The 64,140-nt window shown below is 54.2% G+C and overlaps 3 long non-coding RNA genes across 8 annotated transcripts; 2 read left to right on the forward strand and 1 right to left on the reverse strand.

Annotated features, from left to right (window-relative positions):
• The first annotated feature begins 14,362 nt into the window (after positions 1-14,362).
• On the forward strand, positions 14,363-20,661 carry LOC144367846 (uncharacterized). Its single transcript, XR_013427363.1, has 2 exons — positions 14,363-17,290; positions 17,506-20,661. It is a non-coding gene; the product is annotated as an uncharacterized LOC144367846 (long non-coding RNA).
• Positions 20,662-31,191: 10,530 nt separating this feature from the next.
• LOC144367847 (uncharacterized) lies at positions 31,192-46,952 on the reverse strand. Of its 4 annotated transcripts, none has more exons than XR_013427366.1 (4): positions 46,817-46,952; positions 46,503-46,560; positions 34,486-34,629; positions 31,192-33,249 (listed from the first exon to the last, which is right to left on the reverse strand). It is a non-coding gene; the product is annotated as an uncharacterized LOC144367847 (long non-coding RNA). The 4 variants fall into 4 exon arrangements; XR_013427365.1 differs by lacking the exons at positions 31,192-33,249; positions 34,486-34,629 and adding exons at positions 42,078-42,226; positions 42,424-42,509; XR_013427364.1 differs by having other exon boundaries at positions 31,192-34,629.
• On the forward strand, positions 37,976-42,602 carry LOC144367848 (uncharacterized). 3 transcript variants are annotated; one of them, XR_013427369.1, is made up of 3 exons: positions 37,976-38,518; positions 41,589-41,680; positions 42,411-42,602. It is a non-coding gene; the product is annotated as an uncharacterized LOC144367848 (long non-coding RNA). The 3 variants fall into 3 exon arrangements; XR_013427368.1 differs by having other exon boundaries at positions 41,589-42,602; XR_013427370.1 differs by lacking the exon at positions 37,976-38,518 and adding an exon at positions 40,653-41,328 and having other exon boundaries at positions 41,589-42,602.
• Positions 46,953-64,140: the final 17,188 nt, after the last annotated feature.

Genomic DNA, 64,140 nt, shown 5'->3' on the forward strand with positions numbered 1-64,140 from the left:
GCACCCGAGCTCTCTCGTCCCACCCTCCGGGAGAAGGCTTCCCGAGGGTCCCTGCCTGGGAGTCGGGTCAGCAAAGGCACCAAGGAACAGGAGATGAGGCAGGATCCCAGGCTCCGAACCTCTCAGGACCCGGAGGCAGGCACCCGGAGGCAGACTCTTCAGAATGGAAGTCCCCATTTTCTCAAGGGTGTGACCGTGTGGCCAAAGTGCCCTGGTCCCTCCGCCTCTTCCCCTGTAGCAGCTCCCAGCAGGGCTCCCCGAGGGTCTCCACCCACCCCAAATCCCACGCCCAGGCCCAGCAGAACCTCCCTCTAACCCGGGGTAGACACAGCTGCCCCGTCACACTCCATGGGCCTCACCGCCCGGCCACTCCATCTCCTGGCCCTTGTGTGTGATGGACCTTGCTACTTGCCTACGTGGTGACCGTTCTCCACTTTGGCCTAATTATCAGGGTGACACAGTTCCGAGTTGTACAGGAAGGCTGCCAAGGGTTTCTGGAAGTTCCTTGCTTTCATGATTACAGTAACACCTTATCCTCCTTCTCTTGGTCTTCATCTTCCTACTTGGAAATAGGGACCTGAGGCTGGGACTGGGGCAGCCATCTTGAGACCATGAGTTAAAAACAGAAACATGCTAAGGAGAGTGGAAGGGCAAGATACGCCATGTCCAGGATGGAATGCCCGGGAGACCCAGCTCGCCCCTAGCCGTGGCGGCCTGGGCATGTGTGAATGTTAAAAATCATCAGGCGAGTGAACAAACAGTTAAATGAAATACTTCCTGTCTTCCGACCTTGACCTTACACTTCATCACGATACAAGGCTTCAAATGTGTGTCGAGCTGCGGCTTTGTGTCTGCAAAATGTTAAAGTCAACTAAATGTTCCAGGGCACGCTCCTGGACTCCAGTGCAGATGGGTTGAACATAAACTGTGACTCAGGAACCCACCGTGCCCTGTGTTAGATGAGAACCACCAACAAATAACCAAGACTGGGCCCGGAAGTTTTACCTTCTACTTTGAAGTGAATCTTAAATTTGGGCTTATCCTGCTGTGATGATGTCTACTTCTTCAAGAAAGAGAGCAAACCCTGCTTGTCCGGGGAAGCCGCGCCCGCGTCCGCCCCGGTCCTGGAGGAGGACGTTTCTACTTCATCCTTCTTCTCTTCGTCGGGGCTCTGGAAACCAGCTCAGCCAAATCACGATGGAAACAGTTCCCAGGTCAAGGCTGGAAGAAGCCCTGCGCCCGACCTGATGGGCGCGCGCCCTCCCTGTTCTCCTCGGCAGAGCTCGGTCCCCAGGAGGCAGACCTAACAGGTGCCGTCAGGCCGACCCCAGGGCTCTGAATTCGAGGAGGCGACTCTGTGGCCTCGCCCCAGCCGGGAGACGTCTGTCTTCCTGTGGCTTCAGACGTGCATTTCCCAGTGCCCTTCTCCAGCGAGTTGCCGAGGAGAAGCTTCCGGAACCGTCGTGGTGTGGGAAGCTCTGCTTCAGGAGAGGGGCTGGAGGTTTGCAGGGCTCTTTCTGACCTCCCAGCGGGACGTGGGAGCTCTCGGGAGACTGTTCTCGGATGCTCCAGAGCCTAGAGAGTTCCAGCAGCCGGCCCGGCCCACGGGCTTCCTCCTGTGCGCTCCAGTATCTCCCCGCCCCCGGGCTTCCGGCCGCCGCAGGGCCACCCCGGTCCACATGGGGTTCTCTCTCTCTTTGGAGCCTCCGTCTCTTCTGCTCTCTGGGTTGGTTCAGTTTTGAGGCAATTCTCAGGGCGCTGCCCAGGCTGGGCTCCAGGGCTCAGTCTCCGAGCAGAGGAGACACGGGGCAGCCCCAGGCCTGCTCTGAAGTTGTCTGGCCTCACTGTCCCCCTCTGTCCCCTGTATGTGGCAGGGCCCCTGGCTCTGCTGTTGAGGAGGCTCTGGGGCCCTGGGGTCCGTCCAGGGTGGACAGTGGCTGTGGAGATCTCCCGTGGCGCCAGCCCTCCCTGGGTTCCAGGAGAGAGTTCTCGGGGAGAGGAGCCTGTGCGCTGGGGACTGAATGGGGTCCCCGCCTCACCCCAGAAGGACTGCACTTGGTGACCAGGCCTTAAGGATGCCATGAAGTCACACGATGCTGGAGGGATGGGGCCCCGATTCCACAGGCCCGGTGTCCTCGTAAGCAGAGGAAGGGACACGTGGGCACACAGGGAAAAGGCCACACGGAGAGAAGGGGGCCCACTGCAAGGCAGGGAGAGGGGCCTCCCCAGAACTCAGCCCTGCCAGCACCTCGACCTTGGATCTGCAGCCCCCACAAGTGTGAGGAAAGTGATTTCTGTTGCGTGAGCTGCGGGCAGCCCAGCAAAGGAGGAGCGCGGCTGGCCCAGAGCTCCCTTCTGGCTCCCGTCAGTGGGGAAGCGCTGCCCGGGGCGTCCCCTTGCCAAGGCGGTGTGTGAGAATCTCGGCTGCAGCAAGGGTAAGACAGGCTGTTCCATCTCCCTTCATGCTTTTCCCTGCACCCTAGTCACTGACTGCATTTGAGAGTGAATGTGAAGGAGGCTTTTTGGGGGAGGCAGGCGAGAGGCATGTTCTGAGGGGAAGGGGTGAGGAGCGGGGAAGGTCTGCTTGGGGGGGGAGAGGACAGTTGTCCTGGTGCCTCCGCCCACCCGTGATGACCTCTGGGCCTCACTTAAACTCTCGCAGGCCCAGGGCACAGCGAGGAGCACGTCTGTCCTAGAGGTGGGAAAACTGAGGCTCCGAGGGGTAGAGGCCGGCCAGGATCCGTGGGGAGGTCGGAATCAGGAGTCTGTGCTCCCAGGGAAGGCGGGCGGTTCCTGTGTGCGGGGCTGTGTTTTAGGAAATGACTGTGATGGCTGAATTATCTCGTGCACTTCACAGAAGCTCCCCGGGGACAGCATCTGGGGACGCGCCCCTCCCCGAGGGCCAGGGTGCGAGGTCCCGCTGCCCGGGAGGTGGCCCGAGGCCTGGGTCCTCGGGAAGTGGATCTGTAACACAGCAGAGTTTTCATAGAAACAGACTCTTTTTTGTCCCTCTGGGTCCTTTCTTGTGTAGGAAGCGCTCTTGGTGACAGAAGCGGTTCCCCCCAAAACAGGAAGCGCAAGACACAGACACACGCTGAGTCTCGACAAAGCCCGGGAGTCCTGGCCCAGCTCCTGTGGTGAAGAAGGCGCAGACAGGCCAGGAGGCAGGAGGTGACAGGCTCCCAGGAAGGTTCTGGAAAGGGAGCGGCCATTTTCCTTGAGGAAGTCAGGGGAGCTGGGGCTGAAGCGGGGATGAGCACAAATGATCCCTGAGGGGGTTCGGGTGCCCTCACTCCCGCCCTCACTCGGCCTTCCCCGCGGGGGCGCCGGGCTCCCTCTCCCCGGCCCTGCTCTTGGGCTCTGCTGGCCCTGGACAGGATTTCCCAGAGCCCGCAGCGCTGAGTGGGTGGGGGACTCCAGGGTGCCGCGGGGCGGGGTGCCCCAGGACAGCACCCGAGGAGCCGCCTGCACAGTCAGACAGCTGCGGTCCGGCTCTGGTCCTCCGACGCCCGTGGCCATCTCTCAGTCAGCCCTGGGTCCTGCCCTGGAAGAAGGTCCATCGGGACGAGGGGGTAACCGAGGGCCACCAGGAACCAGGGCTTCCGCAGGGAGCAGCAGGGACTTCCAGGGGATGGAGAAGGGAAGTCTGAGCCTGAGGCCAGGCGGAGGCCCAGGGGGCCCAGGGCTCCAGCAGCAGTGTCCTGGACACGCACACGCACACATGCACACACACACACGCACACACGCACACATGCACACACGCACACGCACACGCACGCACACACACGCACACACATGCACACACACGCACACACGCACACACGCGCACACGCGCACACACACGCACACGCACACAATGTTCTCAGGTGGTTCAGGGGGGTGAGAGGCCACTCAGGGGTGGGGGGAGACGCATCTTAGACACGAGTAACACTAAATGAATCCAAACGGAAGGCAACTCTTTGGGACAGACAAAAACTTGTAAAAGAAGGGAAACAGGACCGGCGTTGGCTGCCTGACTCGTCAGTACCCAAGGTTCTGACGGGGTGAACGTTGAACACCCTCTAACCAGAAATGTCAGGGCAGCTATATCCGAGGAGACGGGGTGGGGGTAAGAGCCCCAAGCCCTCAACGTCTGTCGGAGGAAGGGGACTCTAACCTGGGGGAATCCAGACAGGTGGTAAGGCTGCTGCGATCTCAGGCCCCACGTGGGGTGGCAGGCGTCTGCACAGAGCCCGCCCAGCCTCCCACACACTCTCCCCCTCCCCAGGTGACCGGTACCCACTCGTGCAGCGCAGGTGACGCTGTGCAGGAGCTGAGCAGATAGTCATTATGCTGCAGTGACCAGGGAGTGATGACCAGGAAAAGGCACGTTCAACACAGATGCATTGTTTTCTCTAAATATCTTGAACCAGGCTCGTTTGCATCTGTGGATAGGGAGGGCCAACCGGAGTTAAAAATGTGGAAGTCATTTATCAGGATGTTCTGCTAAGAGTGGGAAGTGCTCAGGAGGATTGGCCCCGGAGGGGGCCGAGACTGTTTTGTTGTTATGTTTCTGCCTTGTGGTACTAAGCCTTTAACCCTACTTGACCAAAAAAATAACAACTTGATTTTTGCTTTGATAAAAATAAAAGTTACAAAATGTTTGCCTTGGTCTGGGGCTGGGGCTCCGTAGTAGCACATTTGCCTGGCAGGTGTGAGGCACTGGGTTCGATTCTCAGCACCGCGTGTAAATAAATAAAGGTCTATCAACAACTAAAAAAAAAAAAAAAGAAAGAAAAATGTTTGCCTTGTGTTCAGATGTTCCCAGCTCTTGCTCAGCTCTTGCGGGGCTCACCTCTAATCCCGGCAACTCTGGAGGCTGAGGCAGGAGGATCACAAGTTCAGGATTAGCCTGGGCAATTTAGTGAGACCAGGTCTCAAAAAAAGGGCTGAGGCTGTGACTCAGTGGTAGAACGCCCCTGGGTTCTAATCCCTGGAACCAAAACAAAACAAAACAAAACAGCAGCCGGGCATAGTGGCACACACCTGTCATCCCAGCCGCTCAGGAGGCTGAGGCAGGAGGACCGAGAGTTCAAAGCCAGCCTCAGCAACAGTGAGGCACTAAGCAACTCAGCCAGACCCTGTCTCTAAATAAAATACCAAAAAGGGCTGGGGATGGGGCTCAAGTACCCCCGAGTTCAGTCCCTGGAACTGCCTGCCTGCCCCTCAACCCCACAAAGCCAGGATGTACATCAGGAACGACGCAACGTGAATTGCAGGCTCTGGTTAATAACCACGTGTCGATCCTGGCTCACGATTAACGAGTGGGCCACACTGTTACGAGACGCTAATTGTGGAAGAAAGAGTACCTGGGTGGGGGGTGGGGGACCCCGTGCTGCAAACCTGAGATGGGTAAATAGCTCTGTCAAGACGTCAACACCTCAGTGGAGTCAGTAAGAGCAAAGTACCGGTACCGCCACGTCAGGGAACTGGGTCGGGGGACTCGGTGGGACCCCCTCCGGCAGTCGGGTGGAGGGGGGAGGGTGGGACCCCTACAGTGGGTGGAGGGGGGAGGGTGGCGCGGGGCTCCTGGTCTCCAGGAGGGACACAGACCTGTGCTCCAGGAAGAAGCTGTCCTGGGCTCTCCTCCTCAGGGACACAGCGCGGGGCGGGGCTGGCCTGGGCCCGGCTGGGGGCTGGGGTCCCGCGGTGGCCGCCGTCGTCCTGTATCCGCCCCTGCGAAGGCTGCGGCAGGGCCGGGGGACTCGGGGACCCTCCCAGAGCAGGGCCTCGGGCTGGACTTGGTTCACAGCTGTTGGTTCCAAAGCCCAGGGGAGGCCGGGCCCAGATGGCGCTGTGTGCTCTTCTGCTGATCCAGGGACTGAGGGGATTCCTTGGTTCCCTTCCTTAAGTTGGCAGAGGAAACCAGGGTCTGGCACAGGTTAAAACCGAAGGCACTGGGGCTGGGGTTGTGGCTGGCGGGCGAGGCCCTGGGTTCGCTGCTCAGCACCGAATATACGTGAATGAATGAAACGGAGGTCCCTCACAACTAAAGGGAGAACAAGGAAGGGACGATGGACATGAGGCAGCTCCACTCGCCTGCAGTCGAGGGGCTCAGTAAAGGCCAAGGGCTGCTCACCAGCCCGCGGTGCCCCCCGGTGCTGGGCTGCTCTCACCAGCTCAGTGACATGTGCCTGCCTCCACCAGAGGCCACTGCCCAGGGTGGGCCAGGTTCTAGAGCGTTCATCCCTGGGCCCCGGAGGGGGACAGCAGTGCGCGTCAGGAGGCAGGCTGGCTGCCCTCCCCGCCACCGCCCACCTCCTGGGAAGGCACCTTGTGCAGCCACGAGGAAAGCCTCGTCTTACCTGATGCAGGTGACCCGGGAGCAGAGAGGCGCATGCAGGGGTGGAGGCCAGTGGGGAAAAGGACCCGGAATGGGGCTGGGGCTGTAGCTCAGGTGGAGCACTTGCCTCTCACTCTGAGGCCCTGGGATCGCTCCTCAGCACCACATAAAGATAAATAAAAATATCGTGTCCATCTACAGCTAGAAAGAGTTTAAAGGGAAAAAAAAGAGGACCAGGAAGTTCTGACCCCTGCCCCGCTCAACAGCCTCCATTCCCCTGCAGAAAAATCCTTAAAAATTCAGCCTAAAAGGACAGTCTCGTAATGGCCTACCTCCGAGCTTCTCAGCGGCAGAGGGTGCCCGAGCCCTTCCTGCAGACTCGGGGTTAGGTCGTCCGTCCTGCACTCTGGGCCTGGCTGGCTGATGCTCTTGTGTATTCATTTCGCCTCGTTGGGGAGAGCGCTCGCTGGGGACCCTTCCGGTTCCCCACATTTTTTGGTCACCAGGGATGATACAGAGGAAGCCATCGAAGCTATTCTGAAAGCGGTGGGCCCTGCTCTGAGCATTGGTTCCCCGCCAGGGCCTTTGTGGCCATGGGATGACATCCTTAGTGGTGCTGGAGGGAACCCAGGCCGCAGGCCCAGGCAGGGGCTGCTAGAGTCTGTAAACAAGTCAGGATGGCGCCTGGCAAAATGCCGGAGGGAGTGGTTTGTGAAGTAAAGCCCGCGAGCCATTAAGTGTGGAGATTCCTTATTGGTTGACTGCTGTATCTAGTTTATGCTAATAAAGATAAGCGGTGTGGAGTGTATAAATACTGCTCCTGTCCTACAATAAACGGCTCCTACTTCTGCTGTATAAACGTACACAAATTGTTTGTCACCCCCCGGGTATTCTGCTGCAGCCAGACTGCGGCAAGGGGCTCTGCCTCTGAGCCACCCCAGATGAGCAAACCCGCTGTGCACCCCTTTCTGAGAGCGGCTCCAGAGCAAATGAACGCCTGCACCTTGTCATCCCCGAAGACGACTCGCTCACGAGCATCTCGCAGGCTGGAGGTCTGGCTGCTGGGGAAGACGGACAGGGCGCTGCCCTTGCTCACGCCCCACCCCGCCTCCCAGCAGGCCACAGGACTGTCATGGCTGCACCCAGTGCTGGGGCCTGTGGTTGGAGCGTCTGCTTCCTCTCAGGACGGGCAGTAAGCGCGTGCGCACACACACACACACACACACACACACACACACACACACACACACACACACGGAGAAGCGCAAACCTCCTTTTGTAACTGCTAGTCGCACGCTTTTATGAAATAATTCTGTTGTCAGAAGTGAGAAATGTGAATTGCATTTTTATATATATATATAAAGATGGATTCAGTCATACTTTTTAGTTATTTATTTTAAAAAATTGGCAGGGGGGACTACCAGGGATTGAACTCAGGGCACTCGACCACTGAGCCCCATCCCCAGCCCTGTTTTGTGTTTATTTAGAGATGGGGTCTCACTGTTGCTTATTACCTCGCTTTTACTGAGGCTGGCTTTGAACTCATGATCCTCCTGCCTCAGCCTCCCGAGCTGCTGGGATTGCAGGCGTGCACCACCACAACCGGCTTCAATCATCTTTTTTTTTTTTTGAGTTCTAACATTTCAAAAATCTTTAGACAACAAAGGAAGATGTTTCTTTGCATCTTGAAATAGAATATATTCTTTTAAAAAGAAAGAGGTAGACTTTGTGTACATACAGAACTTCAAAAAATCATATGTGTATTTTAAATTTTAAATTTTTTAAAAGTATTTATTCTTCAGGTGTAGCTAGACATAATACCTTTATTTATTTGTTTTTATGTGGTACTGAGGGTCGAACCCAACGCCTCACACGATGCTAGGCGAGTGCTCTACCGCTGAGCTACAACCCCAGCCCCAAATAGAAATGTTTTTCAATAATCATTAAAAGAAAAGGAAAAACAGTAAATGACACAATACTCAATCATTAAGAAGAAACCGTCTAGCCTTTCTGACCCCGGGGAAGACTGTGTTTGGAGAATTTTGCAGCCCAGGAACCAGAAGGATGGAGGGGCCCTCACCCTGCCCTTGAGCGCCCCCGCCGTATTCCCTGGTGGATTCGCTATGTTCTGGGGGCTTAAACAATTCGAAGACAATGTGGATTCTGCCATGAGGTTCATATGCAGTCGACCCTGCGCTCTTCCTTTTCTGTCCCTCTGCGGCTGCTCTGTGCCCCCAGCCAGGCCTTGGAGGTTCCTGGAGACCCTGGAGAACCCGGGGCTGAGGTAGAGGCCAGTGTGCCCGGTCCAGCCAGGAACAGTTGGTTTGGGCCTCTGCCCCTCTCAGAACGCGGTTGCTGGGGGTCGGAGAGGTGGGGGAGGCCCACAGAGGAGGCCCGCGGAGGAGGCCCGCGGAGGAGGCCGCCTGCCGTCCCAGCCCCTGATGTTGTTCCTTCTCCGCCTGCGCGTTCCCCAAGCAGCTGCTGCGTGAGGCCTAGGCCAGTGCTCCTGGTTGACAGAGTGCCCAGTGGGCTGGTCCCCTGCGATGAGGAGTGGACGTGGGTGTGGTCCTTGTCCCCGGTTCCTGGCACACACCTCCTGCGACCCTCGGAATCTCCAGGTGATGGGGAGTGTTCGAAGCCTAAGGAGGTGACTGGGCCCCTGGGAGGCTCTCCAGGTTGGGGGCTGGTCACCTGAAGACCTGGACATGGCTGAGGGGGGCGCTTCCTCTCCACCGCGCCCACCTCTGGGGAGAGAAGGGCTGGACGCTGAGTTGATCGCCATGGTGGACGGCTTAGTCAGTCACACCTGGGTCCTGAAACCACGGTAAACCCCTGAAGCTTCGGGTTGGAGCACACTGAGCTGTGGGCCCAGAGAGGGCGGAGATGCTGTGTGACCCTGAGTTGCCTCTCTTCCATTTGACTGCTCCTGGGTTGTGCCCCTTATAATAAGACCGCTGACAGTAAGTACAGGGCTTTTCTGGGGCCTTTCAAACAAATCCCTGAACCTGGGGAGGGGGTTGTGGGAACCCCTGATTTATATTATACTGGTAAGAAGTATATGGGTGGACTGGGACTTGGGGCTGGCGTCTGAAGAGGGAGGAATCTGGGGGGACTTGAACCTGTGGGGTCTGTGCTAACTCTGTGTAGTTAGCATCAGAATTGAGCTGAATCGCTGGACACTCGGCTTGTGTCTGGAGAATCGGGGAATAGGTTCGTGAAAGGAAAAATAAAAGAAAGAAAGGAGGAACCAACTCCATACCTTGGGTGTCAGAGGAAATGGGAGAGAAGACAGATCACCTGGCAGTTATGTTGCGTGTCTTCTGTTTTATTAATTGATCATTTGTTTCCCACGAGTTGCATTAACGTGGATCCACCTGAAAAACAGTTTCTGCCCAGGCGCTGAGCGGTCCCAGGCCCTGAGCTCCTACAGATGTGCCACAGGAGACCGGCTGCAGCGCCTGCAGACCACCCTGCTCTTGGCGTGGCTGGAGGGGGAACCTCGGCTCAGGCCCCGTGAGGAGCTCACCCGGGACCCGGGAGGGGCGGGAGGCTGGGGTGGGAACCTGCGTCACTGAGGCTAACCCTGTGTTCTCTGCACACACTGCTTCTCTGCGTCAGAGGAAGGTCTGGCCGGGTGGGGAGAGGAAAATGTCGTAGCACTGCCTGTGCACACATTATAGACTGGTACTGTCAACCCCCAAACCACCCTCTCCTGACCCCTGTCCCCCTGACCCCGTCCCCCTGACCCCAGAGAGGACAGCCGTCCCCGAAGGTACCTGAACGGATGAGCTCACGTGCAGTCTTCCGGAGACCCACGCACCCAGGGTGGTTGGCAAGAACCAGACAAGAGGTCCCACCCCGGGAGAGGGACACTCAAGTGACTCTGAGTATCAGGGGCCAGAAGAAGCCTCGGATCAGGCTGGCTGGGACAAAGAGCACGAGACTTGATCACCAGAGGCCCCAGTGGGCTCTTGGACGCCATGGCAGGGGTCACAGGGATGGTTGGCCATGTCCAGGACCGGGTGGGATAGGCCTTTCTTAACAGAGGCCGGAAACCGAGGCCAGAGCCGAGGGTCGGGGGCAGGGTGTGCCCGGCTCCATTCACAACACCGGAGGCTGCCCCAACGGCCCGACTCCAGATCCCACCTGGGATAAGAGAGAAGAGGAGGGCGAGGGGGGCAGGGTCCAAGCTGGCCAGAGTGTCTCATCGCAGAACAGAATGGAATCTCCACCAGATGTCCACTGACCCGAGCCAGGGAGTCACGTCAGGCTTCCAGTTACCAAATGGCTAATGGCTGAGCCCAGGTCTAAAGAGCCCGTCAGCCAGGGCTGGCCAGAGACACGGAGCCTACAGGACAGATTCATCGAGAGACGTATTTTAAGCAGTTGGCTCCTTCGTGGTCAGAGGGGCTGCCCCATCTAAATTGCAGGGCAGACCTGCAGCCTGGGGGTCCAGGTGGGTTGCAGTGCAGCTCTTTGGCTTGGTTTTTAATTGTGGTTATTTTTGTCCACTTGGGCAGCTGTAATAAAACACCACCAACTATGTAGCTTATGAGCCACAGATTTCTTTTTTTTTTTTTTTTGGTACCAGGAATTGAACCCTAGGGCACTTAACCCCTGAGCCACATCTCCAGCCCTTTTTACATTTTATTGAAAGACAGTGTCTCCCTGAGTTGCTTGGGGTCTTGCTAAGTTGCTGAAGCTGGCTTTGAGCGTGGGATCCTCTTGCCTCGGCCCCCCAGGCAGCCTCCTCCTGCTGCCTACCCTCCCCACTGAAGCCGTACTCAGTGCACACGAACTCCCTGTTCTCCTCGCCACAGCTGTGGTGACCACTGAGGCAGGATATCTTCCCTGGGGACCTCGGGTTTGGACAAGGCCCACCAGGCTTGAGAGTAGCTTCCTCTCTTTCTGGCCAGTGGATTGTAAATGTGAACCCCACCCACCAAGTCCTCTCATGGCAACCTCGGCCACATTGACTAAATATCACATGCCATCCACCACCGCGGTGATGATGCCAGCGTCTCCAACCAGACATCTAACCAGACTCCAGGGTAGAGGCCGCAGGACTCCGGTGTGAGGGGAGACCTGCCTGCCTCCACTTCCTTTGGGCCTCGAGCCTGGGTCTTCTCCCCACAAGCAGGACAAGATCAGGCCCCCTGGAACGGCTGACCTGGGGACACTCCTTCTCCAGACTCTGGGCAGTGTCCCAGCCTCCCGCTCTGATCCTTCTCCTTTTGATAGAGGGAGATGCTTCCACCCTCTTCCTCCTGCCTGCTGACAGGTTGTGTCTTCCACCTTCCCTCTGCCACCCCTCGTCCGTGCCTGCTGCTCCAAGGCTCCAGCTCCATCTACCTCCTGGTTCCTGCTGCTGCCTCCCGTTCTCCTCTGACCCTTGGCAGGTGGACGGCTTAATCCCCGTCATGACATGGCCATGGCTCTCGTCAGGAGTGGTGGCCTCTAACACCAATTGCCGAGGCTCCTTTGGTCCCTTCTTGCCTGAGACACCTGCCTGGGACCATCCAGCTTCGCCCTTCTGGGAACCTCCTGCTCTGACCTCCCCTTCTCCCCATTCCGTCTCTCCCCTCTCCCTGTCCCTTCAGTGCAGAGGCCCTGGGTTTCCATCCTTGGTCCCCTAAGGTCTGCGGCAGTTCCTCTCCGTGTCCTGCCTGCACACTGCTGGCTCCCAGGTGTGTCTCTCCAGCCCCCTGGTTCTCTGATCTTCTTGGATTCAGAACGTAACTTCCTGACGCTCTCCACCTGGATGAGGAGGGCTCTCTGGAGGGAGAGGTGCCCTGTTGTTGCCCGCCGTCTCCAGAGCTCCTGGACTCAGTGTGCAGCATGCCTTTGGTGGGATCCAGTGGCCGCTGTGCCTCCTCCCTGCCCAGCCGGTCGTCCCCAGGTCTATGGAGCACATCCTGCTGGTGCTGCTCCCAGGCTGGGACCTTCGATGGTTCCTCGCTGCTGGAGGACCAAGACCAAGCCCCTCAGCACTACTCCTGGTGGAAACCTCCAGGGCAGCGTCCCTTGCAGCTCCTATATACAGAGAAACACGCCACTGAACACAGATCCAGACAGGGTCCGCGGGCCGCAGCACGCACACTTTAAAGGGCGTGTGGTCTAGTCAGGCGCTGTGGCACGTACCCACGGCTCAGCAACTCAGAGGTGGAGGCAGGAGGACCCCAGGTTGGAGGGAGACCCTGTCCCAAAATTAAAAATAAAAATTAAAGGTCTGGGGACATAACTCGGTGGAGAGCCCTGGGTCCAATCCTCAACACCACAAAAAAACCAGATAAAGCGTACGATTCTGGGGTCTTCAGTGTCTACAGAGCCCTGCAGCCCTCTCTACTATCAAGTCCAGAAGATTTCAACACCCAGAAGAAACCTGTGCCCATTAGTGGCAGTCCCGCCCCTCCCCACCCGACTCCTCCGGCCAGGAAGCCACTCGTCACTGTCTGACTGTGGCTTTGCCTGTTCTGGACCCTTCACACGGGTGGGCTCCCGCGTCTGCTTTCTTTCCTTCGACGCGTTTTCAAGGTCACCCAGGTCGTGCAAGCGGCAGAGCTTCTTTCCTTCTATGAGCAGACACCGTTCCAGTCCATGGAGAGACACCCTGCATCCTCACCGGCCATTGATGGGCATCTGCTTGTTCCCGCTTTGGGTCGTTATAATGGTGCTGGCCAACACCCACGGGCACGTCTTTGTGTGGACGCAGGCTTCCAGTTGGCCTGGATATTAGCACACCGGGGAGCAGCGCTGCTGGCCGGAGGGTCACTCTGGGCTTACTTTTGGGGGACCGCCAGGGCCGCTCTCCACAAACCCGCACCGTCCCAGCATTCCCGGGCCACGGGGGAGGTTCCATCCCCCCGACATGGGTTTCCGTCTGCGCTGTCGAAGCCCCAGTGGGTGGGCCCCGGCTGGTCTGTGTTTCTAGGGCTGCCAGCTAAGAGCGGCTCTTGTGTTTTTCACGGTTGTAAACACACTCACGCACACGGAGGATACGCGGCAGAGTTTGCACGTGACCCACGAAGCCTATGATGAGTACAGTCGGGTCCTTTAGGTCTGGCGGTCCCCGGAGGTCTCCAGTCCAGGTGACAGGTGGCCTTCTCCTCTGCTTTTCCTACTGGCCTCCTTCCCACCTCCTGTCCGTGTCCGCCCAAGGCCCAGGTCCGATCTCCTTCCCTGGGAAACCTTCCTGGCTCCCTTGGTCAGTCGTGCCCCCAGGGGTTTGGTGGAGCCTCCTCCCCCAGGGTGGTGGCCCTCAGCACTGGGTCTGCTTTCTCGGCCTGGAACCTCCTGGGCCCTTGGGGACAGAGATCTGCCTTGTTCCTTTTCCTCTTCCTGCGTCATGTCGAGTGCTGGGTACAGCACTTGCTCGCTGAATGACTGAAGGGTGACACCAAGCCCCGGCCCCCAGGGAGACCCCCAGCCCTGCGCCAGACACAGGGCACAGCCCCCAGCAAGAAGGAGGCTTCCTGCCCAAGGAGCTGGGCCCCTGCCCCCAGGAGCTGCGCGGCCGTGGCTCTCGGCCAGCCCTCTGAAGGCCACGTCAACCGCTGGCGGACCCCACCGGCCACCTTCCTCCAGCCAGGGGGAGTCTCCGGTGACAGCACCTGGAAGGCCGTGGCCCCTGTTGTGGGCAGCATGGCGGAATGGCTGGCTTTCCCCAGTGGCCATTACTGTCCTCCCAGGAGCCGTCGGGCTCCTCCCTCCCCACGCTTTCTGCAGGGTCCCTGGTGACGACAGCAGCCGCTCAGCTGGCTTTGACCCACACAGTGTGAGTAGGACCTCGGGACCTGAGGGCAGGCGCCCTGAGGACTCCTTCTCTCCCCCGTGGCGCCGCGGCTGCAGGGAGTGGATGACAGATGGCACCTCCCTCTGCCTGGGAGACTCTGCCAACCGGAACCTTCCAGGACACGTTGGCCACGCCACGTAGGAACCGTGACCTGATTTGGCCTGTCCTGTGGGAGTTCACCGGAGGGGAGTGACCCCAGATGCGGTAGGAGGTGGATTGACCTGGGTCCTGCAGGATGGGTGGGGCTGGGGGGCGGAGGATCAGGGCAGCGAGGGCCCGGAAGAACTGGCGGGCAGCAGGCTGCCCAGGGAGCTGGGGGGGACGCTCCTTGCAAAGACACATCCTCGGTTTTCTTCCAGGGCAAAACCGCTCCGAGGTAAGCCTTCCGAATCCCCCTCCTGGGAGGAGGCCTCCCCAGCGATTCATTCTAGTTCCGGGGACATGCAGCGACCCTCATCTGTAGCTTTTTCTTTGCTGTGGACAGGGATGAGCTATTTCTGCCCTGTTTGCATCACAGAATCATCCAATTCTGGTGCATGGACGAGAGGAGGGCATCAGCGGCCGGGTGTCCTCAGCAGAATGATGGTCAGGGCACCTTATGTGACCTACGTCCCTGTCCAAGAGTCACCTCCGGGACACGGTGACAGCATGTCACTGTGCTTTGTGCACGAACCAAGCTAACGACCGAGTGCTTCTGGTGAAGCCGGACCAGGATCCTTAGCAGGAATTTAAAAGTGTCCTTGTCCCCCCAACACAGGCCACACTCTTCTCTGTCCCTTCCACGGACTCACACCGCCTCTGTACCCATGAGTTAGGGGACCAAACTGTCTCCTCCCTGGGGCGGCATTTCAGGAAAACACCGAGATGAGCGTCCCCGTTGCCTGGCCAGGGAAACCCTCGTTGCCATCTGACTCGTGGGGCCCACAGCAAACCAGCGGAGCCCGCTCCCGGCAGGCCCCTGCGGCTGTCCGTCCAGATGCCGCTCTGGGCTTCCAGGGAGCGAGGGAAGAACAATGGCTTCGCTTCACCCACAGATGACTAAAGCACCTTCTCGGGGCCAAGAAGCGCAGGTGCAGATGTTTTCTCTGTGTGCTGCGTTTTGTGGGCTGCAAACTCCTATCAGGGGTGATCAGAGGCTCCGGGCGAGCGGCTCTGCGGACTGGAGACGTATTTCATGAACTCCAGCGTGAGGCGCCCGGGATGAATCACACACAGGGGCCCGCTCCCCACCAGAGGACGCGTCTGTCGGCCTGAAGAAGCACGTGCACACCCAGATCCTAAAGCTGCTCGGGCCCTGAGGAGGAGGTGGCCATCAGACGGATTAGCTGTCGACCCCACTTCCCGAGTGACATCGAAATGCGAGATCCCATCGGAGAGAAGAAGGGCTCCAGGGGGAGCCTGGGGAGCATGCGGGGGGCCTGGCCCACGGTCCTGGGCAGCCCACCCTGCTCTGTTGAGATCCCCCTGTGGGCATCCTGGGCTGAGCCCTCTCCTCCTACCCTACCCAGAACCCCCCCCCTGCACTCCGGGTCCCTTCTCATCCCAGGCACTCCCAGGACAAACTCCAACCAGGGCTGCGCGTCACCCTAGCCACGACATGGTGGCTGAGGCCTGGCCTGGCAGGGCTGGGGTGTTGAACACGGACTGGGAGGTGCTGGACTTCCGAAAGCTTTGCAATAACATTTCACAGCCCGCCTCTCCTGTCCCGTGAGCACAGTCCCTCCAGGGTGTCATTCTTCTCCGCGTCCCCCACCCCACCTGCGCGTCACGAGAGAGCGCTTCAGGGCGGGAGGTAGAATTTTCCACCCGAGGGTCAGCCTCTGTTATTTCGTCTTCTCTGAAATGGATGAAATCGAAAGCTCTTGGAGGCTCCTGGGACGGACACTCTGGAGAGATCTAATCGTGGCCGTCATGTGAGATGAGTCAGTGATGGGGAATTTTATAGGTAAAGATGAGTCACGCAACACTCAGTGGCCAGGTCACTGTGGCTTCCTCCTCTGCCCTGGAGGGGTCCCAGCTTCCCTCTGAGCCTGGCTGAGGGGTAGCCCCAGGCTCCGGGGGGCCTTCCTGGCCTCTGCCTCCCCCTCTCAGAGCCGTCGCCGTCTGGCTGGCTGTGGTCTTCGCTGGTGACTCGTGAAGTCAGGCTGAAAGACTGCAATGGAGACCTGGGGTTTAATGCCATCAACAGCCAGTGCAAAACCCGCCCCGTCTACGGGGACGGTTCATCCTACGATGAGCAAGAGAAACAGGAGGAGAAAGGACAGAGTGAGAGAGAGAGAGAGAGGAAGCTTCTGGCATGTCCCCAGCATTTCACCCACAAACTGGTTTAGGCCAGTGAGACAGGATGTTCTGCAGAGCAAAGATCATGTGACCACCGTGAGCAAACAGATGGTGTATCATTAACAAACTGCAAGACGGCGGTTCCCGGTCTCTCCAGGGTGTCAGCGACCGAGGCGATTTAATTAAAAACATAACAAAAATAAAATAAGAAGTGACCAGGGCCAAAGTCTCCTCCTATTCAAACTCAACCTGGTCAAGAATGTGGAAGGGGCGGTCCCTCTGATGCCCGGCCACCACCTGCCCCAGGACGGTGACTGGTCTGCGGACCGTCTGCACCATCAGTCCTCCAGTTAGTTATCAGCATCCTGATGGTCACTGTGGCTGCAGTGGGGGTGGAGGGTGGCTCCAGGACAAGATGGGGACGGCTCCCTGCCCAGCAAGCAAGCCGAAGGGAGCCCAGAGCCTCAGGACCAGGAGAGGGTGTGCAGGGAAGCCTCACTATGCACTAGCAGTGGCCAGGGTCACCCTGGGTCTGAGCAGCAGCTTCCAGCTGGGCCAGGAGCCCGTGTAGGAGCTGTTGGAAGACCCCGAGCCCCATCGATGGCATTATCCCAGCAGATCTCAGGCCTCCGGGTCACAAGCCATGGCCAGGGGTGAGTTGTGGGGACTCAAGACTCAGCAAAGTCCCTGCTCCACGTCGGCCCATGGTGGTGGACCGCTCACTGAAGTCAGTTCAGGTTGTCACCTGGAGTCACCTGGAGGTCTGGCTTAGCACTTCCCGGGGGCGAGGAATGAATGGGAAGACAGGAGAATGCCCAGGACCCGCGGACAGGGCTCCGCGCTGCTCTCCAACCAGGACCTTCGGCTGAGGGAGCACCGGGCAGGGCCGTCAGTGGGTGAGCCTGGGCTCCCTGGGGGCTGCAGATGGAGGAGCAAAGAGGACAGGGACAGACAGGGGCAGGGAGGAGGGAAAGAGCCCAGACCAGCAGGGAACAGGGAGAAGTTCCACAGAGTCACAGAGCGGGCTCAAAGCTAGTGGTGGTGGGGGACACGGGGGCGGGGTGCAGCTTGCAGAGAACCATGTGGCCGACGTCATGGGCTTGATCCACAGGCAACGAGGAGCTGGAACTGAGGCCACGAGAGGGTTGGCCCTCCCTCCATATCCATGGGTGCCGGTCCAGGGATCCACCTAACGCTGTCAAAGATACCAGGAAAAGAATCGCATCTGTACTGAGTGCGTGCGGACTTTATTTTTGTCATCATTCCCCAACAACCCAGCGCAACAGGGGTCTGCCAGCACGCACACACACGGCACTGGGAATGACACAACCCAGGGGCGACTTAACGTAGAGCGGAGGGAACCCGTAGGTCGTGTGCCAACACTTAATTAATATCCATTAATCCAAGGGACTGGAGCATCGATGGATTCCAGCATCTGGAGCCTGTCCACCCGGCCACGGGCTGCTCGTGCCAAGGGCCTGAGGTGGGAATGAGTCTGGTGTGTTTTAGGAAATCAGGTCAGTGGGGCTGGGGTGTGGGGAACAAGAAATGAGTGTCAGGGATGTTGACAGGAGCAAGATCAAGTGCCTGTTGAGAAACCTGGTCGTTGTGGGCCTGCGGACAATGCAGCATCGGGGAATCTGTACAAAAAGAGCAATTTACCTCCAGTCAACAGACCCACGAGCAAAGGAAGCTTTGGCCATATTGTCACAGAGTCAAAGGAATATGAACTCACACGTCTGAAGTTGTAACAGACTGTCCAGGGCTTGTGGTTCATGCTTTATGGCTGCCTGCTTTAACCAACGTCAGCCAACCCCTGCAGGTCCCACAGGCTGAGATTCTGGGACTTCTACTCTTCTTAAGTGCTTTGCTGCAAATGCCAACACCAATTAATCATTCTACAGCCACAATTAATAATCCTGCGTGCGTTATAAAAAATGGCAGTTTCTTTGCGCCCACATAACACAGACGCTCTCACGGTGTGTACGCACTTGTACGCACCGAGCATGACTGGAATGTCTTCCCCAGGGACTTGAAGTCTAACTCATAATGACCTGAGAGAAAAAATACGCCTTATTTGGGGAAGCTCTGTTTGATCTAGCTGTGGAATCCAGACAGATGGAGCTGTGTTTATTAACCAGCCTCCACAGAAATGCTTGGCCCTTGGAGAGATGTCAGAGCTGTACGTTTCTTGCTGCAGGTGCTCAACCATCCCGGTGAGCTAGACCTCCAGACAGAAGCGAGACTGGGTAGGATCGGCCATGAGCAAGGGCTTTGGTCACCAGGGCTCTGTTCCCCCTGTGTGGGCTTGCCAATTGCAGAACTGGGATGCCACCCAAATCTCTGTTGCTGATCATCTATCTGTAAAAACCCATGTCCTGGGCTGGGGATGCAGCTCAGTTGGTAGGGTGCTTGCCTCTCATGCACAAGGCCCTGGGTTCAATCCCCAGCACCACCAAAAAGAAAGAAAAGCTCATGTCCCTCTCCTCTTTTCCAGTAAGGCTTCTTCCAAGAATCCCTTTAAATTTTCCCACCTTAAAGTGATCATTTCCTTCAGTATTTTTTAAGAAGATATTATTCAGATAATATTGATATTTGATCTATATTCAAATAATACTGATACTTAAAAATATCAAATGTAACACCTGCGGGAATAAGAGTCTATAATCGGAGTCCTGGAGCCAACACTCAGAGCAGGACCAACTCACATAACTTGCCCCTGCATCAAACACTTGGCAAAGAGGGTTCGTGAGCCTTCTCCACTCACTGCCCTGAACCCAGAGGTAACTGCAAGTTTAAATTTTGTGTTTATCATGCCATTGCTTTTTTTTAAAAGTTGTGTGATTTCTTTCCAAATGTACTTTTTAAATTAAAGTATAATTCATATGCAAAAAAAAGGAGCAGATTTTAAGCATATAGTTTGAGGCATTTTGAAAAATGTTGCGCCCCTGGACCTACAAGCTCATACAGGAAATGCATCCTGCATTCCTGTCACCAGGAGCCCTTTATGGCCTCCAGCCCATACCAGAGCCCCTCCCCGCCACAGACACTGTTTTCTTGGTCTTCATTTTGCCTGAGAACTGCGCACAAATGGATCATAATATATATATATATATATGATGGAATATGTATATGTTAGCATATGTATATATTATACATAGATAGAAGATGTATATATACAGATAGGATATATAGGCATATATTTTCTACATGTATATTAACATATATTTTATTTATATATATATAACATATATATATGGCAGCCATGCCTGTAATTCTAGCAACTCTGGAGGCTGAGGCAGGAGGATTGCCAAGTTCAAAGCCAGCTTCAGCAACTCAGCAAGACCCTGTCTCAAAAAAGAAAAAAAATGGCTGAGGATGTAGCGCAGGGGTAGTGCCCAGTATCAAAACAAAGTAGAGTCATAAAAACGAAGAGCCATGGGGCGGAGTCTGGGGAAGAAAGAGTGTCAAACATGAAGCCCCTGAGTCCTCACCCAAGTCCCCTCCTGGCCTCGGTGTGGGGCAATGTGCAGGGCGCTGCTGGGCCAGGAAGCTTGGCCACGCTCCAGCTCCAGGTGCTGGTGGTGGCCTGGATACACAGGCAAGACCGCTGGGCGGTATGCACGTCACTGCTCCTGGTCTCCGAGGATGTCAGGTGGCACCAACCCTCTGATGGCTTGGCTGGTCTTGACCACTTGGCCAGCCCCACCTTAGTCATCTCATTAGCATAGACTCAGGTGTGGTCCAAGAGGCCCACCATGAGTCGTTCCATTAATAGGACTATCGGGTGTGGCCCAAGTGGCCCACCAGGAATAACCAAGGCATTCCTGTTACTCAAGAAATTTCAAGGGTTCGAGGCAACCTCCCAGGTGTTGAAACAAAAGGTAGGACATTTTTTTTTTCCAGTACTGGAGATTGAACCCAGGGTTTTGAGATCCAACCCCACCTCCAAAGACTAACTTTCCCATGCCCGGAGAAGAGCCATCCAATGGTGAGCCCTGCTGACTCACATGATTCTTACCCACCAATCAGACTAGTCCTGCTGACTCACATGATCCTTACCCACCAATCAGACTAGTCCTGCTGACTCACATGATCCTTACCCACCAATCAGACTAGTCCTACTGACTCACATGATCCTTACCCACCAATCAGAAAACACCCCGTGCCAACTGTCAAACCTTGAACTGTTAAACTGTCATAACTGTCAAACCGCCCCTGGCTCTATAAATATGCAGAGCTGTTCCTCAATAAAAGGGCACTTCGACGAGCCTTGTCCAGTCGTTCCTTCACAGGGTGCCTACCACTGAGCTACATCTGCGGCCCTTTGTGTATCTTGTTTTGAGACTGGGTCTCGCTAAGTTTTTCTGAGGCTGGCCTCGAACTTGTGATCCTCCTGCCACCGTCTCTGGGTCGCTGGGATTACAGGTGGGTGCCGCGCCCACAGCAGGAATCTAAATTCTCTGCTACACAGTAACATGGGTTTTCCACTGTTTTAACAACACCCTTGCTAAAACGTTGCTGGATCCTTTTTGCTAATCTTTAAGTGGATTTTCCATCTGTGTCTGTGAATGAGGTTGCTTAGGACTTTCCTTTCTCTACCTTGTCCTTCGCTAGTGTGAGTTCATAGAGTGAGCTGGAGAGTGTTTTCTCCCTCTGTGCTGGGAGGATTCTTGTTAGATTGAGCAATCAGTTCCCTGAAAGATTTGCTGTGAAATCTGACTTGTGTGGTTGTGGCCAGAATTTCAATACCATTTCAATTTCTTTAATAATTCTAGGATCATTCAAGTTTCCTATTTCTTCTTGAGTCAACATGAATGTTATATTTTTCTAGGAATATTTCTCTTGGATATAATTTTCAAAGCTATCCATGAAATTATTTCTTGTATTTTCTTTTTATTATCATTTTTATTTTTCAGGGTTTTTTTTCTTTCTTTTTTGGTACTAGGGACGGAACAGGGCCTCACACATGCTAAGCACATTCTTTATCACTGAACTACACCTCAAGCCCTCCTATCAGTTTAATCTCTGCTGTGTTTATAGTTAAATATCATATACTGTGGTTTGCATGTGTTTGTTCTCCAAAGGCTCATAAGTTGGAAGCTGGGTCTTCAGTGTGGCCATATTGAGGTTGCAGGACCTTTAAGAGGTGGGGCCTTGGGAGAGGCCTTTAGGTCTTTGGGTGTTCTGCTCTCAGAAGGGATGAAGGTGATTTCCTGGGACTCCCATTTGGTTCTCAAGAGAGTGAGTTATTATAAGCTTGAACCTGGCCCAGGTGCAGTGGTGCACACCTGAAATCCCAGTGTCCCAGGAGGCTGAGGTAAGAGGATTTCAATTTCTAGGCCAGCCTGGGCAATTTAGCAAGACTCTGTCTCAAAATAAAATAAACATCAAAAGAGCAAGACATGTAGCTCTGTGGTTAAGTGCCCCTGGGTTCAATCCCCACACTGCCAACACCTAAGTGAAATGAAATAATACTGATAATAATAGTAGTGAGCCTGCCACATAAGTCACACTCTTCCTCCCCATCTTTCTCTTGTACATGCTGTTTGTCGTGAAATCATCACCAGAGCCTAGCTGATGCCAGCACCATGCCCTTCAACCTGCACAACTGTGAACTAAATCAACCTTCTTCTTTATAGAGCTACCCAGCCTCAGGCATTTAATTATAGTAATGCAAGGTGGACTAATACACCTATTTTCTTCTTTAATATCTTCTCTTTTCTCATTCTTTGATATGAATGGTTCCCCCCATTTTTAGTTGGAGTTAGCTTATTGATATTCAGCCTCTATTATTTGCAAATAATATGTGTATTTAAGACTATTCATTTCCTTCTGAACACAACTTTCCCTATAATATAAAAGTTCTACATGGTTTTATTATCGTTTGAGTATTTTTAAGTTTTCATTACAATTTGTTTGTGAAACATGGATTATTTAGAATTCTGTTTTTAAATCCCACAATATGGAAACATCTTAATTTACATTTTGTTGTTGACTTCTACTCTGTTACATTTTGGTCAGGCTAGGGATGTAGATCAGTGGTAGAGCATTTGTCTACCAAGTATGAGCCCTGGGTTCATTCCCAGTACCAAAGAATAATTTTTTTAATCACATTTTGTTCAAAGAAGTGATAGGTAAGAAAACTACTGTTATAAAATGGGTTGGGGGTGGGGAGGGCTTAATTTGTGTCCATTTGAAAGATTTTTTAAATCAAATTGTCCAAACATATTCATTATTTTTTGCTCTAATTAACCTACCAATTGCTGAGAGAGAAATATTCTCATGTCTTTATAGTGAATTGAAACATTTTGCATTATATTCTCAGAGTGTGAGTGTGTGTGTGTATGTATGTATTTGTGTGTGTGTGTGTGTGTGAGAGAGAGAGAGAGAGAGAGAGAGAGAGAGAGAGAGAGAAGTTGACGTCGTCATGCCAGTTCTCTTGCTGAGTACTTTCCTGGAGTGTCTTTTCCCTCCTCTTATCCTCAGTGTTTCTGGTTCACCTCGCTGTGTGTTCTCCCAGCAGTTTCTCCTGGTGGGATGGCCTCTGCCTTTTAACTCGTGGGTTTAACCCGTGTATGTTTGGTAGGTAGTGAATATTGTAACGTAGGGTTTCCCTCCATCTTAGCACCAGGGTGTTGCACAGCGAGACCAAGTTCGTCCCTCCCTGCCCCTCACCAGAGCCTGTGCCCTGACATTTGGGGACATTGCTGTCTTAGGCTCTCCCTCAATAGTGCATCTATTAACATTTTTGCATCTTGAGAAAATGCTATTCTCTGGTTAAGTATAGAGAGGAAACCAAATCCTTGGGAAATGGGTGAACTCACATAATCCACAAAGCTTTTCTCAGAAACCCCAACAGGCAGCGTGGTGCTGGGGGAAGCAAAGGGTCGAGTCCTCCTCCGCCCCTTCCAGCTGCGTGATTCGGGTGAATTCCTTAAGCTCTCCAACTGTTTCTCCTTCTGGAAACCAAGAACGATCATACCTGGACTCTTGGCAGGCAAGAGAGAGTCTGGACACAGCAGGTGCTCAGTAGACGTCCCCCTCCCTTCCCTCCCTTCCCTGGCCTGTGGCCCTGACGACAACGAGAACATCTCCTAAGACCACAAATGAGAGGCAGCGGCACGGTCTCACTGGGTAGAATCCTTCCTGACTTTGGTGATTCATGCAACACCAAAAAGATGCCCAAGGTCCCAGCTGACAAAGACGTGGCAAATCCACGCTGGCCGCCTCTCACCGCCGTCCCTGCTGGTGCCCCCTGTGGAACTCCCCTTCTGAACTGCGCTGTCCGTGAGGCTGAGAGATGGCGGGGCTGGGGCACTGCCGGGCCTGCTCTCTGTAGGTGGCCATGTGGGTGCAGCCCAGGCCACGGGTACGAGTTTGACTTGGTCTGTTGACCTCCCAGGGTTTCGAGCTTGATTTGATCTGTTGGCTGCAAAAATCCTCGGCCCTGGTGAGCTCAGCCAGGACCACGGCCGCCGAGGTGACCCATGGCCGCTGAGGTCACCCGTTCCGCGACCTGTATCAGGAGTTAAGAGTGTGAACAATGGTCCTTGGCCATGAACATCTGCACTAGGAGCTAAATTCCTTCTCCCTCTGCCCATCTCTCGGGCGGAGCTGTGACTCAGCTGCTGGCCTGTCACGTCACCTGCCGGTGGCTCTGGGGCTTGGAGTCGGTGTGGAGGCGCGGAGGGCAGGGTGGGCAGGCGCGGCTGGCTCGCTGGGCCCTTCCGCTGCTCTGTGTGTGGTTGGCGGTCTCCACGGTTCAGAGTCCAGAGCAGTGTCCTCAGGTCAAGAAAAGACCCTTGAGGAGGACAAAGAAGGACGGGAGTCATGACCAACTCTGCTGCTTGAAGAAACCATCTTAACAGTCCAGAAGGTTCTCGTGCTCCACACTTTGTTTCTTGAGGTCTGACTTTTCTCCCTTCATCATTTTGAGAATCGAGTTGCTTAAAAGCAGTAAATCACGGGTTAAGACTCCCTGGAACAATCCAATAATGACAGGAACAGCGCACAGAACCCACTCCAGCGCAGACGCGTCCTGAAGCACCGGGGGCATTCCCCCGCTGAGCTCTTGCCACAGCCCGTGGCGCAGGTCCCCACCTCCCATCTCGCGGCTGTGGAGACCAGGGATCCGGGAAGCTCCTCCCGGGGCACACGCCCACTGAGCACGCACCCCAGGCCACAGCCACATGGTCCCGGACCTGGGATGGTCCCAAGTTGAGCTTTGGCCCAGTATTTGGCCAAAATCTATTATTTTGGGGTGGGAACCAGACGCCCACCCCGACAGGTCCTGTCTCCCTTGAACCTGGCGCGTGGGGCACAGGCTGGGGCCGTCCCTGAGAGTCAGGGTCAGGGTCACAGATGAGGATGTGGTCAGGGCATTGCACACTGTGGGTCTGTTGCCTTTTAAAATACAGGAAGGTGCTTGGGATGCCCCCCTGGAGAAAATACCTCCAAGGCGCTGTTATCTTCCAATTCTGTCACCCCAAGAAGATACACGTGCTACTACTTCAAGTAAAAACTGCTACAGTAACTGATGACCTGAGAGACGGGGATCTTGTGCCAAGACACCGAAGAAGAACATCCCAAAGGTAAATAAAGAGGGAAACAGGTGGGCCACAGGCAGAGCGAAGACGGGCCACTGTTGGCTAACCCTAGGAAGAGCACATGCCACAAAGGTGTCAGAAGTGCACATGGGGGCTGGGGATGTGGCTCAAGCGGTAGCGCGCTCGCCTGGCATGCGTGTGTCCCCGGGTTGGATCCTCAGCACCACATACCAACAAAGATGTTGTGTCTGCCGAGAACTAAAAACAAATAAATATTAAAAATTCTCTCTCTCTCTCTCTCTCTCTCTCTCTCTCTCTCTCTCTCTCTCTCTTTAAAAAAAAAAAAAGTGCACATGGCAGTCGGTGAGGTCGATGACATCGTCCTCCCGACTGTCCTGGGATAGGTCAGCGATTTGCATTTATACTGCGACATCAGACGTCCGAGAGCTGTTTTTAATTTATCGTTATCCATTTAGAGGAGGGGTCCCTTGGAGAAAAGCCCCTTAAGGATATCTTCCTGCCTCGTGGGATGGATTAAAAGGAGAATGTCCAAATTTCACAAAAAGAAAAGTCCAGAACCCAGGGATGTGTCAATGACCCTTATCTGCTCTCTAGACAAAAGGTGCACGAAAGGAAAGCACCAGGGGGAAGTGAGAAGCGTCAAACCAGCCCTGTGGGTCCACCTCCAGCTGGAGGGAGCCTGTGGCCACAGCGCACCTCCCCCGAAGGAGTCCCTAGGGCCCCACGGCAGCCACAGTGGGTCCTTCCACACCGTGAAGCTGAACCTTTCAAAAAAGTTCTGAGTTGAAAATATTAAAAATAAAGCTTCCGACGGCTTATTATGTCCCAGAGGTTGATTTCATGAGAAATATTTATCTGAAGTCAGATATTGGCTCCTGTGGTTAAATATCCAACATGTGGCCCAAATCTGCATTCACTGAACCTCTAATTATTCAAATGTAAAATAAGAATAAAATTTAAAGTCTCCTTGGAACTACAAGACAGTGGTGACAGCAGAGAAAAGTGATCATTCCAATACGGGATGGGGAAGAACTTAACTAGAATTGAGGCCAGAAGGTAAAGAGCATGGGATCCAAGATGACCACAAGCTGAGCAGCAGTTGGCGTAAAAAACAATAAATAAAATGAGCAAGGCTAGTGTGTCTTGGGAGGGGAACTCCTCTTCTGGGTTTTGTGTCAGTCAACAGGGGTTGGCAAGGACATATAGACACTGGGCAGAGTGGAGACCTAATCATGAAAATGGCTTTTCTTAGTGGATAATTAAATAAACTAGAATTGCTTCATCAACAAAACAGTTGATAAAAGGTTATTTTGATTACTTTTTTAAGAATGTGACAGTGTTTGGTTTTGTTGAGCTCCATTTATGGTTCAGGCGGATTCATGTCACGCAACTCCCATGTGCACAGAAGTAAGAGACCATATTGGCTTTGACTGAAGAGTCAGGAAATGCTGACTTTTAGTTGATTTAGGTGAGAAGAGACCAACCAGCAAGCCCGAAGCAGACAAAGACTGAAAAATCACCACAGGCCCAGAAACCACAGGGCCAAACCACCATGGACAGAACCCTCCAAAACTGTGAGCCAAAATAAACCTGCCCTTTTATAAGTTGATTATCTCAGGTATTTTGTTACAGTAATGGAAAGCTGGCTAATGGAGCAGCCTGTATGTGTATTGCCAAAGAAATACTGGGGAGTAAATGTCATAGCTCATTATCTTAGTAGAAGCTATCTTGTTATTCCCACCACCCCGCCCCTCGTGAGAAAAATGTAGCCTCAGGCCGGGGCTGCAGCTCAGTGGTAGAGTGCTTGCCTAGTGTGCACGAGGCCCTGGTTAGATGCCCAGCACCACCAAAGGAAAAATGAAGACAGAAAATTCAGTCTCTACGACTCAAATATAAGGTCTGCAACAAATGTCAAAATCGGCCAATGGATGGATTTAATCTACATTTTAGCAGAAAAGGATCATTGCTTCGCAGTTTCAAATGTGTACACGGATGCAGGGTTAAACCAGAACTGCCGTTTACACCAGCCTTTGGTGGCAGACACCTCTGAACCTGTGTGAAGTCAAGTTTCTCTCATTGAAACAGAAACCAACAAACTTGGGCTGGGGATGCAGCTTAGTGGTACACCCTCACCTAGCAGCCTGAGGCCCTGGGTTGGATCCCTGGCACGGAAAACCAAACAAAACCCTAAAAAAATTTTTTTAATTAATATTTAAATATTTATAAAATGCAACATTATGTCAACATTGTTAGTTTACAATTTATAATCCATAAAAGTCTCATCACTTTGGAAGGCTATGTACAGGTGACCTCTTCTCCCCCAGCACAAACCCCAAGTTGCATGCTGACAGCCCATTATAAATGAGTGGTGTGGAGCCTAATAACTTCAAGAGCAAAATTCTCAGCGTTGTTTCTTGTATTTCCATGGAAAGAAGGAGAAGTGAGTTACGATGGAGTCTGGGTGCATTTTGATGTGCCTGCTAGGTGTGGGCATGGCTGGGGGTCGGGGGCACACCCTGAAAGAGTCCTTAGACGTAGGGGGTTTTAAAAACGGTCCTGAAACAGACAAATACTATATAGATTGTAATATAAATGCATATGTGCACTACATAAATGTCTCCTTTTGCATGCTGCCAAAGATGGCACGAGGTCCACAAGTGGAGACTCAGGATGACCCCACACTTGAAGACAACACTGTTAACGTTTTAATGTAAACATACTTTGCCAGATATTTGCATTAATCACAGTCAATTTTACAACAGTTTATCCTCTCCCAAAAGAAGGCTTTCCCCCAACAGTCAGGGCCCCAGCCCCAGCCCTGTTTGGTATTTTATGAGGAAACCAGGAGCCAGCGGCCGTGGCCCACACCGGAAGTCCCAGCCACTTGGGAAGCTGAGGCAGGAGGGTGGCTCCGGCCAGGAGTCAGAGACAGGCTGCAGAGGGCAGCAGCTGGTCCTACACACACACACACACACACACACACATACACACACACGGCAGGCAGGAGCTCTCAGAGGGTCTCCAGTCAGCCAGGGGACAGGTGGCCAGGCACGAGTCCACCGCAGAGACCCCAGGACGAGCTGATGGTGGTGAGAACTACAAAAGCCGGGAGAGGGGCAGGTCACAGGGAGAAGGAATCAGATGTGGCAGCAGAGTGGACGCTGGAGGAAGGAGGGAGGGGAAGGGCTGGGGACAGCACTGGGCTCCCTGAGGACTCCAGGCAGTGGCCAGCAAGGGAGAACAAAGGCCTCTGGGTCACTGAAGGCAGGACATGGTGGGAGGCCAGCAGTTCAACCCCAGTTTGACCCGCATGGAGGGCGGACTTAGCGTCAGTTACCAACCCAGAAATGAGAGGCCAAAGTGGGAGAGGAAGAGTGGACTCCAGGGGGAGCTCAAGAAGGGCCAGCAGCCCTCCTCCCCTCCCTCCCTCCCCCTCCCTCCCTTCTCCTTTCCATCTCTCCCGTCTCTCTTAGCGAACCCTGTTTTTAAAGATTGTTCCTGTCTCCACTTTGTGCTGCTGCCGGGTGTGTATCGGGGGTAACTTTTAATTAGGTGCAATTTCAAGTTCACCGCGAAGCTGCCACCCAGCAGGAGCTCCCGTGCTGGTCCGGAGGGAGGCCCAGCTCTCCTGGGCTCAGACTGCCTCACACCAGCGCACACATCTGTGCAGGTTCCGTGGGAACCATGGAGGGTGGACGAGGCCCGGGGCCCTGGACACTCAAACACAACCCCATCCCAGTCCCTGTTCCAGTTCCACCGAGCATCCCAGTTCCGTCCCCTGTGGCTTCTCCCCTGGGCCCTCATCCAGGAGGGCAGGGCGTTGAGTCACGGGAAGCTCCTCCGCCTGCGCCTTGCGCAACGGGCCTCCTTATCTCCCGGGCCTTGGGTAACCATGGCTCTGGCCTGCTCCCCCGGAAGTGGGCAGTCCTCTGGGCACCTCCGCAGCGCCTGCCTCTTCTTCCACACCCTTCTCGCCAGCTGCTCCTGTGCTGCAAGTAAGAGCAGTGTCCAGGGATGCGGCGCGTGGCCCGCTGCAGAGCCTGGGCATGGGGCCACCGGCGGCCTCTGTACTGCAGGGCGGGATCACCGGGGCGGCCTCACCCTCTCAGTTCGGTTGTGACCAGGCCATCCTATGGCGGCTGCCTCTCGGGAGTTTTCTGAGGAGTAAACAGATCTGTTATGAGGATGAAATTTCCATATATGCAAAATGTATGTAAATGAGCATATGCTAATGAGTCCACTAGGAGACGTGCTCGGTAAACAGGGCTCCTACATGGGCATCTAGTCCTGGGCCTGGCACGTGGGAGACACTGGCAGGGCACTGTGGGATGGCGGGGTTCCGGCGGAGGAGCATTGGGGAACCTCTCAGCAGTGGGAGGGCACAGAGCAAGGGTGATGGGTGCAACCCAGCATTAGAGACGGACAGGCCACCTTTTCATTCTGCACACTGTGGAGGGGTAGAAGAACCAAGAAAAGACTCATGAGGAAGGAGGAGCTCCAGACACCAGGACACCGCAGTGCTCTGACCTCGGGTGTATGAAGGTGCTGGAGCACAGCTCAAGCCGCAGGCTCGGTGTGGCGAGCTGTATGCGGACCTGCGTCCCCTTGGGGGTCAAAGGGGAGACCTTCAGGTTGCTCCATCTCAGGGACAGTCCACCTTGGACATCACCATCCTCACCATCACCATCACCTCTTCATGAGGTTCTAGGTGACACGTCTCACCATGTCCCCTCATCTTTACTCCAGTGCCCACGACTGGTTCGATTAGCTCCCCTGTGCAGGGGAGGAAGTGAGGCCAGAGGGATCCAGGGCTCGGTGGGCAAGGGCCTGGGAGGGCAGACAGCAGGCCTGTGGGGAGAGAAGGGGGACCCTCCCCTGAGACGCAGCAAGAATGGAAAGGCAGAGGAGCAGCGGCTCAGGAGGCCTGTTCCCCTGGCTTCCGCATGGGTTCCTGAGAAGGAAGATGGACAGAGGATCAGAGGCCATCTAAAGACCTCCCACAGCAGGAGCTGGGAGTTCTGCCAGGAAGGAGTGAGAGGCGAGTGGCTGGAGCCTGTGACTGCGGGCCTGTGTCTTCTAGAGCTTCCTGTGACTTGGGAGCAAGACGGAGAAGGGGCTGGGCAGGAGCCGGGGGGAAGGGGGTGCTGGGTGATGTGCAGCCAGCACAGGTCAGAGGTGCTTGGCTCTGAGGGGGGTGTGGGCGTAGATGGCACTCCACAGTAGAGAGGTCTGCTGCCCAGGAGGTCCCCTGCTGGTGAGTCAGTGTCCTCTGTTGATTCAGGAGGGAGTTCATGCCTCAGTAAACTGGGAGCAGTTATGACCCAGGGCGGGAGGTTCAAGGCCAGAACCTTTGGACGGGTCCACCTGTGGGGAGGAGGGAGGAGAGGTGGCCGGGGAGAGTCCACCAGAGAAGTGTTCAGAGAAGCCGGAGAGAAAACCCAATACCTCGGTGCCCCAGAGGCCCAGGGAGGACAGCCCTGGGAGGCAGGTCCCCAGATTCACAAAAGAGGTCTCAGGGGACAAGGCCACTCTGATGCCTGAGGTCAAGCGATGAGGGACTAGCACCAGCTAGTATTTAAAATGCAGAAAACATAAAATTTGTCTGGATCAAAAACAATGCTTTCTTTCTAAAGAATGGAGGCCAAGCTGTCCCTGCCTGGGTCACATGCTGGGTCACATGTCCCTGCACATAGAGGAATAGGAATGGCAGCTGCGGGTCCCCAGCTGACCAACTTTGTGGGAATGGAGCCCTCAGAACCTGCTGCTGAGAAGAGATGCTCAGGCGACCTTGGCTGACCCTGGGACCCAGAGATGGGATGATGACCTGGACTTGAGCACCTGACAGGATTCAGTGACGTACATGAAACCAGGTCACCGGGACAGGGCTTGGGAAGCCCGGGCTGTGTCTCCGGTGTGTGGCTGGCCGAGGTCCCGCCCCGCATCAGGGAGAAGCACACGGCTTCCTTTCCCATGTGCACCTCCCCATTTTGAAAGTTCTGGGGTCCCGGAGGTCCAAAGCTCTCTTTTCTGGGCCCTTCCCCCATTTCCCTCCTGAGCTTTCAGCGACCGGCTTCACCCTGAAAATGTGAAGGGAAAAACTCCCGAAGTAAGCAGAGCACTGGGCTCCGTCCACCCGCGTCACACAGCAGGGACACCGTCCTGGACATTCACACCAGGACCTCCCCGCCCTTAGTCACCTCCCAGCCATCCCTGTCATCAGCTCACAGTGCCTGTGTGCAGGCGGCCTTTATTTTACTTAATAATGGCTCCTGAGCACAAGAGCAGGGACGCTGGCCATCAGACAGGCCACGAAGCGCCTCCTGTGAGGGGAAAAGGGAAAGTTCTTGACTTAAGAAGGAAACAAACCATGAACTGAAGTTGCACAGATCTGTGGGTAAGAAGGAGCGTCTGTCCATGATGCGGCCAAGAAGGGAAAGAAACCCACGCCCCGTCGCTGTCCCACCTCACGCTGCAAACGCTGTAGCCACCGTATGGTGCAGGGTTTGGTCAGGATGGAAACGGCCCTAGACTCTTGTGGGTCTAAGCGTCTGGGGAAAAACAGTAGGCCCAGGGCTTGGTACTGTTCCCGGGTTTGAGCATCGTCTGGGCTCTTGAAATACATCCCCCTTCAATAAGGGTGGACTGCTGTCACTGGACTGTCCCTTGGTGAGGGAGGGAGGAAGGGAGGCTCATGCAAAGTGGCAGAGGGCAGCCTTGGCAGAGTGCTTCTGCATGCCCCAGGGGGAAAGGGTGGGGGGCACACCAGGACTGGAGCGAGGCCTTGCTGCACACGGCACCTGGGCGGGGAAGGACAGAGGCTGCAGACACCTGACCCAGGGAGGGGCATTTCTGGGGCCAAGTCCTTGGAGCACTCGCAAGAGCCTGAGATCCACAGGACCCTCAGCTCCAGCAGTGCTCAGCCCCAGAAGCCAGGGCAGCTGAGGCCTGGCCACAGTGCCCCAAAGTCTGCTTCCTCTTGGATGAGCAGCTGGATGGACAAAGTAACCAAATAGTGACGGATATTGCCGGACATGAAAGCCAGATGACCTCTGATTTAGAAAAATAATGCAACCCTTCTTTTGCCCACACTCCAGAGACCAAACCCCCCCTGCCCGGCCCGAAGGCACCTGATGCAGGTCCCCCACTCTGATGCTGTGAACTTCAAGTGTACAAGTTGTTTTTAACAAGTCATCAGAGAGCCAAGCTATCAGATCAATCTAAAAAAAGACAGGTGCGTTCCTCCTGTGTCACAGCACACACGCCAGCTTCCAAAGGGCTGCCAGGCGAGGCAGGAAGGGGACTCGCGGGTCATGATTTTACACCTGACGCCAGAAAGGCTCTGTAAACAGGAGGCCTGACGCGGGTGGCTACCTTGCTGGCCCACTCCCTGGACGCTCAGTGATTACAGGCCGGACAGCACGTATTAACTGAGGTGAGGTCATGGCTCCGGAGCCGTGTGACTGTCATCTTTGCACAAGGAGAGTGCCTTTCCCCTTGGCCTCCTGCCAGTCTGGCAGCACGCTCTGGGCTGAAAGAGTGGAGAAAGAAGCTGTTTTATGCTTTGCGAATAGAAGCATCCAAGAACTGAGAACTTTTGATTTTTCAAATTTCACTGAAAGATCCTTGACTTCAGTCCGGACCTGGCTCTGGGGCTGAGAGCCACGGGGATGGCCGCTGCAGGAGACGCCGTCACCCAGCCCAGTTCCATCAGGACTATTGATGTCCTAGGTCTTCTCCTTCAGGACTCTTGTTTGACATTTGCCTTCTGGCAGAACCAGGGCCCACGAGGAGGAGTTGCAGGGACATGACTTTTGGCAAAACGTAGGAAGAATTTTCTTAGAGCAGTCCAAAAATGAAACAGCTCAACTCAGAAGACAGAATGGCCCCAGCCTGCACGAGGTCCTCCTGAGGTCCTTTCAGGGTGGCTCTGCCCAGTGCCTCAAGAGATGTGTACAGATCAAAGATGGCCCTGCTAAGACGGTGCCAACTCCTGCCGCACGCGGCTCCATGTGCCTCCGTGTGCAGGCAGTCATGGAATCTTCAACAGCCCTGCAAGACGGCACTGCTGTCCCTGTCCTTTTACAGATGAGGAAACCGAGCAGGAAGCAGCATAGGACCCGCCTGTGTTCACACTGCTGGTGTGTGCGAGGGAGTCAGGATTCGGGCCCAGGCATCTGACTGCCCTGCTTGTTCCTCTGTAGACCTTGAGCATCCTTAGCACAAGCCCCAAATCTGAAACTCTTGAATCATGGACCCGACAAGTGGAAAATTCCACACCTGACCTCCTGCGATGAGTGGCAGAACGCAACAAAGTTAGTGAGAACATTGTATAAAATTACCTTCACACTAATATGAAACATAAATGAAGTTTTCATTCATCCCCAAGATATCTCATTATGTACATGCAAACATTTCTAAAATCTGGAAAAAAAAATCCAAACTCTACAACACTCTGGTCCCAAGTTTTCGGATGAAGGACACAGCCTGTGCCGTGATGCTGGTCTTCTCATAAGGTGTTCAAGGGTCACGTGACCCTACAGTGACCAGCTGTTCTTCCCAAGAGGAATTTAAAACCCGGGGCAGGGAGGGAGGCCCCGGATCCAGAGTCAAGGCAACATCAGTTACTGATGCGCTCAGACTCTTAAAAAGGAAGCCCCCAGATGGCCGGACCCTTCTGTCCTGTGCACGGGACAGAGAGCAAGTGGCACAGGAGAACCTGAGGTCCAAGGGCTCCAGGGCTCAGCATCCTGTTGACTGCGAGGCGCTGTCTGCTCGCTCCTTCAGGCGCCTCCGACTCCCCCTGCAGGGTCAGGAATCTGCCTGACGTCTCCCTGAGCCCTCGCCCGTCTCTGCCCTCAGTGTGGGACAGCGAGAAGCCTGGGGATCTGGAGAAGTTGCTCCCCTCGAGTCCGCCTTCCCCTTGGTTGTGAATGGGACTCAGGGGCCTCCTCCCTGGCTCTCGGGAGGACTGAACAAGCTAATGGGAGAAATGGCTGAGTTCTGAGGCCCATGGTGGATTCGGGCTTTGCCCACCGCTGTCCACAGACTGAAGGTTGCAAGCTCGGCCCTCTGGCATTTGGTCCATGTGGCTACCCGGGGCCAGCTGAGAACCTTCTTCAAAAACAACAAAGGCCAGGGAGGAATGCCCTGTGCACATTTTGGGCCTGCAGTGGGAAAAGTGATCAGGGACCACCAGAGGCCCTCAGGGCCACTCAGTCCAGCACTGCATACGGGCGTTGTGCTCCATGATAGGACTGTGGGTCCATAAGGTCATACAGGAGCTGGGAAGTTCCCAAGGCCAGGTGGTGCCGTGGCTACTGCAATGTCTTAGCGTGACGCCCTCCTCGGGTCTCTGGTGATCCTGGTGAAGTGAGCCCGTGGCGCTGCCAGTCACACGAGTGGGCATTCAGTAGAGTACAGGCACGTTTTCAAGTCAGACTTGAAAATGAAAACCGACGACTGTTGCAGGTTGATGTACTGACTTACCCTTGACTGTTGTTCTAGAGTGGACACCTACCTACCTGTCGGGCAGGCGTCTCCCCCAGGAAAGGGCATCGCTGTCACAGATGGCAGCTCCCTGCAAGTTGCTGCCCCCAGACCTTCAGGGGGACAAGATGCACAGCAGAATGGAAGCTCCTGCCGCAGGCTCATGTGGGTTCCGTGTCCTAGTTTTTAACAGAGAAGTTGGAAAAGTAGAAAGAGAAGAAAATTTAATAACAAGCGACACCATGCGACCCAGAGGTGTGGCGGGCCCCTCTCTGGGTCTGTGTATGTCCCATGGTGTCCGCACAGCAAGGGTAAATAGGCAACAGCTGGCTGAGGTTGGCTTGAGAGGAACCTGACTCAGAAAGCTCAGGCCGCGCTCAGCCCCACAACCTGCTCCCTCCCTAAAAGGAGAAACAGCCAGAACATTCCTAAAACTGGGAGCTCTAAAGTGCTCTGAGTCATTGCCGAGGGAGGGAAGAAAATGTGCGTGTAGTAAAATAAAGAGACTTTCTGCGGTGGGCCGAGAGAGGACAGGGGCTTTGGCTGCCCAGTTGAGGCCCACAGGGCTGAGAGCTGGGCTCCGGGGTGAGGACAGGCCACCCGCTCCCCTTACACTTTCACTCCAGGGCCCACGTGGGACATTTACCAATGCCCTGATAACAGATTCTAATCAGACCCGTTGTCCTAGAGGCCACAACTTACACAACACGGGCTTCCCTGGGGCCCGGCAATCTTCCCCAGGACAGGACCATCGGAGCCAAGAGTTTCTCCCATCTAATCCCGGGTTGTGTTTTCCTTACAATCCTTCTATAAAATAGGTTGAAATAACTTTTCTGAATTTCTACTTGGGAAAATGGTCGTACAGAACATTTTAGTCATTTTTTCTAAAATGTGCCGGAAAAGTGGGAGAAGTTTTTGACCACGGAATTAGCTAGACCCTTCCTGACTAATCCCTGGGATTGTTACCCAATTGCATCTTGAAAAGGAAGAAAACTTCCTCTTCATCAACTATTTGCATCCCAGTTACTGCACCTGCTGCAAAATTAGAGATTCCTGCGGGCCAAAGAGAGCTCAGGTGGAAGCTTCTGTCTTTCAAGGGATCCTGGGTCTGACACCAAATCTTCATTCAGAGTAAAGGAGGAAATTCAAGCTGCAAAATTAGAGATTCCTGCGGGCCAAAGAGAGCTCAGGTGGAAGCTTCTGTCTTTCAAGGGATCCTGGGTCTGACACCAAATCTTCATTCAGAGTAAAGGAGGAAATTCAAGCTGCAAAATTAGAGATTCCTGCGGGCGAAAGAGAGCTCAGGTGGAAGCTTCTGTCTTTCAAGGGATCCTGGGTCTGACACCAAATCTTCATTCAGAGTAAAGGAGGAAATTCAAGCTGGCCTTGGTGTCTGAGGGTTCTGCGTTTACAGATTCAACCAATCACAGACAAAGGGTGTTTGGGGGGAGAAAAATTATCCCCGTAGCAGACACATCTAGGCTTTTTATTGTCATTATTCCCTAAGCAATACAGCACAACACCCTATGATACAGCATTTGCATCACACTAGGTGCTGTAAGTAACCTAGAGATGATTTAAAGTGTCCTGCAGACGTGTCGGTTCTATGCCACACTGCGCCACTTTATATCGGGAATTTGAGCGTCTGAGGGTTTTAGTAGGATATTAAGAGATGACTGCACCCTCATTGCTATTTTCACTGTCTTAGGAAATTGGACCAGAAGGATTTTAAGGTCCCGTCCTGTTGTATGCCCTTCTTTAAAGCCTTATGTTATTTTTTGTGCAATTATATTTCCCTTACTTTCATTCCCCACACTGCCTGGCCCCTCTCCTGGCCCTTCTCCTGATGATCTGAAATATCAGAATTTCTGAAATCCCTGCCACGCCCGCTCTGCGAAGGCAATTTTGCATCCTGGGACCCAGCACATCAGGTCCATCGCAGTACGGCAAATAATAACAACGACAAAACAGCACTTCAGCACGTGCCCCCCTGTCCATCGCTTCCAACCGCCACTCAGAAATTTTTGTTTCCAAATGAGCACAGGCCCCGCAGCCTGGTCTCAGGGACAAGGAGGAGCCCCTGTTGTTTGAGCACTGGGCTTGCAGGAGCAGAAATCAGACGTGTGGTGCCCAGGAATCACAGATATTCTCAGATCTAGAAAAGATCCTGAAAATCACGTTGTCCTATCTCTTCTGTTTGGGAGGGGAGTCAAGACTGGGATCAAGTGACAGCTGGTCCTGGGCTCGCATGATACTACACTGACCTGGGCTCGCTCCGTCCCTCGGAGTGTCCTTGCAGAACAGGGAGCTCGTCCTCCGCTCTGTAATGCACAAAATCTAAAGTGCAGAACCCAGAGAGTCCACGTGTCTCCAGCAGAGGTGAGCGCGACACAGGAGAGCAGTTAGGCCCAGTCGAGCCAGGTCTTCTCACTGAGTCACGCTGGTCCAAAGCAGGAGGCAGGCCTTTTTCTTCTCCTCCAGGGTCTCCCTCTTGACCTGTCAGATCGTTTAGATTTGCTGCTTAATGGGGTGCTTCCTAGCACATGGGGCACCTCACAGAGCTCTCTGGGAGTGCAGACCATCCCAGATGCCCAGAGCCCTGCTGGGACTCTGTTTGGGGTACCTGTGGCCACTGAAGAACGTAATATCCTTGGGCAATGTCCCCTCTGAGTTCAGGGTCCCCCCTGAGTGCAAGGTCTCCTCATCTGCACTGGCCACAGGCCAAGAAAGCTGGACCAGAAATGTGCAGCCTCACGTACCTGCGATGACTCCAGGAGTGGCAGAGACGCAGACACAGGGGACGAAGCAAGTCAGCCTCACTCCCTGCAGCCTCTGGGGACAGCCTCCTCTGGGGGCCTCTCCAGTCCCCACTGTCAGGAGCCCCAGGGGGGAAAGAATTTGGAGGAGGACTCTAACTTAGCTGTGATTGAGAGAATTCCCAGGTTAGAAGGCAAATGATACATTTCTCTTTTAAGAAATGTGTGTGTGTGTGTGTGTGTGTGTGTGTGTGTGTGTGTGGTTCTGGGAACTGAACCCAGAGCCTCAGGCCTGCTAGCAAGTGCTCTAGCACAGAGCCACAACCCAGACTGATAGGATTTCTTCCTACCTGTTAATCTGTGTGTGTGTCTGAATAGGAGTTGGTACTGGGGACTGAATCCCATGGTACTGTGACGTCTTAGCATAGCAGTCTCCTGAGAGAGGAGGAAAGGAGTCCCATCCCCTCGTCCTCTGAATCTTCCATTTGGTCCCTGCCCGTTTTCCACTGAAGCTGGCCCCTTCTGGTGACAGAGGTGCCCCATTTCATGTCTGCTGAGTCTGAGTGACTCTGAGTTCCCCGCTGTTTGCCAGACTGAGCTGGTGCTGAGCACGCAGCTGTAGTGGGGCTGACGGAACGAACCCTCAGAGACACAGGGCAAGACTCAAGGCCGTGAGCCCTGAGCCTGGGGGTGGGGGGCGCCTACACCTGGAAGCACCACCTGGCAGCAGCCGGGCCTGAGTGCGCAGCAGGCTCGGCCGGATCCTGAGCACAGGCCTAGGAGACGGTGCTGTTGTTACTCCTGGTCCTCGGATGCAGAGGGTGAAGGCCAGAGATGCCCTGGCCGAGACAGCCAGGAAGCGGGAGCAGCAGCCAGCCGAGGTCTGGGGGCCCCGGGGCCCTGAGCTTGGGCACCGCACCTGTGTGGCTTCTGCCCCACCCCCAGGTGCCATTGCCACAGGCCCGTGCAGGTGAGTCACGGGGCAAGATGGTTCAGCGATAGCGAGTGGGAGATGAGGAGATGGGGTGCAGGACTGGAGCCGGCGCCCGCCTGCCTCCTTCCAGTGTCCTCAGTGCGAACCAGTTTTGCTCGGGGAGAAGCTCAGGGCTCTCCAGGGCCCCAGCTGGCGCTCCTAAAAGGGAGGTTCCCATTGGCAGCCTTGGGAAGTGGGAGTTTTCTTTCTGGTGAGTAAACACACGGGGGCAGGAGCGAGGAGACACAGCCCAGGGTGCCCCCAGCTCAGCCCTGCTTTGGGCTGCGGAGCCTGGAACTGGGCGCACCGACGGGCCAGCAGCGGGAATCCTGGGCTGAGGTGAGGAGGCCTCTGGCAGGGCGGGCTGGTCGCTGGACCCATCTCATGGCTCATTAGCCGGGTGGCCGGGCGCCCAGAGGTGGGTAGAGAGCACCAGGTGGCTTCTCTCTGGAACATCATGAAACCCCTGCAAAGCCTGGGCTTCCCTTTCAGGGATCATGGCCAAATTCTTGCCCTTGAAATCATTTTCCAGGCCTTTCTACCAGGAAAGATGTTCTTCTGTGGGGGGAGGGGGGCCATGGGAGGGTCTGGAGGAAGAGCCAGGGAGAGTAAACTCTCCTCGGAGAAGAGGGATTAGTCCTGCAAGGCTAAGTCCAAGCACAGAGGCCCTCCCTCACTCATGCCCAGCGAGAAATCACGACCGTGGCCAGACACTTCCCCATGTTGGCCCAACACCCCTTCTCCTCCTCCCTGACACATCCCTCTGCAGGACCTGGGGACAGCTGGAAATCTGCAAGCACCAGCGGACCCAGGGCCCTCTCCAGCCAGGGGAAGCCTGCTGAGCTGACTTGGTTTGGCCACAGCAGCCGGGTCGGGGGCACCGTCCGGGCACCTTGAGTTCCCGTCCTCCTCAGCACCGCCCAGGCCCAGCGGTTGGGCTGTGGAAAGTCAGGGACTCTGAGTCACCCTCCTCCTTTCAGCGTGTTTCTGGGAATGTGAAGCACACTGAGCGACGACGTGACATTCCTTAGCTCCCAGCAGCAAGTCAACCACCCACTTCCTTTCCAGTCATGCTGCGCGGCAGGGAACAGGACCAAACCAATTGACATGAAAGCCACATGCCTTTAGGACAGGACGGGAGCGCAGGGCCAGGGCCTCCCTTCCCTCCAGAGCAGAGCGCGTACCAGCACCGCAGCTGTCCCTGCCCCTCCAGGGCCAGGAAACCCTCTTCTCAGGCATGTGACCCCCGTCCTGCTGTTCCAGAACACACTTCACATCGACAGACACACCCGTTCTGGGTGACAGGCTTTGCCATGTGTGAAATTCTTTGTCCTTATCATCTCGGAGTAAGTCACAGGAAGGTAACACCCATCTCCCTCAAGCATTTGGTCTGGGGGTAAAGTTCTGCACATCTGAATCCTAGAAAAATGTCATCTATTGACAGGACCCTGAGCACAAGAGCTTGGGAAGGGAGCTGGGGGCGGCGGATGATGAGAGGGTGAACGTGGGGACATCTGCCCCAAGAAGGACCAATGTCACACGGAGACAGAACCTCAGGAGCATGAGGTGCACCAAGGACCAGGCTCAGAGGACAGGGAGTGAATTCCAGGGCACACGTGTGTGGGGGGGGGGGGGGACAAGCTTCAGGGGCGATGCCTGCCGCCTGCCGCACCAGGTGGGGTCAGCTGGGACCTGCTGGGATCTGGAGAATCAGCCTGTGTCCAGGGGCTGGGCGCGTTTCACCAACGGGTGGGAAAGGAGAGGGAGATTGGAGCAGAGCCTGGGGACAGCTGGAAGGGACGGTGGGGTGGGGTGCTGTGAACAAATGACCACATTAGAACAGACCCTGGAGCCAGATTCACAGGGCCCGGGAACCACGCTAGGACAAGTCCAGATATTAAGCAGAGGGTGACACGCCCGAGACAAGCCTCGGAAAGGTCACCCTGGGGCGATGTTGAAGTTTGGCCTGGCCCAGGTGGAAGGTGAGGACGTTAGCAGGCCTCCTCAGTGCTGCAAGTGGACAGGACGGGGCTCGAAGGTCAGCGGCCACGGGAGCAAGCAAGATGGCCACCATAACAGCCCCGAGGCTCCTCCCAGCCCCCTTCCCGAGCCGCGTGTGACCGTGCTAAGCACTGACCCGCGCCGTCACATTCCTCCATCAGTCACGACCTTAAGTGGCAGGTCTGCTATCTCTGCTATCGGCCATTTCACAGATGAAGAAACTGAGTCTCAGGGAAGGGAGGTAACAGCACGGGGGCTGCCGGGCCAGGACTGACGCGGTGCCTGGTCCCCAGCCACACCCGTAGAGGGGACGCAGGGACTGCTGGAAACCCAGTTAACAGGGAGGTGCTCTGGCGTTTACCGGTGCCTCAGAGGACAGAGGAGGGCATGACAGGGCCACAGGCAGGGGGCTTGTACCTGGGTAAGACCGGATGGCACTGGACCCCCCCCCCCCCCCCCCCCGCAAACACCAGCGGGGTGCTGCAGGCGCAGGTCCCTGGGAAAGCCAGGCTCTCGAAGACGCCTCGGTTCAGAGAGGCGTGCAGGCCTCGTGGGGAAGGAGGGCAGGCGCCAGGCCTGAGGGTTTGCCGTGTGCCCGCTGCTGGCTAAGGGCTCACCATGCCTCCCTGTGACAACCGGTGACATGGCCCTACCCTCCTCTGCAGTTAAAGATGGGGAAACGGAAGTTTGGAGTAGGAAGCCTCACCTAAGGCCAGGGAGCCCGGGTTGGTACGCTGGGCGGAGCGGCCACAGCAGAGTCCCCGGGCTGCACCTGCCCTGCGGCCCCCACTCCCTCCCTTTGCCCCTCTGTGCTCCCTACACTGCCTGCCATAGGGCGCAGGGATTTTGTAACAGGTGGAAAAGCCAAAAAGGTGGACGTATAAACTGGTGGATGTTTAGACGATAATTTGCAGCTTCTGCTAAAAACGGAAGATTGGGCACATTGTTTGACCCAGTAATTCCAATTTTAGAAAATAAACAAGCAGAGACTGAGGCATAAAAATATCTAAAGCAGGAGATTAGAGACAACCTGGAAATACATTCCATGTCCAACCACTTTCAGGTGAATGCGCTACGTGGTAGCATGGTCTGAATGTCCCTCCAGAGCTCACGCTGAAATGTCATTGTCATTGTGATAGAATTAAGAGGTGAGACCTTTAAGAAGAGATTAGGACTTGGGGGCCCTCAGGAATGCTTGTGGGTTGATGATCTCAGCAGTGGCTCCAATAGACGGGATGAGTGTGGGCTGGTTTCTCCCTGCCTCCCTTGCGCCCTCCGCCTCTGCCTTGTGCTAATGAAGCTGCAGGCCCCTGTCCGAGCTGGACCCTGCTCTTGGACTTCCCAGCCTCCAGAACCTTGAGGCAAACACTACTGTCTATAACTTACCCACTCTGATATCTTGTTATAGCAGCAGAACACAGACGGAGACACACTGCTCGGATATGTGAATACAAGAGGAAAGTGTGTTACACAACCTTATCTCCCGGGGATCTCGCTCTGGTAAGGAATTCCTTCATCTCAGTACACGTCAACTATTTGGCTTTGTAGAGAAAGGACAACGCAAATGTTCGCTTAAGGCTGCCGAGCCCTGCACCCCTTCACCCAGGCCCTCATCAATAGGCAGACCCAGGCTGGATAACCTGCAAACCCCCAGGCTGAGTCTTATTCTAGAATCTTCCTTCCGCCTCCCTATATACATTTAACAGACTCTTTAAACATCCCTTGGACAACACCCTCCCAACCTCAGGCCCCCTCCTCCTTCAGACCTAGGGGCCTCCCTCCAGCCCCACTGCGGTTGACCATTTGATCCTCACAGTGACGGGCTACTCCAACCGCCGCTCAGGAAAGTCTTCTTTTAAATGTTGCAAATTACGGAGCAGCAAACATCCACCCATGCTCCTGTATAAACTCGCTTTTTAAATTTTCATTCAAATTATGTCCTGGGTGGAAATTCCCAGGTAGGGATTCCCGGGCTAGGGGGTGGGATTTCTTTAAGCATCAACACGGTTCCTCCCGGTTCTTCTCAGACATCAAGACCTTTAGGTCCTGTTGAGGGTAAAAAAAAAAATCTGAATTTTTGTGCCCTGATTCTTCTGCTGCTCTTCCACCTCTTAAATTGGGTTGGAATGTGATCTTTTCATCCTGAAAATTTATTTTAATTTTAAAACACTTCTGCACCTTCTTCCCTCCGTGTGTTTTTTTTCCTTTGTCTTCCTCCATGTTTTATTAGCTCTGCTTCTTACCCGCATTGCCTCGGTCAAAGAGACCTTTTTCTTCTCATTGGCGGGCCCTCCACAAGTTTACAACGGGGCGATTTCTCCACAGTGGACTTAAAAAGAAAGAAGGAAGAGGTGGGCGGGGTTTGCGCTGACTCCCGGGTGCTTCAAGGGAATTGAGAACATAAATAAATAACAAAAACAAACAGGGGTGTCATCTGTGTTCATCTGCATGAGCAGAATGAGTCATTCCTTTTTTTAAAAAAAATAAAGACAAAAGTGTAAGAGGCCCGGGTCCCCAAGTCTGGAGGTATGGAAGACCTCCTTTGAATTGGTTTACGGCAGATTTTGGTGAACTTTGGACTTCCCTGGAATTTTCAGGAGGCTAAAACCATAGCTGAACAAGTCCTTGGTGCATATCCCGCCTCTGGGGCATTGCGCCTTTCTCCTCCTTTCTCTGGAATGATTCGAGAATCCTGACCAAAGGTGTCAAGGTCGTAAGTGCCTACCTACGTCAGACTGACTGTTTGCTCTCTTTTGAGCTAAGCAGGGAGATTGGAAACTTGGATCTTTTATGTAAACCAACCACTTCAAAATAAAACTTATCTCCAGGCCAAATGTGCCTTTCAGCCACAGAACTTTTCCCCAAACCAGTATTATACTGGGAAATGCATTTTTTAAATGTTCTGGGAAATACATTTTGTATCTTTTTTGTGTGTGTGTACACCATACCTCTATTTTATTTATTTATTTTTATGTGGTGCTGAAGATCGAACCCAGAGCCTTGCACATGCTAGGGGAGCGCTCTAAAGCTGAGCCATAGCCCCGGGAAATGCATTTTTTAAACATTCTCTCCTCTCTCAACCTTCTGACTTGCTGTCTCATCTTCACAGATGATACAGAAGTCAGCAAGTTTGCCTTGACTTCTGCTACCAAAAAAATCACCCACACTTGCGCCATCCTGCCTTCTTTGCCATCTGTTCAGCAAAGCTTCTCAGAAGGAGCCCTGTTCCTCCTGCCCCAGGGCCTTTGCATGTGCTTTCACTCTGCCCAGAAGGCTCTCTGCCCCACCCCACTCCTTCCCAGTCTCAGGTCCTCAGGGCTGCCTCAAACCTCTCCTTAACTGTGTACCTCTCCTTCAGGTTACTCTGTATCTTTGTTTATTTTCTGTCCTCCCAACAAGAGGAAGGCAAGCAGGGCCAATGTCTGTGATCCTCCACAGGGAGTATAATCTGCACAGTCAAGATAAGGAGCTGCCTTGGAGGGGCAGGAGGGCCGCCCAAGCTGCAGAGCGGTGCCCTTGGGGAGAAGTCCTGTAAGTGATGAAGTAGAAAGGGAGCATTAGCGCCATGGGAGGCGGTAGCTGCCCGGAGAGACCACATCCAGCCAGGCCTGTGGACCGCCCTCGAGATATGGTCACTCTCTCCTTTCCACCACCATCTCCTGGGCAAAACCTCTGCCAGCTCTTTGGTGATCATTCAAAAGTCATCCAATCATGTCCCTTCCGCTGTGGCTCTACAAAAGCACCCAGACCTGCCTAACGATCTAAATAAAGCTGTACCGCCACCCTGCTCGGACCTCAGCTCCACTCACCTTCCCAGCCAAGAGGGCCCGTCCCTCCTGGTCTGGGCAGCCCCAGGCCACCCGGCCCTGACTGCCCCTCCGCAGCCTTCTGTCCCAGCCACACTGGCTACCTGGAGGAACCTCAGACTGGCCAAGCTCGTCCCTGCTCTGGGCTGGTTCCCTCCACTGGGAAAAGGCTTCCCCAGGTCCCTGTGCTGTCCCTTCTCCCACCAGGCCGGGAGGCACAGGATCACTGCGGGAAGAGCGGATGGATCACTGTGACTCACTGTCAAGGGAAGAAACTGGGGTACAGTGGTGGGAAACAGAATGTTCCCCTGCGAGGTCCGTCTGGCCCACGGAGGCATCGCTGATGCGGCTTCCAGACTCACCTTGGCCTTTTGCAGTGACTGAGAGCTACTCACGGCTCAGCAGACACAGAAATGACAAAAAGGGCCACCAAAGTGACTGTCTGCCATGATCCAATGATGGGGCACTGTGTAGTTCCCAGGAGCTCTTTAAGAATCCCTGATTCACCACCTCGCCTCACACTTATTAAGCACACACGAACGGGCAAGGCAGGCGTGGAAGAAGCAACAACCACCAGAACCTATGTTGGCCTGCGGATGGGCCGAGCCCTGGAAGGCAGTTGGTGGTGAGATAGGGCTTTCAGTTCCAATTTTCTGTTCCCCGCCAAGTCCTGGCATTGGTAAAATATGAAAATGAAAAACCAAAAGAGGTGGGGTAGGAAAATGACCATGATAATATCTGTTACTTGTTTCCTCTCCCTGGTGACTAGTCCTGCTGGGTGCAGGACCACCAGCTGGAACTACATTTCCCAGCCTCCCTTGCAACTTCAGGGTTCTCTGGCCAGGTTCTGGCAGGGTGAGGAGCAGTAAGCTGTGCAGCCTCCTGGGAGGGTCTTAAATCTTGAGCATGATCCCCTTTAGTTACTTTCTCTCCTCCTCCAGGGCTGCTTAATGGGGACCTACCTTCAATCACTGACAGGGAACAGGAGCTTCCTGGCCAGCCCACACCCTCCAGCTGTTACAGGAAGTGGAGAATGAATGGCTACCTCAGTTGAGATTGCATTCAGGGCCCTCAGGGATGTCAGCATTGCCTTTAACACAAGTGCCAGCGGGAAAGCTTGTCCCAGGTGCTGACATTTGAATTGTGCCTTCAAGGAACAATTGAACTTCTCCTGGGGAAAGGGGGAGAGTTGCAAATCCCCGGGAAAGGCCGGAAGCTCCGAGGCTTATCCTGACCTGCAGGTTCTTGGACTCTCCTGGTGGTCACGTGCCCAGATTCCTGGCTCACACCACCCCTACCCAACACCACCACTCAGACCCTGTGGATCTGAACCCATGGTGCAGGAGCCAAGGAAGAGAACATTTTATTTAGTGCCCCCATCATCCTCATGACCAGCAAGTCTGCTAAATGCTGGGCGGGACCCTCTGACTGTTGATGGAAGATACAGGATCAGAGCTGGGAACACCAGATTGAGCTAAAAGCAAATAGCTTTGGAATTTGACTGTAACACTGGTAAAGTCGCCTTAACAGCAATGGGCTGCTGCTTCTTTTCTTTGGGGAGACAGATGACACAAATTCTTTTAAAATTTCAACAAAAGGTATAACCTTTTTTCCAGAAAGTGCTCCCCTGCCCCCGCATTTGAGTACATTTCAAGGATCCCAAAAAGAGTCTTTTCCTAACTCTGCAATGCATACCTTTGTTAGTAAAAACACAACTGAGAAGTTAGGAATATGAGCATGACATCTGCAATTCTTGGTAAATACAGCCACCCCTCTGTATCGACGGGGACTGGCTCTGGGACCCCTCCACCTGAGGATACCAAAGCCTGAGATGCTCGAGCCATTTGCATAAAGTGGTGTAGGAGGTGCACAAACCTACACAATCCTCCTGCACACTTTAAACCTTCAGACGGCCTCTCAGACATTATACAGGTGAATGTTGCTTATACCATGGTCCACCTATATTGGTTAGGGAATAATGACATGCACATTTAGTAGAGATGAAATCTTTTTCCTGAATATCTTGTATCTGCAGGTGTCTGAATCCACAGCAGAGTCCATGGATGTCCACCCATTTGGATATAGTTAGAGTGGCAAAGGCAGTATGGCATATGCTCTTGGGAAGAGAAAAAGCACAAAGGTCCTGACAGCGTTCTTTTTTTTTGGGGGGGGGGGGTTCTGGGATTGAACCCAGGGTGGCTTTGCCACTGAGCTCCATTCCAGCCCTTTTTATTCTTTTATTTTGAGACAGCATCTCATTTGGTTGCTTAGGACTTCACTAAAGTCCTGAGGCTGGTCTCAAACTTGCACTTCTCTGTGTTCTTGGTTTAAATTTTAAGTTTGAAATGATGTAAATGCAAAAATCCCCCACTTTTAAAAAGACTACGTTGAGGAGAGTGGCAGGGACCGAGCCATACAGTGGTGGGGCAACCTGGAGGCCCACGCTTTGGAGAAGCTGGAGGGCGAAGAGGAGGAAGAGGCAGGCGGGGATAACATGAGGGAGGCGATACTTGTACCTGGAGGAGTGGGTGCTTGGTTGGAGGTGCTCGCGCTTGGGGGCAGAAACGACGGTCCCTGGGAGGAAAGGCAGGGAAAGAGAGGGTAAGAAGTGGGAGGGAGGAGATAGGGATATAGCTCAGTTTGTAGAGTGCCTGCCTCACAGCAAGGCCCTGGGCTCAATCCCCAGCACAACACAAAAAAAGAAAGCAAGCCGAAGGGGAAGGCCAAGCAGGTTGAAAATGTAGGCTCCCGCCCAGAGGTGAGCCTCGCAGTGAAACGGGGGATGCTCTCTGGAGTGAAGGCAAAGGAGGTGGGAAGGAGGGACATTTACCCCTTGCTGAGAAGGGGCTCCAGCAGAGGCCGGCGGCTGGACCCCCGCCACAGGAACCCATTGCCTTTTTAAGGTGCCCGTCGGGTGGTGAGTCAGGACGGCTGGAGCGGAGCGAGCACTGCCCCGCCCGGAGCACCACGCCCACACCGCGCCCCGCCCACGCCCGCTGCCCCGCCCCGAGCGCCCCGCCCACGTCGGGCCACGCCCTCTGCCCCGCCCCGAGCACCACGCCCACGCCGGGCCACGCCCAGCCCGCTGCCCACAGCGCGCCACGCCCACACCGGGCCACGCCCCGAGCACCACGCCCACACCGGGCCACGCCCCGAGCACCACGCCCACACCGGGCCACGCCCACGCCGGACCCCGAGGCGAGACCGCAGGGAGACGCGGGCGCAGGAAGTGGGCTTTGCGCGCGGGGCCATTCCTTTCCGCTGAGCCAGGCGTCTTCCCGCGTTTATCAAAGTTATTTTTACGCGTTGGGAAGTTTTCAAGTGAGCACTTGTGCGGTGGCACCTCCTTCCTGTCGCGCGGGTGCCTTGAGGACATTTACAGGCCTATTTATAGCCGCGTTTATTTTTACTCGGGACCTGCGCTAGACCGCGCCGGGCGGCTGGGGCTGAGCCCGCGGTCCGCCCTGGGGAAGGGCGCGGAGACCAGGGGCAGAAAAAACGGGGCTGTGGCCACCGTCCTCTCCCGCAGTGCCTTTTGGTCGCAGCAGAACCTGCTGCTCTTGTGCCCTGGCTCCAGCTGCAAAACCCCAGGTATGGGGGACCAGGGTGAGACGAGGGGGCGCGAAACCCCGAGTGATCTCGATAAGTTACATTTTAGTGTCATGTTTTTTAAAATTAAGATTAATGCAAACAACTCATTCTGAACAAAATATCAAAAATTTGCATGAGACACATGGGTGACAGAGAAGGCAAGTAGCCGGTTAATTGCCATCCCCATCAGACCCCACCGCTACACAGGCCCAGGCCTCAAGGGCCAGTGGGTGGTGTCCGTTATTGAGGGCATAGCTTAGAAAAAGAGGTTCACCTGGGATTGACCTAGACTGCCCTTGCCTTGCCCTTTGATGGACAGGAGGGGACCCCGGGTCCTGACACCAGGTCTGGGCAGCTGAGACTTTTGGGGCTGTCAAAAATTAGTGGTGGAAAGGATTTTAACCCATCCCCAAGAATTTGCAGTTTAGGGCTGGGGGTGCAGCGCCGTGGTACAGCATTTGCCTAGCCATGTGCGAAGCCTCGGTTTCCAAACCCAGCACTGCAAAAAAAAAAAAAAAAGAGAGAGAGAAATTTAAAATTGCAGTTTAGACACATTTACACACACCACACACCGTGCCTTGCCCCTTCTGCCCTATTTCCCAAGGGCTCCTGTCTCGCTGTGGTTCCTACCACCATTTTCAAGAAAGACACTTGGGATTTACAGACAATGGAAGTCTAGAATCCCGGCCTTAGACCACTTTACTCGCCTTAAGTTCCCCCTCTGTGGGCAGAGCCGCGACGGTAGACTTTGGTGGAAAAGCATGATGCAGATTTTGACTCACCCTTAAGGTCAGGCAGAGACATGGCCTTCGACTTGTCTCTTGGGGTCTCAGTGCAGTGACATGGAATTCCACTTCAGAGAGACAGCCTGTGGCATTAAGAAGGACCTGGAGCAACCCCAGGAGGGCCCATGAGGGACCACTCCCTCTCTTCCAACTGTGGCATTTGATGGGACTTCTCTCTGCCTCAGAAGCCTTTTGTGTGTGTGTGAGTGTGTGTGTGTGAGTGAGTGTGTGTGTGTGTGCCCAGAGAGGGCAGAGCTCCCAGTCCTAGAAGACAATTCTGGCAGAACCCCTGGATTCATGTTTGAGTGTTCATTGCCCTGGCCATGTGTCTGGCCTGCTTGGGCCTGGTGGAGCCTGTGAGGGTCATTTTGGGGACTCTCGGCCGCAAGGCACAACTCAAGACTGAGTACACCCATCTTGGTTTTTTACATTTGCCAGAGTGGCTCAATGCTGTCTGTCCTGTGAGTCGGGGCCTTTTGAACTTATTTTCCAGTTATTCCGAGAGTCCACGGTGGGCGCCGGGCACGCCTCTTTCTGCTCTGTGCTGAGACACCCCCTTGCTAGCAGGATCCCTCAAAAGAAAGGAACTGAGTACGACACCCCTCCGTCTGTTTCCTTTCACCCTGTCTGGAAAATGGGTCCATGGGGGGGTGGATCACAAGCCACAATAAAAGATTCTCAGCCTAGGGTGGCAGCTGGGCTCTGCCACTTCACCAGCACCCGAGGGCACCCCGTGTGTGTTTGTTAGGGTTTGGAGCGTGGACCTATCAGGACAGGTGGAGAGGCGTTGAAAGAGAGGGTTGGCAGAAAGGACTCACGGTCAGGAGGACCAAGAGCTCCCAGCCAGGCCCCTCTCAGCCTGGACACCTCCCACTGGCCTCTGCCTGGGAACCCGGGACCTGCCCACCTGCCGCAAGCAGCCAGCCTCAGGTGGTCAGTCCCCTCCTCCGTCCCTCCTGCCCTGGAGGAGGAGCAGGGCCACCCTTGCTGAGAGCTGCCTCCTTGTGCTGGCCCTGGGCGGACTCCACCTGGGCTGCTTAGCACAGTGCTTCCTCCTCTTGGTGATGTTCCTTTATGTTTTATTAATGTAGAGTGTTCCTCGTTGAGCAGCAGTAACGCCATAAAACTCTTCCAAAGGCAAAAGGGCTTTCAGAGGGACAGCAGGTCTGCGCTCTGCCTGCCTACTGCAAGGCTCTCTGTGGGTTCAGCCTCATCTGCTCAGGTGGGAAATGAAGTTAATTCCACGTTATCGCCTTTGCACTTGAGGAGATGGGGTGGGTCTGCTCGAGAGGCCGTGCTGCGGACCCTGGGCTTTTTGAAGGAGGCGTTCCAAACCAGCTCCCTCCTGGTGTCCTAGACCCGTGAGTGTGGGGGCTGCAGGAAGGGGCCAGGCCTGGGGCCACGCTGGCGGCCCACGCTTCACTTCTGTGCCTGTGTCTTATGCAGCCTTCAAGGGCGGAGGCCTGGGTGTGGGGTGAGAGCCAGTCGGGGGCCCTGGGACTGAGTCCCCAGACAGGCTGCGGAGGCTGGGGTGGGCGGGAAAGCCCCTCAAGGGCAGGGAGCCTCATCTCCTCCATCAGAGCATTTTAGGCAACCTGGAAATGAGAGAGTCTTCCTCTTCCATGATTTGCCACCTTCCCCGGTAATGACAGCCACACGATTTATTTATACACGTACAAGTCACCATGTGTCCCAACCTTGCCAGTTTGAAGTGGGGAATCATTTACCTTTCTGTTGTATAAAGGGTTTCATGGAGCAAGGAAGATCAGAGGGAAGCATTTAATCTATAAAAGAGAAAAGCGTGTTTGTCGGGATTTCAGAAGCCCCCGAGGGTACATCAGCAATGACCCAAGGGGCCTTTCCCGGTTCCCTAATAGACCCCGGTGCCCGGAGGGGCGGCTTCTGCTTCCTCGAGCAGGGTTCTCATACACTTCTAAGGACGATACCACTAAATGTCTTTAAAAATATTGAAGGGGACCAGAATATGCCCCCCTAAAACATTCCCCCAGGGCAGAAGGACTAGCTTAAGCTGAAGGCCACTGAGAGTAAAGCCGCCCGGGGGAACCCCCTGCCTCCTGCACATCAGCCGGGGAGAAGCCTCCTACCAGGACGGCGCTGGAGCCTCTGCACCAACCTTAGGGTGACCCTGGCTTTCCCCAGCTCCCTCGGGGCGTCCTCCCGTGTTTACTGCTCCTGGAGTCCACACTCCTTTCCTCTCCCCTTACTTCTCCATATTCATCTCTCCTTGTTAAAACAGTGTGTGAGCCCTCCCCCCAGCCAGTTCAGCCACATCTTGGAGTCTTGGTTTCTCTTCTGTGAAGGCCTCTGAGCATATAAAAACTGAAATAAACATGGAGGCTTTTTCTCTGGCTAATCTGTCTCCCTCCGTCTCCTTCGCATACCCCAGGGACAGAACATAAGAGGATGGAGGAAGGCTGTCTGCTCTGCTGTGGTATTCCCTAACTAGAGTAAAGATCAGAGCTCCTGTAATGTAATCTGAACTAGAAGATTTTGTCATGGCCTATGCAAAAAGGTCGAGGGGAAAACATTCAATTTATCATCATGATCATTACCACACAGTAGGTCCACTGGAAACCCTTTAGGTTGTTTTGTTCTTGCTGGGCGTCGAACCCGGAGCCGTGCACGGGCTGGGCAAGAGCTCTGGCAAGGTGCACGCCCCAGTGCCTGAAGAACTCTTTCTAGACCATTCTGAAATGTCTCAGCATCCGCCAGGATATCCGTTTCCCGAGTCAAACAGCTGAGAGACGTTTCCCAGCTGCAGTGGTGGGCAAGTTTCCCCCACCCACTTGGAGGGTCTTCCCAGGGGGTCACGGCCTGGCCGCTGGGCTGATCCATGCTGAGGGCCGGGCCCTTACTCCTGACCCAGCAGAAGAAAATCTGTGCGTGTGGGAAGAGAGCAGCTCGGCTCCCGGGTGGGGTCGGGTGCCCAGCCCCCAGGAGGCCCCCACTATCCCTCACCCTAGCCTCATCCTTCCTCCCTCCTTACCAGGGGGCACCGTGCCCAGAGCCCAGGCCCTTCCCACCCCTGCACCTGGAGGAGCAGAGCCCCTGGGACTCCGTCCTACCCTGGACCCGGGATGACAGTCCCCGGGACCAACAGTGACCGTGGAGGAGGAGAACGACAAGGTCAGCTGTTTCCAGGTCCTACGAGCAGGCACACCGGCTCAGGACCAGGAAGAGTTCCCCGAAAGGACTTGTTCACTAGACAGAGGTGGGGAGGAAGGACACAGGATGGGGAGGGCCCGGGAGCCAGCACCGTGGATGCTGCGGAGAGTGGGGAAACCAGCACTCTCAGGTCTGGGTCATTCTGAGCCCAGGACCAGACCAAAGAGAGCAGAGGACCGCCACAGAAGAAAGAAGACAGTCTAGCTGCTCCCGGGGGTGGAGATAATGAAAGCCTGAGACCTCTGGGGTACAGAGAATCGTTTCTTGGCTCCTGAGTCCCGTCTGGAGGAAATCTTCCAAGCCAATAGCATTGTATCTGTGGAGGAGGGGGAAACCTCCTCTACTCACTTAGGTTCAGTGATGGGGGTGTGCAGATTAGACGGAGAAAAGACAGAGCAGCAGGTGAAAAGGCTCGTAAGTTTTGTTTGATGTTAATATTTCAACAGAGGGTTAAGGGAGTCAAAGTCAGAGTCAGATGAGGGTGGGGTCCCAGAAAGGAAGAGGGCCAGTTTGGAACTGCATCTTTCAGAGAAGCAGGTCCACAGAACTTTCCCGAGGAGAAGGAAATGAGTCATGGGACTGGGTGCTCCCCACATAGCCCTGGAGATGTGTCGACTTCCTGGAGTGCCCCTACCCACCCCACGCCCCCACACGCCGCCTGCCGATTCTGTCCCTGCAGGGCCACCGAACGTGTGGTGTCTCGAGGAGCGGAACAGGAGGGCAGCAGGGTGCAGGATGAGGGAGGCCCAGGAGCAAGCACTTGCAGTTTCCAGAAGGAGTTTCTTGCTGCTGTGTGGAAAGTGGGTTGTGTGGGCTTCTGAGGCGATCTTGTTGGCCTTTCCAGCTATTCTATGTTGCAAAAGAACCAGTCCTTGAGAACGGCCACCTTGCAGAGGGGCTGCGAGCCGAGCAGAGGATCCAGGCCTGGGATGAAGGCCACTGTGACCTCAGGGCTCTCAGTGTCGCAGGATAAGGGACAGGCTCGTGTGTTCCCGTCTTTAGTAGGGAGATTTCAAAAAGCATCCCAGGGGCTGGTGCTGGGCTCAGCGGTGGAGCGCTCGCCTAGCATGTGTGAGGGCCTGGGTTCCATCCTTTAAATAAAGGTATTGGGTCCCCAGTTCCCCAAAGAATAATCTCAGGAGAGCAAAGCTCAGCAGGAGGAGGAGCTTAAAACCCTCAGGGACAGGAGAAGGCTGTGTGCCCCACCTAAAGCCCGGGGACGGAGCTCGGGGACGGAGCTCGGGAGGGCCGAGGTTTCTGCAGGCTTTGCCGGGGCACACCTGCCCCCACACACTGAAAGGTGGCACCGTGGGTATCAGGCGGTGCTTGATCAAGGTGGAGGTTGCGGCTTTCCTCCTAGAGGGCTTCTGCCCCTCCCGTGGGCTTTCCGGTGGTCCGAGAAGGGAGCCCAGGACCCAGCGCCCGGGATCTCTGCTTTCTGAATGGGTGGAGGAGTCTCCAGGGAAGGGATCTGGGGCTGGCTGGTGACACAAGGAGGGGGCCACAGAGCGGAGTCCTAGGGCCCAGCTGGGCATGGGGGCAGCAGTCGTCCTGGAGAGAATTGGGTCTCTACCAACACTTGAGGAGCAACCAGGTGTAGGAGCAGGGACTCGTTTCGTCTGCACTCACAGTCTGGTCTGTAGTTTAACATAAGAAGATCTGCCCAAGTGCAGCTGGAACTGGCTGAGTGAGGCACTTGGTGGAGAGCATCCTTCGACCATGAGATTTTATTATGCTGGTTCTAAGTTATGTTCAAATAACGGGAGGGGGGGATTTTTTATTAAAATCTAGGTAAATGAATCCAGTCACTGGACACATGTTTCTAGGGCTCCTACAGTGCACTGGGCATTAGCCCACAGAGTGAAGTGTCACAGATAGAACTCCTGGGTCCCTGTGGAGTTTGGGATGGAAACCTTTAGTTCCCTCATAAGTGTTGGTCAGCTTTCTGCTACTATCACAAAATACCTGAGATAATCAATTTGTAAAGAGAAAAGGTTTGTCCTGGCTCATGGTTTCCGTCTGTGGTTCCCGGGCCCCACAGCCTTTGGGCTGTTGTGAGGCTGCACATCATGTGGGAGGGAGGACTGTGGAGGAGCAAAGCTGTTCACTTCCTGGCCAGGAAAGAGAAGAAGAGGAGAGGTCTGGGGTCCCACAGTCCCCAGAGGCCCTCCCACAATGACCTAAAGACCTCCCACCAGGCCCCACCTCTTAAATTTTCCACACCCTCTCTCTGGAGCCAAGCTGGGGAGCCAGCCCGTAATGCCTGGTCCTCTGGGGGTGTTAGGTCCCCACACAGCACTCCCTGTGAGCACATTCACCTTGATCTGGGAAGTGCCCGTCAGGGATGGGTTCCATGGTTCCCTGTCAGCTGCTGGAGTGCAGAAGAGGGGACTGAATTAGTTTGTGTCACAATAGAGATGAACCGTGGTCTCCAGCCTTTAGCAAACCACCAGAAAGCTGGACAGGTGGGTCCCTGTCCCTTGTCACTGTCCCTGTCACTCCAGGAAAACTTCCCCTTCTGTCCTAAGAAAAGCACAGCCCTGGGTTTCCCGTTGGGGACCGCCCCCCCCACCAGAGGAGGGCGGGACAGGAGGCTGCAGGCCCAGGCCCAGGCCCTCAGGGCTCCCTCCAGCCTCCAGGTGTCTCCCGGAAGCCCAGGCGGGAGTCTGTGCCACAGGAAGCAGCAAAACCCAAACCAAAACCACATGATGCAATTCCTAGCCTGGGCGCCGGCCATCACCACCCCATCCCCTCTCGCCTCCTCCTCCTCCTCCACCGGCTCTGGTTAGCGGCTGCTGCTCCTTCTGGAGGAGTGTAAAGGATCCTCGGTGCAGACAGGAGCTGGGCTGGGGCTGCCCCGCCCCCAGGGGTGGAGAGGGCCCGCGGGATTCCCTGAGGGCAAAGGAGGGAAATCAGCTAAGTAAAGGGGAGGACTGGGAGGGGGGGCACACAGCCTCTTCCCAGCTAATCTGTCCCGATTGTTTTGTTGTGAATTCTACTGCCCCAGCTCAAGGGTCAAATTCCAGAGGGAAGGGTCTGATTGACAGCTCCAGCTGCACCTCGGGAAGGTGGGCGTTGACCCTCACCAGGCAAGGGGACAGGTCATTCCTCCAAGGACAGTCTCTTCTGTTCTGGTAGGGGGCATAATATCCTGGTGGCCACCAAGGAGGAAGGAGGGGATGTCCTGATCGGGGTGGGGAGGGGGCGTGGGGTCGAATCTGAGCCTGCGCAGAGGTGGGGCTACTGTCCAGCAAATGCCAAGTGGGCAGCTGGGCTTGGAGAAAGACCGCTTGAGGACCCCCGAGAGGGACGGCCGGGCAGGACGCCATCCAGGGCCGGGTGTTTCCAGGTGCACCGGGAAGGGGTCGGTCTCGGTCTGTTCCCGAGTCGGGGTCACGACCTCTTTCTTACACTCCTGGAGGTCGGGAACTCCAAGGTGGAGGGACCTCCTCTAAGGGAGGCTTCTTGTTCTGTCATCCCATGGCGGACGGCGGCAGGGCCAAAGAGCATGCGCGCCCATGAGGACAGAAGAGGACCAGACACATCCCTCCATCACGGGAGGGTGTGGGGGTGTCTTCTCCCACAGGCAGATGAGCCCCCCCCCTCAGCGGGCAGCGGGAGAAGACACCCTCACACCCTCCGGTGACTTTATCCCCACCCCTCAAAGCCATTGCATTGAGAATTAAGTTTCCAATCCGTGACTGTGGGGGACACGTTCAAATCAGAAAGCACAGAAAGATCTTTAAAAAGAAAATAGCATGAACTGACTTTCATTTAAAGGATGGCCTTGGCTGCAGGGTAGAAAGTAAGTCAGGGATGCAGCCAAGAGAGCAGGTGCCTTTGTGGGCTAGTGGGACTGGTTTGTGCCTGGGGTTGGGCCAGCCCGGGGCAGGCTGAGGAGGCAGGTTACTGCAGGAAGGAGAAAATGGGTATCGCCGATGGAGACAGACTGACCGTCAGTGGAAGGAAGAGCAGCAGCCACCATGGGTCCAAGTCCAGGAGCCAGGCTGTCCTTGGCAGTGGGGAGGAGCCCAGGGTACCAGGCACCCAGGCTGGCAGCCCCAGGGACAGGAAGGAGCAGCAGATGCTGGGACCAGATAAGCCATTGGGTCCAAAGTCTACAAGACTGTGACAGGAAAAAGAGGAGACAGGTCCACAGGGAAAGCCCTAGAAGACAGGGCCAGCCGTCCACCTCAGGGATGCCTTCTCCCCAGAGGGAGGAGGAGGCCGGGGCCTGAGGATCTTGGTGAAGCAGTTCAGAGCCTGTGTGAGCCTCCTTCAGTGAAGAGCTGGGTGGGGGTCTGGGGCAGGAATTCTGCCGTTTAGCTGCAGCCACACTTGCAAGGCGCAGGGGGCATTGGTGACAGTGGATAACAGACTAATCAGCAGATAAGGAACCGGCCTCCTGTGAGCAGGGAAGGTGGTGAGGGCATCCAGGGTGGTATGCTGTGCAGGTCTGTGTGCATGGATCCCGAATAACGTCCAAGATACTTCATTTGAAAAGAAAAGAAATCGTAGGATGGTACGAATGGTGTGAGCTATTTGTGTGTAGAGAAAAACAAGAGCATAAAAATGTGAGCTTGTATGTACATTGAAATTTTTAGAAGGAAAGAAAATGTTAATAGTGGGCCAGGTGCTGTGGCACATGCCCATAATCCCAGCGACTTGAGAGGCTGAGAGAGGAGATTGAAAATTCAAGGCCAGCCTCAGAAACTTGGCAAGAATCTCAGCAACTTAGTGAGACTCTGTCTCAAGAAAATAAAAAAAGGACTGAAGATGTGGCTCAGTGGTAAAAAGCACTGCTGGGCTCAATCCCCAGTACTTAAAAAAAAAAAAAAAGTGTTAGCAGTGTTCACATGTGAAGAGCATGGCTAGGACCAGGAAGGGACATTTCTACCCTTTTACCTATTTGATTTCTGCTTCTATGATCATATCTAACTTGTATAATTAAAATATCAATTAGTCAATTTTTTTTTTTCAAAACCAGAGCAAATGTCATACCTTGCTATTGCCAAAAAAAAAATCCACAACAAACACAGACTTAAAGATTAAATGGAAAACATTGCACCAGCCAAGGATGCTCATCATCACCACGTCACATAGCCCCAGGGTCCGGAGCTGACTGGTGCACTGAGCCCAAAGCAAGAAGCAAAGGCCCAAGGAGCAAAGGGAACCGGGACGCTGCCATGGTTCACAGACAACACGGCCCTCTGCAGAGAAGTCCAGGAGCACTCTGGGAACGAAGAGAGCTGGTCGTGGTTGCTGGACTTCAGACAGATGTATACGATCCAAGCGCATTCCTACACAGGCACAGTGACATCATTTTTAAACTACCATTTACAAGAACAAGAAAATCTATGTAAACAGAATGAATATAAAAAAGACTTAGAAGACTTTTGTAAGAAAAATTAAAAAAACTGATTACAAGATTGTTGTTTATAAATTATATGACTCTTTTTGCAACCCAAGGCCTCGTGCATGCAGGCCAGTGCTCTACCCTGAGCTACAGCCCCGGCCCACAAAATTTATGAAGTTGTTTAAGATGTAGGTGTTAAAACATAAAAGACAGAAAGCTGTACACCATCTTCCTGTCTAGAAATATTCAACGTTTTATAAAGATATCAGTACGTCCTAAATGAGTGTTTAAATTCAACATAGTATCACCCAAAAGCCCAAATGGACACGTTGATCCTGAAGTTTAGATGAGAGAGCCAACAGCACAAACTAGGAAGAGCATTTGAAGAAAGACAGCAAGGAAGTAGAGGAGCACGCCCCCTAGATACCAAGGCTTACCATAGAGTCACAGAAATCAAGACGCAGCCTTGGTCCAGAAACAGAGCCCAAGTAAATATACAGGCGCTTTTACCTGATGTGACAGACACAGCATCAATTATTGACACAAGGATAGGCTGGTTGATAATGGGTGCCAGACAAGTGGTTATGCACGTGGAAAAAAGAAATGAGATCCCTACTTTGTCCTTCATGAATTCCAAGTGAATTAAAAGTAAAGCAACATTTGAAAGCATCTGGAGGATAAGTTAGGAGGAACAGTAAGAAAGTTTTCTTTACCCATAGCACGGAAAGTAAAAACCACAAATTAAAAAACGGGCAATTTATTAAAATCTAAAACTTGTGTCAATCAAACAAGAACCACCATGAAAACCAAAGGATCATTCAAAGCACAAATCGGGTTTCCTCCAATCTGTGCAGTTCCTAATTAACAAACGATTCACATCTGGAATCTACGAAGAACTCCTCCAAGTTAATTTAAGAGAACCCCAAAACGGAACTGGGCAAAAGCTAGAGAGTTCACGAAGAGGAAGCCCAAATGACCCATGCATAAGAAACTCAGTTTCAAAATAAAAGAGAGATGCACCTCGAAGCCACAGTGAGGCTACTACCCATCACGCTGGGGGAAGAGTTGGGTCCGCAAGAGCAGAGCCCTGACCCTTGGGAGGGCCTTCAGCAACAGTAAGGCCGAAGGTGTGCCTTGGTCATAGCAGCAATGCCACGTCCTGGAGACTCCCTCGCCCAGGGACCTGAGGAGGCTGACAAAGCAATATTCTACCCATCTGTTTTTGTACTAGCAAAAATTTGAGAATGACCTAAATCAAGATCAGCAAGCCAGGACGGAATCCTGTCACTGCCTGAGTTTGTAATAAAGTTTCCTGGGGGGCAGGCCACGCCCATTTCTTGCCTATTGTCCAATTGGAACGTGGCCACGCCCACCTGTTTGCATACTGTCCAATTGGAACACGGTCACACCCGTCTATTTGCATACCGCCCTAGCTGCTTTCCTACCGTAGTAGTTGAGCCAAGAACTTAAATCAGAGATGGGATGGACCCCCAAAGCAAAGCTACTCACAGTCTAAGGATCTGAGGATGTGGCTCAGTAGTAGAGTGCTTGCCTAGCAAGTGTGAGGCTCTGAGTTGCATTCCCAGCACAGAAAAAAAATAAGATTAACTAATTAGTTAAGATATATACAGTCTGGCTGTGCTGTGGCTTGAATAATTTCCCCAACGTTCATTTGTTAGAAACTTAGGCCCCCAATTCAGGCATTGATGGTATCTGGAAGTGGATCCCCACTGCCACCTTGATCTTGGACTTCCAGGAATAAATTTCTGTTCTTGGTCAATTGTCCTGTCTGTGGCACTCTATTATAGAAGCAGAAAATGGACCAAGATGAACTCTCCATGGAAACATTTTGCTGACCCCTGATCTAAATCCACCCTGGGGAATGTAGATAAATAAATGCTGGTGCCTTTTTAAAAGGCAGATACTAAGAAGCAGTAAAAACAGAGAGCCATAGCTACACGTATTGGACATGGATAAATCTCAAACACATGATACTATAAAAAGCAAGTTACAAAGGAGACAGCGTTGAGGCCATTCCATAAGTTGTGAAGTTTGAATACCTGTGTAAAATGATGTGCACCTTTATGGATATGAGTGTTTGCAGCAATAGAATTAAAATGTAGATGGAAATACCAAATTCTGGAAAGTCATTCCCACTGGGAAACAAGGGACTAGCTTCAGGGATCAGGGAAGGGATACACCTGGGGCTTTAATTATCTTCAACATTTTATTTCTTTAAATGACATAACCTGCAAATATGGAGAAATGCTTAAAAGCTGGGTGGTCACCCATGTATGTTCACTCTAATTGTTTCCTGTATTTTTCAATGTGCTGGAAACATTTCTTAATTTGAAAAACCAAGGCTCTGGTGCCAGATCTCCCAGTCTGGCTGTATCACGGGATAAGTTTCCTCTTCTGTCTTCCACCACTGCAGACAGTCTCTTCTCACCTTTAGAAGACTGAGATTCCCCGAGAGGGTCTACACCACCCCCACATCCCTTCCAATGTCAAAATTCAGTAATACGGATAAACTGACGTGGATAAACAACGCGTGGCAGATCCACACGATGGGATGTTATTTGAAATAAAGAAATGAAGTCTGACCTTGCTACAACAGCGGCGGCCCTGGGTAGCACGGTCCAAGAGTTCCCCGGTATGGGCCCCAAATTCAGGTCCAAAGACTCCCAGTGAATACCTGAAACCTGGATGGGACTGAACCCTACATATACACTGTGGGGTTTTTTTATGCATACACACCCATGATAAAGTTTAATTTATAAATTAGGCACAGACAGGGATTAAGAACAACCAACAATGAAAGAGAGCAATTCTAACAATGTAATGGAGTGAAAGGAGATGAATGTGCCTTTTTCTCTCTCCCTCTCTCAAATATTTGCTCAACGTCGTGAGCACTATGTTGCCCAGGAGGACTTCTGATGCCCAGGCTCCAGCAATCCTCCTGTCTCCGGCTCCAAAGAAGCTGGTGGTGCCTGCCACCATGCCCAGCTTGTACTGTGTCTTGAGCCTGCGGTTGACCCAGGGTGACTGCCACCACAGGTAGGGTGTGGAACGGTGGTGAGTGAAAGAAGCCAGACACACAGGCCCCACAGCACAGGATTCCATTTACAGGAAACGTCCAGGATGGGGCAGGTGTGCAGAGAGTGCAAGCAGTGTGGTCGTTCCCGGGGCTGGGGGCGATGGGTGGGGGGAGGCCTGATGGCTAAGCGGGGCAGAGGGTTCTCTGCAAGATGAAAATGTTCTAAAGCCATTAGTGGTGGTGGTCGCACAGCTCTGAGTATATTAAAAATCCCTTTACATGAGTGAGCTGTTCATTATATGAATTGTATCTCAACATAACTGCTAAAAATGAAAGCTTCCGTCTAAAAATAACTTGGCAGAGTGGATTCTTTCTGTGAATATTCCCTTTGCAGCAGCAGGGTCAGTAACGGACGCAGCCGGCCAGAACAAACTTCTTAAAAGCGAGGGCAGCCGGCTAGACAAGTTGGGTGTTGCTAAGGAACAGCGGCTACACTGAGGTGGCCTTTTCAATTGCAAATATGGAGAAGTGTTTAAAAGCTGGATGGTCACCCAGGTATGATTTGGATGTGGAAGAAAGACAGAGGACTCCAGTTCCCCCAGGGCAAGTTGATGGAGGGAAGGAGCCGGAGAAGGGTCCTGCCCGCTGAAGCGACCGGGTCGTCCTCTACAACTGGAGGCAGAAGAAGCAAAATTCTGCTGGTGGCTGGCACCGCCACTCAGAGGCAGGAGCAGCAGGAAGCGGGGTGGCCACGGAGGCCTGGGTCTGGGGCGTCCTCCGTTCCTCTCATGAGGACACAGCAGCTTTGGTCGTCTTCACCTGAGAGAATTTGCTCCCAGCTGTAACAGTGACCTGGCGCCGGATGTCAATTTGATGGCCTCTCCTTGGGTGTAACAACTGGAAAGGGCTCTTGGAAGTCGGCTGGGAATCCGGCAGCGCTTGGCGTCCATCCTCCTGCTGCGGGACTGGGAGGTGATGGAGAGCTCGCAAATAATCGCATTATTTCTGCAATAAAGCCTGATACAGCCACAATAAAAGTTAATGATTAGGTCCCGGCTTTCAGCCGTTTCTCAAGAGTCTAGACTGAAAACGCCAAAGAGATCTTGGTGTCTCCTCTGCAGATTCACCTGTGGGGCTTTGAAGTGAATTCGGGGCCAGCCTGCAGCTGTGGGCTGGTTTGTTACCAGGTTTTTCTTTGGTCAACCGAACAGCCCCTGTTAGAAAGGCTCTGTTGGGACTCTGGGGCCGGCCTGGGCTGTGGACCGTCCTGAACATTCAAAAGCTACAGCACTGAAACCCACGGCTCAGGCGGGCCACTCTGGGAGTGGGCAAACAGCCCTCTTTCTCCGAGGGTTTGACTTCTCCTCTCCTTCTCCAAGCACGATAAATACCTCCTTTTAAACTCCCTGCAGTCAAGCTTTTCATTTCTCAGAAGAGGGAGCCAAAGCTCAGAAAGGTCGAATGACCTGGTCATGGCCCCTGGGGAGTGGGCGCACTGATTTAGGACTTCCCGTGGCCGTCTAAGACCCAGAACTCTCCTAGTCACAAAGAGCACTCCAGTGGGACGCTCACTGAGCCCTCGGGCACTCGCCTAGAAACCCGGGGTTCTGGGGTGATGGCTGTAGTGCCGGCCGCCCTCCCGGAGCTGACCACTAGCAGGCAGGAGGCTGGGCGAGGAGCAGCAGTCCACCAGACTGAGGGGCGCCCCAGAGGCTCTTCCGAAGAGGCGACATTGGAGCTGAGATGGGACCAGGAGGCAGCCCGGTGAGCGGGAGCTGAGACAAGGAGACTGGCCTGTCCCTCTCCAACAGAAAGCCCCCAGGGCACTAAGAGAGACAGTGACAGGCTGGACTTCCCGCTGGCAAAGCCTCCTTGGCTGAGTGGCCAGGGGGAGAGGGGGATGAGGGGGACTGTGGAGGCTTCTGCAGGGTCCAGGTGGGGGGTCCAGGGAAGCTGGAGAGCAGAGCACAGACTCAGGGTCCTCAGGCTGGGGCTGGAGGAGCCCGCCCCGTGGGTATGCAGAGCAGCAAGTGGCCTGGGGCCTGGGTGGGAGAGTTTCTGAGTCAATCACAGCCATCCGGGGCTCTGCCCAGCTTTGCAGATTGGAACCCATAGGAGGGGACATATTTGACATCAAGACCAGACTAGATGACAAAATGCTTAAGTGTTGTATCATAGTTTTTTCTATTGAGTTTACAATCAACAGGGAGAAGACCATCACCCTCAGCGGGTCCTTCTGAAGTTCTCCCCTCCTCCCCGACAGCCAAACCTGCGCAGGACTCAGAGGACCCTGGACAACAGGCGCGTGGAGGCCCTTGTTCCTTAGGTCTAGGTTTTTCATTATTCTAAATCCATTTGCTACAGCAAATAAAATAAAAGATATATATCTACCCCAGACTTCCATGAAGCCAAGGACTATTAATGGACCTGCCCAGCAATGTCCCTCTGCTTCCCAACCTTGGCCCTGCCCCACCCACGCAGCCCACTCCATCTCTTTGGCTGCTTCCTGCCCGCCTGCTCCAGGGGCCTCTTGGCCACCCTTCTGTCCTAGAGGTACACACACCAGTGTGGCCCATTCGCCCTCAGAAGGGTGGGTCCAGAGGCTGGGCCACTTGGGGTAGGATTCTGGGATCCCACAGAACCAAAGTCCAAGCTGGAAGTGCAGCCTGGGCTCCTTGACCAGGGGACGGAAGAGGGTCAGAGTGGCCCAGGAAGGCATGACAGCCAGGGCAGGGTCCAGCCTGGGAGGTCCATCCAGCCCGTAGGTCCCCCCCACACACTGTCCTCTGTGATGAGAGGGACAGGTCAGAAACTGCCTGAGTCTTATTGGAAAGCTTGAAATTGTTGCGTTCATAACGGTCACAGCTGGATGTCTGACATTCACATGTAAAAGCCTCGCTGCTCTGAGATCAAAGGGGAGGCCAGGGGGCCGGCTCTGTCTCCTGCATCCTCGGAGCCGCCACCGGCAGCCCTTATCAGCTCCCGGGATGCCTGAACCCTCAGCCCTGTAGAGAGAGTGAGTGACAAAGTGACAAAAGGAAGAAGATAAAAATCCACCCCACCCTCTGCTCCCGCATCAGACCCGTCTGGTCTCTTGTCCCCGTGCAGGATGCCAAATGCTGACACCACACTTTTGCAAAAAAAGTTTATTCCCAAGGTGGCCAGGGGCGAGATGGGAGGACGGGTCTCAAGCCCGTCTATTGGAGGCTGGGGCGGGGCCTCACCGGCTTGGAGGTTGGTTCTGCGCGTGCGCACGGGCGCTTCAGCCCTCAGAATTGTGACCTGGGGATGGAGCCCGGGGCCTCGCTGTGCAGAGCGAGGGCTCTGCCGCTGAGCTGCTTCCCCAGCCCCTGAGGGGTGGTCTGCACCAGGGACACTGGTGATTTTTAAAGTCAACCAGCAGCAGGCAGCTAAGGGTTGGTGAAGGGGGTCGGTGCGGAGGGCTTGCCTGGGTTCCCTGGGCTTTGCCACCTCGTGGCGCGTCTTTCTGGCCTTTGCCTGTGTGAGTCTGCTCGCCTAGTCCGCGTGTCCAAGTGGGTGTTTTGCAGGCCTCATTAGCACATTCCCTATGTTCCGTTGCGTCCATCCCCTGAATCTCTCTGAGCATCTGCACATATTAAATATTCTTCTAAGGCTGAACCATGAAAATGTTTTAAATCGTTTGTTGTTGGTTTTTTATTGGGGGGGGGCGTGGCGGAGGTTTAGTAGTGGGGATTGAACCCAGGGGTGCATTACCACCTCCCCAGATTTTTTTCTTTTTTTCTGTTTTGAGACAGGGTTTTTCTAGGTTGCTGAGGCTGGTTTCCAATTTGTGATCTTCCTGCCTCCACCTCTGCAGTCACTGGGATCGCAGGCATGCACCACTGCACCTGTTTTAAGGTCTTGGTAAAGTTTTCCACATTGCACTCTGGACAATGGTGAGAGGATTCTCCACATCCACAAGTGCGGATTGGGATATAGGATGCTCGGGCAGGGACCAGAGTGCTGAGGGGACTGATGGTGTCTGGGGACAGGGAAGGTTCCGCTCAGGAAGGAAGGCACCACTGTGCTAAGAGGAGGAAGCACTAAAGATGGCGAGGGGTGGAGCAGGAGGTAGAGGATGCCTCATCCTGGAGAAGGTACAAAGGCCCCGAGGCTGGGAGGAGCTGGTGTCCAGGGACATGGGGTGATAATGGGAAATGTGAAGGACAAGCACATTT

Source organism: Ictidomys tridecemlineatus, chromosome 11 (assembly GCF_052094955.1).
Source record: "Ictidomys tridecemlineatus isolate mIctTri1 chromosome 11, mIctTri1.hap1, whole genome shotgun sequence".
NCBI lineage: Eukaryota > Metazoa > Chordata > Mammalia > Rodentia > Sciuridae > Ictidomys > Ictidomys tridecemlineatus.